Source organism: Abrus precatorius, unplaced genomic scaffold (assembly GCF_003935025.1).
Source record: "Abrus precatorius isolate BTA unplaced genomic scaffold, Abrus_2018 Scaffold2, whole genome shotgun sequence".
Taxonomy (NCBI): domain Eukaryota; kingdom Viridiplantae; phylum Streptophyta; class Magnoliopsida; order Fabales; family Fabaceae; genus Abrus; species Abrus precatorius.
Genome location: NW_020874362.1, coordinates 12,496,050 through 12,568,138, shown reverse-complemented (window position 1 = coordinate 12,568,138; position 72,089 = coordinate 12,496,050). Strand labels below are relative to the sequence as shown.

General features: G+C 29.3%; 6 protein-coding genes and 1 pseudogene across 12 annotated transcripts; 4 read left to right on the top strand and 3 right to left on the bottom strand.

Annotated features, from left to right (window-relative positions):
* Positions 1 to 3,575: 3,575 nt before the first annotated feature.
* On the bottom strand, positions 3,576 to 4,244 carry LOC113859190. Its single transcript, XM_027492005.1, has one exon. It carries the CDS (start codon positions 4,111 to 4,113, stop codon positions 3,727 to 3,729), a length of 387 nt encoding a protein of 128 aa, XP_027347806.1. The 5' UTR covers positions 4,114 to 4,244; the 3' UTR covers positions 3,576 to 3,726.
* A 6,709-nt stretch (positions 4,245 to 10,953) lies between these two features.
* LOC113858851 (E3 ubiquitin-protein ligase RGLG2-like) lies at positions 10,954 to 16,161 on the bottom strand. The gene is made up of 11 exons (XM_027491626.1): positions 15,902 to 16,161; positions 15,287 to 15,371; positions 15,061 to 15,201; positions 14,855 to 14,968; positions 14,657 to 14,754; positions 13,151 to 13,230; positions 12,970 to 13,075; positions 12,742 to 12,869; positions 12,340 to 12,523; positions 11,194 to 11,250; positions 10,954 to 11,097 (listed from the first exon to the last, which is right to left on the bottom strand). The coding sequence occupies exons 1-11, from the start codon at positions 16,136 to 16,138 to the stop codon at positions 11,017 to 11,019; spliced, it is 1,311 nt and encodes a 436-aa protein (XP_027347427.1). The 5' UTR covers positions 16,139 to 16,161; the 3' UTR covers positions 10,954 to 11,016.
* Positions 16,162 to 23,560: 7,399 nt separating this feature from the next.
* Positions 23,561 to 25,259, top strand: LOC113858941 (surfeit locus protein 2). The gene is made up of 5 exons (XM_027491748.1): positions 23,561 to 23,820; positions 23,999 to 24,096; positions 24,203 to 24,511; positions 24,720 to 24,768; positions 24,900 to 25,259. Exons 1-5 carry the CDS (start codon positions 23,588 to 23,590, stop codon positions 24,979 to 24,981), a joined length of 771 nt encoding a protein of 256 aa, XP_027347549.1. The 5' UTR covers positions 23,561 to 23,587; the 3' UTR covers positions 24,982 to 25,259.
* Positions 25,260 to 36,884: 11,625 nt separating this feature from the next.
* On the top strand, positions 36,885 to 39,106 carry LOC113858706 (GDSL esterase/lipase At5g14450-like). Its single transcript, XM_027491442.1, has 5 exons — positions 36,885 to 37,137; positions 37,732 to 37,938; positions 38,019 to 38,191; positions 38,481 to 38,760; positions 38,837 to 39,106. Exons 1-5 carry the CDS (start codon positions 36,894 to 36,896, stop codon positions 39,088 to 39,090), a joined length of 1,158 nt encoding a protein of 385 aa, XP_027347243.1. The 5' UTR covers positions 36,885 to 36,893; the 3' UTR covers positions 39,091 to 39,106.
* A 7,508-nt stretch (positions 39,107 to 46,614) lies between these two features.
* Positions 46,615 to 52,697, top strand: LOC113859479 (annotated as a pseudogene).
* Positions 52,698 to 57,097: 4,400 nt separating this feature from the next.
* LOC113858549 (GDSL esterase/lipase At5g14450-like) lies at positions 57,098 to 59,382 on the top strand. The gene is made up of 5 exons (XM_027491240.1): positions 57,098 to 57,502; positions 57,649 to 57,858; positions 57,965 to 58,137; positions 58,279 to 58,552; positions 58,838 to 59,382. Exons 1-5 carry the CDS (start codon positions 57,259 to 57,261, stop codon positions 59,089 to 59,091), a joined length of 1,155 nt encoding a protein of 384 aa, XP_027347041.1. The 5' UTR covers positions 57,098 to 57,258; the 3' UTR covers positions 59,092 to 59,382.
* A 2,995-nt stretch (positions 59,383 to 62,377) lies between these two features.
* LOC113858276 (SAGA-associated factor 29 homolog A) lies at positions 62,378 to 70,392 on the bottom strand. 7 transcript variants are annotated; one of them, XM_027490828.1, is made up of 10 exons: positions 70,124 to 70,392; positions 69,548 to 69,641; positions 69,319 to 69,395; positions 68,872 to 68,877; positions 68,203 to 68,312; positions 66,680 to 66,765; positions 64,317 to 64,370; positions 64,040 to 64,193; positions 63,850 to 63,863; positions 62,378 to 62,690 (listed from the first exon to the last, which is right to left on the bottom strand). In XM_027490828.1, exons 1-10 carry the CDS (start codon positions 70,239 to 70,241, stop codon positions 62,576 to 62,578), a joined length of 828 nt encoding a protein of 275 aa, XP_027346629.1. In that variant the 5' UTR covers positions 70,242 to 70,392; the 3' UTR covers positions 62,378 to 62,575. The 7 variants fall into 7 exon arrangements, with proteins under 7 accessions (XP_027346629.1, XP_027346631.1, XP_027346630.1 ...); XM_027490830.1 differs by having other exon boundaries at positions 62,378 to 62,678; positions 68,203 to 68,309; XM_027490829.1 differs by having other exon boundaries at positions 62,391 to 62,678.
* Positions 70,393 to 72,089: the final 1,697 nt, after the last annotated feature.

The following is a 72,089-nucleotide window of genomic DNA, read 5'->3' as shown; positions in this document are numbered from 1 at the left end:
ACATTGTTTAATAATTTTTTATTGCATAATTTAATCTTAAAATAAATTATTACATTAAAAGCTTTGAGCATATATATCATACATGTAAAATTTCATATCCATTCAAAATTATTTGATATCTTATTCATATACATAACATAATATATATTTTTAAAATATATGAAAATAGGAATCCTTAGATAATATTTTTGTATATGATCAATTTTAACAAAATTTTGACACAAATAATATATAATTATAATTCAGACAGTGGTTTAATAAAAATTATTTTTTATATTAAATTATTTACAATGTAAAAATAGTATAATTTTGAAAAGTAATTTAATAAAAAAATGCTGCAATTAAAAATTTATGGCAATTTTGATCGAGGCTCAAAATACTAGAAGAATTAGACTGGAGTGTTTAATCGACGTCAAATACTGAAGAGGCACTTAGAGATTCATTTTCCTTGATTTTCTTCCTGGACCATCTTAGAGCAAGATTGTTTAAGTGATTATCGTCACCCCTATAATGACTGTCATTGAAACAAAGACTCCATTACCAAGCTAACATTCTCATCATTTGCTTGAAATGGATCGAGATACCTTCCGTTGGTTTGAAATCCTTAAAAGCATACCTTTTGCATTGATATGACATTTAATAGAATGTCCTTCGAGCACTTCTTCTTGTACCCAAAATTACACTAAAAACAACACTCTAGGAATCACAATAAAATACCTACTATGACTATTTTTGTATTTAAGTTTTTCTCCCATAGCTATACCATTTCGCTCTTCCATTAGATCAATAAAAGAAACCACACTTTAGCTGGCAAACTGGTGAATTAACTTATTTTATAATTCTCTATTAACAACTGATCAACTTAGTTCATGATTAGTAACTTCGTTGATGTAGTGTTCTTAACTTTAATTTCCTAACCAAAGAAACAAAAAAGTAGTAGTAAGAACACAAATTTTCGAAAGATTTACTGATTTAAAGTTTTGGGTGTGATTGGAGTCAATGGTATGAAATGAGAGAAAAGGGACAATAGAAGAGAGGTAGGAGCCACTAAGTTAATGAAATCCATGTCCATTCTAATTTTATTTTAATGGTAGTTGTAAGTGTCACAAAACTTAAACAAATACACGTGTCTTCATCGTTTAATTAGCCAACTTCAGTATTTTAACATAACAAAGGTTTTCGTTGTGTTTAATGAACCAACAATTAAATTAGATTATCTTGAAGTGACGATTTAATTATGTTTAAATAGTGACTATTTTATTGTTTTTAAGATTATGAAAATAATTTGTTATTTATTTTCAATTTATATAAATATAAAAATGTTGAAAATGTAAACTAATTATTAGGCTTTATATTTTCGGTCCTTATAAAAGTAGCATCCTTTATTATAAGTTTCTTAAAAAAAATTGTTAGTATTTAATTTTTGACTTTTTTTAAAATGTAAAAATTTAGTCTTTGTCATTAATTGTTCTTCTTAAGTGGTGAGTTGTATAATAGAAATCAATTCATTACTAGCACATGAAAATCTCTAACACATAACACTCTTTAGTTGGAAAACAAGATGCTTAAAGTAGAAAAAGAAGATGAGTTGAAGGAGAAACACGTGCTCAGCATATGTTCAAGTGTTTCAAGCTTAAATAGAAGGAAAAAAAGATATATGTGCTTAGCACATCACTTTCTAGTATGGAATTTGATTGAAGAAGAGGCATTCATTATCCAAGTTAGCATTTATATATAGATTGGAAGGTCTATGAAAGCTATAAAGGTTGTGCCAAAAAGCAAGAGCTTTGATAATGTACTTCAAGTCACATGTTCTTCCAAAATCTTATGTTAGTGAGGTTGGTAACAAACAGCTAGTAATAGACATGTCATTGTGATTTTCTTTAATTTTTTTTAATAGGTTAAATTTTATAGATAATTTAAATATTACATCTTGCATGTGTAGAGATGACTTTTAACATAGTAATATACCATTATAGTAAATTTGCGACTTATCTAGAGGAAAAAGTTGATGTTGTGCATAACATATATAGATATTGAAAGATAGTCATATCACAAGAAGGTGTTATTGATTGTGAAAAATTTAAAGTATAAAGGAGAGTTTTTGATGTAGTGAAAGATATCTTAATTATCGTTATAATAATTTAATAACAATAACATAAATAAACATGCTCTAGAAATAGCTAATTGCAACTTTAAAATTTTTTTGTTAAGTACACTTATATATAAAATATATAATTTCAGAAAATATACAATAAATAATATACGAGAAGAATCTATTATGACAAACAATAAATTTTTATAATTTAACAAAAGTCAAAAATTAAGTTCTAACTAATTTTTTTTAAAGATTTGTCATAGAAATATTATTTCTATAAAAACTAAAATATAATTAAGCTTATTTTTTATTAAGAAAAAATATTAACAAGTATAGGTATTTATTTGTTTTTAAGCTTTTAGGTCCCGTTTATTAAAAAAAATATAATTAACAAAAATGATCTATATCATGTCTTTAAATAACTTTGCAACTCTTTATAAAATGAAAAACACTGTTGTAAATGAAAACATAGAATATAGAAATGGTTAGTTGGTTCAAATTATAATTGAATATTCCTTAGATAAACTTTTAGATTTGAGTTATGTGTGTAAAAAATATTGCTAAAACAGTTAGCTCCGTTGTAAGAATAGATGGTCTGTATCCGGTCGATTTAACATTTCAACTGCATATAATATTTTTTTATTTTAAATTTGAAGTATAGAAGAATTAAGGGTGAGATTTTATGTACCCTATCAACTTCTATTTCTTTTCTACAATAGAGGATATTTACTACCCACAACTAAATCGTAAATGGTCTTAATTTAAGCATGACTGTTTTATACGAAAATTGTTTATCGTTTAAAATAAAGATAAAAAATGACATTTAAAAGTAAAAAAAAAAGCACTGTATTTTATATTTCAAAAAATAAATACATAAAACTTAACATAAAAAGAAGAAAATATAATAAAATTTTAAAGAAAGAAATTGATGAGCACGCGCATGCATGTCACCGTCGTGTTTGGTGATGACATTAATAGATATTCCAGAAAAATGAAAAAGCTTGTAGAGGGTGGCCTCACAGCATGCATCGGAGTTCAACATCAACCATTATTCCAACCAACCTTCATAATTGTGAATCACCGCACACTTAAACCGTTGCCTGTTTTACTTTCGTTCACTTCCTACTGTTTTAAACCGATATTAACAAGGAAATTTTCATCTATTTTTTTAATTCATGAAATTATCAATTAATAATTTCAATATGTAAAATTAAATTAAAAATTATGTCAGTAATTTTTTACATAATTTTTATAACATGATAAAGGTTGGTAATCTCTTCAATACCTCGTCACCGTTTAGGTAAAACGATAAGGTAACCTCAGGAATGCTACCAACCATTAAAAGGAATTAATTCTCACAATATATTTTAATAGGATATACGAATATACGATCTAATGATCCATCAATTGATGGCCATTACAAGAAGACAATGATTTTGAGTTGAAGCTATTTATCTGAATTATAAATAATTTTGGTGCTCCCAAATCCAACATTTTTCTGAATGTGGTAGTGAGAGCATTTGTAAAGAGAAAACCAAGACCTAGCTAGCTGCTTTGCACAATACATAGATGATACATGATTATGAAGTGGGAAATGGTAAATACCAAATTAATACAAGATAAAGGAACTATGCAATTTTTGAAAGAGGGAAATCCTTTTGAAGGGACTTGAGTGATGCAGGATTGACTTGCAAGAACAAGTAGTTGCCAGCAAAAAGATCACCAAAATGAACTTGCCCATCCTTGAACCTTTTCATCACTTTAGCACATGAAATTCTCATGGATGAGACCAACCTAGCCCTTTTCCTCCATAATCTTCTCAAGCTTGGAATTTTCAACTTGAATCTTCTCCTTATGTGAAACCTTCTGAACCTGAGCCAGCTCCTTGGCTTACTCACTCTGTCCCTTTCCTCATCAGACCCAAACTCATGTCTTAGCTTTTGGTAACGAAGCTTGCTAAGAGGAACCATTTGGAGGGTTGACATGGTGGGTTTTTCAGAATTAAAACAATTCATTAACACAAAATCACAGAAAATTATGAGAAAGATTTGCAAGTGTTTATGAATTCTAGAGAGTTTTTGGTTCTGTTATGTGAAGTGTGATATGACAGAGGCCATATTAGTTGAGGTGAATGTATAGAAGCTGTTGAGTGTATTAAATGCAACCAGAGAAGTTTGTTGAGTGTATTTATATTTTACTAAGATATAAATTTCTTCACTTCCCAATTCAATCATCTACCTGTCCAAGTTAGCAGGTTTCCCTTCTTTTTAATGACCGTGTCATCGTATCTTAGCAATCACTCATCAATAATTTAATATCGTGGCATTCCACTATTTAATCGAAATTAAATAATATCTTTTTTAATATTTATCTAAAAATATATAATATTAAAATGTTAAATATATCTGTTAGATATTTTAAATTTTGTAAAATATAAGTAATTAGTAAAAAAAAATTTAATATAAATTTTATTTCAAATATACCATCAATGTAATAATTATTGTTAGTAAAATGTTTCATAATTGAATCGCAGTACTTTTCAATTAAATTCTTTAATATAATAATTACTTTCTTTCATAATAAAAAAATAATTTTATTTCTTAATATACCCACAAACCTTCATTCCAAAGATTATAAATAAAAAAATTATGAAAAATTTAACACATTCTTTATTTTAGTTATTAATTAAAATTTATTAAAAATTATAGAATCTTTGTTTAAATTTAATAATTTTTATTCTTAATTTAATAATCATCTCTCGTACGTTTATATTTTTTTTAATAATTTTTAAGTATAACTAATAGTATAATATATTTCTAACACTCGTAAAAACTTATTACATTTGAATTAAATTCAAATAAATTTTTTCTTATATTTATTTACTTATTTTGATTTTACCACTTTTTGGTTTCTATAATCGGTTCACAATTTCATAAAGGTAAAGCTTTGTTCACTCCAGAACCAATATCTTAATATGTTAAACTATAACTATATATTTTATGAAATGAAATTGAGAAATCTACATCTTTAAAATTTTACATTTTAGTAATTTTAATAAAATAATAATTTTAAAATTTTATTAAATTATTCTAAATATTAGTTTCAATGTGGATACAAGTAGCACTTCATATTTTTAAGGAAAATTTTTAAACTTTTAAAAGTATTGAAGTTGGCAATTTCTACACATAAACTTAATGACAACATCAACACCAACATGAAGACCACTACCTAAGAGGATGACCTAAATCTCAAACCAATGCACACAACCTAATTCAGCATGGTCTTGTGAGGATGGAGCTAATGGACAAGAATTGTCTGCTTTCAAAGTTTTATTTGGATGACCAGGAGCATGCAAGAATATGTCAACTTTGGAAAGACTGTCTGGTGATCAAATTATTGGAAAAGATGATAGAATTTTTCTTGTTGAAGGAAAAGTTGAGCACTACTTGGAAACTATCTGGTGACTTCGATTTGATGGACGCCAGTCATGATTTTTACTCACAATATGACATTGGATACCAGATTTCATAGCAGCTTATGCAAAGATTGACAAGACTCTTGTCTTGATTAGAATGTCGTGCCTAAGTCTAGAATTTTACGATGAAAACATCATGTTAATGCTTGCTTCAGCAATGGGCACTCCTATCAAAGTTGACATGAAAATAGTTGATATGATACAAGAAAAGTTTGCCAGAATTTGTGTTGAGATTCATTAAGATGCCCATGGTGAGAAAATTCTGACTTTGCAGAACATGGTATAATATTAAGTACGAAGGCCTTCATTTGCATTGTTCAACATGTGGCTACTACGATCATGTAACTCAGAACTGCATTACATCATCTATAGCTGAACCAGGAAACCCTACTAATGTAAGGATGGCGAAGGGACCCATTGTTCCAACTAATGATGCACCTCAATCATTAGACTCTACAAATCATAGAACAATTACAAATAATCAACAAATTCCCTCATATATAGATTTTCAAATTCACAGGAATTGGTTGGTTGTTGAAAAAAAAAAAAGGAAAACCGAAGTCCAAGGGGGTTACAACATAAAAGGAAGAGATTTGTTTTCCTTTAACCCATTTCAGCTTTAGCAAAGGATTGTTTTGTTGAAGAGAAGTTACAAAATAATAGCTTTGTCATTGGGTCAACTAGTGGGGTCAAAGTGGACCTACCACATAAATTTGAAAAGAAACACATGAGAGGAGAGAGCAACAATTAGGACTCCCCTTTGCATGCTCATGTTAATCAGCATGTTACTCTTATCTTGAAATCAAAACAGTCCTAAGTTATGAGCCCACAACCGCATAGTGCTTCTCGACTCATTAGAATTATTGCATGAAAGATAATATATGACATTGGAGGAGGAGCACAATCTACCATGCAATTGTCTAATGTATCAGAAAACAAATATGTGTTCATGGAAAATGATGTGGATGAATTACTTTACAAAGGAAAACCACCTCATGTGAAGATGGGGCTTGTTGAGAAGGAGCCAAGGATCGATGAGGATGTAGCATTGTTGGGATTGTCACAAGATGAGTTTGACATGGAAGTTGATGGCAACAACTCATCCAATTGATACCGTGGATCTTTCTTTTATACGTGCCCATGACTAGTAGAGAATTTAACATCATTTCATGGAATATTTGTGGGCTTGTAATGCCCGTGTTCAATGATGTGTGAAGGATCTCTTGTAAACCTTTAAACATGATTTGTTTATTGTTATGCAAATGCGTTGTACTTTTAATATTACAGTGTCCTTTTGGAAGAAGCTTGGCTTTGAAGGTATGGCCATTGTGGAGGCTATTGGTCATAGTGGTATGGGTCTTGACACACCAAGATAGGTGTTTCATGATTGACATTTTGGCATCTTTCACTCAGGCCATATCCTTACAGGTCTCATGTGGCAATAGGTATTGGGTCATGACTGTAGTGTACGCTAGTCCATGATCTCATGGTTGTCTTTGACTGTCCATTCAATACCTGTGGATTATAGTGGGGGATTTTAATAAGGTCTCACAACCTTCAAAAGCTAAGGGTAGGTTGTTCTCCTTTTAGTGAGTTATGCCATTTCTTGATATGATAGACATATCCAACATAATGGATTTAGAGTACTCAGGCCACAGGTTCACTTGACACCGAAAACAATGTGGCAGGGGCATCCTTTTAAAAGGGTTGGATAGAGCAATGGGAGATCATAGGTGGTAGAATCTCTTTCCAGAAGCGTATGTGGAACATATTGCCCGTATACACTCTTATCACTCCCTTTTGATAATTAGGTGTTATAGGTCTACTCAGGGGATTCAGAATTGCCCATTTCGCTTCCAAGCGGCTTGGGCAACTTATACTGACTTTGAGAATATTGTTCGGGAAGCATAGTAGAAGAATGGGTTGAGTATTAGCAATTGTCTCAAAAGTGTTCAACTTGTTGCAACCACTTTCAATAAGGAGACTTTTGGAAGCATCTTCAAGAGAAAGTGAAGGTGAGCCTGGAGAAGTCTCACATAATGTTCTTTACAGGTGTTTCAGCTCGAGATGCTTCAGCTTTGTAGCAATCGGGGTCACAACGGGATGACACTCCCGTAGAGAAAAGGAAATATGTAGAAACGAGTTTGTAATCAGTTTAAAAAATCAACTATGAGGTGTCCCCACTAAAGTTTATTAAAGAAAACATTGAAAAAATATTTAATAAAAATAATCTTTGAAACTAGATTTGGGTTCGAGAGTTGTTTACGCGTAAGGAATTTTTTACCTTATTATCTTTCAAAAGAATTTTTGCAGAGAGAAAAATGTCTAGGATGACTATTACAAGCTATGGACCTCCCAAACCACCTAAACCAAAACAACCACAAATACCTACCAAATCAGAAAAAGGTAAAAAGGTAATGACAACCCTTCAAGCTTTACAAAAATAAGTACCAATCACTCCAAAAGAAATAATAACATTTTTTTAATAATTTTACAATATTAGGCTCTTTAGCCACTACATAACCAATAGAAACATCAAATGTTTAAAAGTTTAATTGTATCCTCATTTTACCAATAGAACCAGAATAGTTCTCTTTACCCAAATTGCAAAGAAAATCTTTCCACCAAACTGTCATTTTGTATCAACCTCATCACAAAAAATAAAATAAAATAGAATTTCATGAACTTATTTTAGTAGATACAATCTATAGAATAACCTACTAGAAAGACCCAAAAACAAGAGATAATATTTTTAAATTTTAAAATTAATAATATTTTGACAATATAGGATGGGGGACAACCCTTTTACCAATATAAAAGTTTTACAACAAAATTACCAAATAAAACAATACGTTTTGATTATATTAGTGCTTGGAAAAATATTCTCTATTTTAAATCAGTTACCCATTCGTGATATATTTAGTTTAGAAAAGGAATTTTTCTTAAATTTCCAAAATGGTTATGCTATTGGTTCCATGACTTTGGACCAATAATCTTCATACTGCCTGGAGAAGCAAAAATAGCCTTACAATACTTTATGAGCCGAACAAACTCAAGAATATTAGCTCATATCCTTCATTGAAAGCTAAGGAATTTCTTGGATCATAATATGGGAATATGATTCCACAAAATTAGCAGAACAATCATCAGTCCAACTATTAGTAAGGATAACAAAAGTTAAATGGTGGAGTAAGTTTAACTTTGAGTTCCACCATAAACAAAAAATTGATCAATGGTTACAAACAAATTTGAAGACCCTACATACAAATTTATCAAATTCTTCAAGTTTAACTAGTTCATGATTTTTAGAAAAGAAAAAAAAACCAATTATTCAGATAACAAAAGTCCAGACTTGTTGCTAGCCTTAGTACAACATGATCAGAAGAAAAGTTCAACAAATTATGCAATTGGAAGCATCTTTGTACAACCATGGATTTGTCAAACAGTAAGAAGAGGTCTCGACAACATCTTCGTACAAGAAGTGGTGGACAACTAGCATCTATTAAACAATAAAAGAAGGACAAGAAGATAAGAAAGAATCCTATTACAAGATTCAAAATCTCTATATAAGGCCAATTTTGAGATTGCAGAAGGTATTAGTGACAATAACCTAATCAAGCCTTATACTAGTTTCTACTTAATATCTTTGTATCAACTTTCAACAATGTTGTAAGCAAGATTCATTTGTACAAGATTTTATCAGTTTTTATTAATTTCGATACTTTTATCATATTTTACTATTTGCATCCAATAATACTTTGCTTATGTGAAGTTCAAAAGTAAAAATCAGAATGTTGTGCAATCTCACTAATTGGTATCAAAGCCTAACAACTTCTAATTTTAAAAGGAGGGGGAGAGGAGAATGATAGTTTAGTTTATAAGTTAAACTTAATAGAAAGAGAATTTTAAGTTAAAACTTCAGTGTAGCAGTGAGAATTGTTTATGTGTTGGTAAGCTTGAATAGTGAACTAGTAGTAAGTACTGAGAATGGAGTGAAAGTCAGCTAGAGTGGTCCTCATCACATAAGGTTTAAGAACTTAAAATGGTTAATCTACTAAGAATAATGAATAAATTAAACTTAAGGAAAAATAATCATATTGTTAAAAGAGATATGACAAAGGATAGAGTCTCAACTTCATCTATAATAGTCCGACAATACATTACAATAATTGATATCAAAATATTTTTACATAATTATTAATACTAGTTATAAAAGAAAAAAAAATTATCAACAAAGATAATTTTAGTCTTCTAATAATAACAAAAAAATTCACAAAAAATTGAGTATTCCTATTTAGGAATTCAAAAAAAAGAAAAGAAATACAACTATTAAAAAAATCATATATTACAAAAATATAAAAAAATGAATTTAATAATAATAATAATAATAATAAAAGTTACAAAACTTTAAATAATATTTTATTACAAGAGCAAGATGGATATAAAGATTTTAAGTATACAATCTTAAAATAGAGAAATAACATAATTTAAGTTTAAACTTGATAATGTTAAAAAAATATTATAAAAGACTATTTTTATGAAAATCCTAAATTTTCACTTCTTTTATGAAAATATTTTTAGAAAAATATAATTAAAAAATACTCTTAAAAGTATTAGTTTCTTAAAAATAATTTTTAAAACATGAAACCTAAACACGATAAGTTAATATTCTTAACTTAAATTTTTTTAAAAGTTTAATAAAAAAAACCACTAACTAAATATCTCTCTAATAAAATTCTCTTTCTCTTCCCCATCACAATAATAGAAAAAACAGGAAAAGAAGTCATAAACAGTTTTGTTTGTTAAATTTTTTGATGTATAATAATATTTTATATTTATATAATGTAAAAATGTCTACAAATTTAAGACACTTTTTAAAAAATATTACAGAAAAACTTTAATTTTTTTTATTAAGTTATCTTTTTAGTATAAAAAATTATCTGATACAATCATCAATTTTTTTACTATTTTCTTAATCATTCAAACAAGTTTTTATTTTCTCTCTCTCATTTTTATATATCATTATAGTTCATCTTTTATTTTATCTTATTTTTACTCTGTTTCTCTTTTTTTTTTTTCCCGTTATTTCTTCTTTTCTATTTCATTTGTCTTCTAAACGGAGAGAAAGTTCTGCCACCTTCATCTGGTGTGGATCACCAGCCGCCAAGTCATTCAACAATTTATAATCTTTTGAAAAAAATAGAAAAAACAACAGTTGAATAAGAAAATCATGATACTTAGATAACAAAAGTAATGACAGAAGGAAAAGACAAAATAAAATTCATCAAATGGATACATGTACAATCAAGTGTTGCACACAGCCATATCTAACACTAACTTTTACCATGTTAACTAGTTAAGAAAAAAAAATCAAAGAATTGTGACTGGCACCACACATGCATGAAAATAAAAAATCAATTCCCCAGTTACATTACATATATGCTTAGTAAAGCTTAATTCTGGTATTAATAGGGCTCCTGCAGATGGGGCACGACTGAAGATCTGGTCCGCATTCACAACATGTCTACCAGAACAAATAAAATAAAAGATGTCAAATAAACTCCCCATGTTTGATGTGTCCTTAACAATTATTAAAAAAATCAAGAAAAGTTCTATTTACCTGATGCCCACATCCGAAAGCCATGTCTTTTGCATTGCTCAGACAAATGGGACAAAGCTGCATAAGGCCAATTTCATTTGTCAAATGCACATTACGACAACCCTCGAAAACATATGAAACTATGCTACTATACTACAATTTGGATTCATGATAACCACCATTTTAGATTCTCAAGTTACATTCGTTAGACATATAAATGTAGCACGGAAGAGACACCCAAGTTATGCTACAGATGACATTCTAGATTAACGCGTTCTGTTTTACCATTCATATCAAGCATGTTCATTTGATTCTTGATAGTAGATAAAACAGGAAATTGATGCCTGGAAGGGGGAGACTATTAAGATAGCCAAAAATCAAAAACCTCAAAATGATCCAATCCATCTAACAACTTTATAATTCTTTTTCGTAAAAGAAGGAATAACAACAGTTATTTTGAATTAGGTAATTCATTAGACCAAGTTTGCAACTTTGTAAATCTATAATTAATTAAAATGAATTCATCTGAAGTAAAATTATTTACAAATCCTACAAAAAGTTGAAGGATTTAAAGAATCAAGAACTATTTCACACAATAATTCATTAATATATTAAATCAATTCTTTTATTTAAAGATTCCAAAAACAAGGTATGCAAGCAGACATGAAATGGTTGCCTTGACTAGTAGTATTGGAGTAACATCCTTATTACCATTTTGATAACAAAAAAAGAGAACCAGAATCTAGAATTCCAATATCTTAAATGCGGCAGCTGCTTTGCAATACCTATTAATGATGATGGTACAGCTATTGCCTGCTGTCATAATCAACATAAGATATGCAGTATGCTGAGCTACTAACATACTGGTTAACCTAGCACTACCCCACATCTTGTCCATTTTCTTTTATTAGCAATGACTCACTAAAAGGAATTCCATAGTAAATAATGTGGATATCTTATACGTTAGTGAGCAATCGAAGTTCTAAAATCTTAACTAGGGCATCTAAAATTTACAAACAAAAGCTAAATTGAATGAAGACATGAAATAAGAAACAAATATATATATTCACACAATTTCTAGCAATTCATAAGTACCTTCCTCAAAGATACTGCTCCAAAAAAGACCTAATTATGAAAATAACATTATTCTTTTAGACAAATTCGTACTTGATAATCATAAGCGGAACTTGGGGCAGAAGAAGCTGTGCCAACTGTGTGGCTGTCGCCATACTGAGGAAGGAAACTGGGCTCAAACGTTGCAGCATGAGAAGGCTCTGAAGTGTTCAGAGATGCCGAACTACAAGTGGGCGGTGGTAGAGCAACCCTTTGAGGAGCATTGGCCTGCCGATTACTGAAGAAGAGTTAAAAGCATTAGTTATCACAAATATTTACTCAGAAAATGAACACATGGAATTAAAATAAATAGTATCTGTTCTACAACAACAACAACCAAGTTTCATCCCACTAGATGAGGTGAGTTACAAGGATCAAAAGACGTCATTGTGCCCGCCAAAACCAAATTCTCTGAGATAAAAACACATAGGAACAGTGAGGAACCAAAATACTTACCCCAGTAGATTAAGCTCTATTGCTGCCTTATACTGAGAAGGAATTTCCATCAATGATGCAAGTGCAAAGGCTGCCTCTTTTCGTGAAGGAGGGATGTTCTTTGACATAATGTCCATGAAATTAACAAACTAAAACAGGAGGAGGAGGATCAACTATGATTCATTGGATCAATTTCCACTAGTGAAAACATTTTAACAAGTATGTTGAATGTTCTATGCCATTACTTACCTGAAAATTATCAAAGGCCCGAGCTGGGATATTGTCATCAAATTCCTTCATCATGTCCCATGGTCCATCTCCAACACCAACCAATATGATTGAAAGAGGTAATTTACTGTGGGAAAGCAGGTATATAAGACATGAAGTTTCAAAGAAAGGAAACATTCTCAAGCAAAAACATCAGAATCACCTAGCTGCAACAATAGCATCCACAGTCTTCTGTTCCTGTGGACTTAGTTTCCCATGTCCAGTGTCAACACTTCTTGTTACCTGTATCAAACATTTGTGGATGAGTTTACTGTTTACACTTCACAGCAAAACATTTACTGCAAGAAAGACCCACTTTTTCACATGGCAACTATGACCATATATGAATTTACAGCATGACAAGAGTTTTCCATGTTCACGAACAAGTCACCGCAATACTATATTCTCAACCTAAGTCACAAAACTCATATTTAAGCATAGCTATCCCAATATATTTTAGCTGTCCAATAGGTGGTGGATATTAGAAATGGACTACGTTTGGCCATAATATTCACCAAGGAACTATCATTCCTATTAGCAGGCCCATTGAATTTGCTAACAAATTTCCAATATTGAAATAGTTCTTCATTCATTTGAATCATTTGAATGGGTCTAGCTTTGATAGGAATTTGGCTTTCTTTGAAGTCTTTCGTTTAACTCAATCTCAAAAATTAACTCAGAGGAAGGATATTGGCTATTGTCCAAATCTTATATGGTTCAATCATCCTCTTATGCTTGCATTGTTCCAAACGCACACGAAGTCCAGCAAGAAGTTCTTAGTCGATATAAGATATCTTCAACACTAGAAACAATGCAAGCCGCACAGGACCTGCTTATGCTTTATTCTGTGCTTGATTTTTTATCTGCAAAATCATTTATTTAGAAGAAGAAAATAAGAGATTAAATGTATTTTAACTTTTATTATCATATACTCATCATAGATTCATTAAGTTTGAGTGTATATAATTATATTATTTTGTGCATGTTTGGGTTAGTAGCGAAGAAATTAGAAAACATTATTCAAAAATTAATTATATCTATATTCATTTATAAAAATAAGTTATTTTAGACATGTTAAGTTAAAAAAAATCTTAGGATAATCTATTTCGATTTGATTGTCTGAAAAGAACATGTTTGGTGGTGATATTATATATATAAAAGATATTAAAAATTAATTTTGTATTTAAAATAATTAATAGTTGAATAAAATTTAAATAAAAAAATAATCTCATATAGCTTTAAATCATAAATTTCAAATTTTTATTTATGATTAAAAAAAATACCGCTTTGACTATTTTACCAAACTTACTAAATTTTAAGAAGAAAAAAAAGTTCTCCCTAAGAAGCTCCTTCGCCCCAGTCCTTAGTTTAGTACTCCACAAGCAGTCCTAGTTTTCCAAAATATGCAGTTTAATGGAAATCGTGCCTTAAGTGGAAAAATGAAGTAACACGAATTCAGGTGAAAGAAGGACTCTTTACGCAATAACTTATCCCTAAAGAACGAAGGTGAAAGCACAATCAAGTCTATCTAGCAAACTATATTACTTATTTCCCTATCAAAATCCAACAAATTATGAGAATAAAATTGATAGAGGACAAGTCTAAGGGCAAAAGGAAAATCAGTCACCAATTGTTTTCTCAAAATTTCATTTGATATATATGGATATACCTGGCCATCTGCGATTATCACCAAAACATGGTACTGGCTTCCACTCTGCTCAACAATTGTCATGGCCATTTCAATTATTGGCGCAAATGAAGTAGGACCTGAAATCAAACTAATAAGCACCATTAACTCAATATTAGAATATCTATAACAGGATTAACCAAATATCCTTAGGAACAAGAATATTAGTTAAAATATAACCTGCAAGTCGAAGATGAGGAACAATTTCCCTATAACGGCTTAACACGTTTTCAAATCCATTGCAAAATCTTTCATCCGGATAGAAACTGAAGACATCTTGATCGTGCGTTGATGCTGCCATATATCATAGTATTTCTTATAACAATCTCTTAACTTCAAAACAATGGATTCCATAAATGTTAAATTGTGTCTAGTTTAAGAGATACCATCTCCAAATCCAAAACAGGGAATCATATTATCCTCATCGAATGCAGCCAAGGTTTTCCCAATAATTGATATTGCTTGCTCGTAGGGATTCAGACCACTCCCAATGTGATGCAAGCTTCGTCTATTAAATGAATTCTTGCCTAAAAAATTAACACCAAGTTCAACATATTACACTAGAACGCACTCCATAAAATCCAACTTTATTAAATATATAAAATGCCTAACCAGTCCACTCATTACTCTTGGTGAAATCTACACCAACAATAAGATTCGAAGACTCAAGCCCTGCACGTGCAAGAGCCTCACTAACCTGTAATCGAATATTAGGTTATAATAATTGCAATAATACAAGGATAAATAAGAGCACTATTAATGATAAAGGAATTTAAAGACAATACCAAGTTATCAACACTACCCTAAGTAATTCCAAATCACATCAAACTGCACTATGAAGTAAATATCTATATGTATATTCTAAACTCATTCAAATAACTACAGATGCAGAGTGAATTATATTTAGCTTTCTTCAACGAGCACATATCAAAGCAAGACCAACAAGCTGCCATTTACAGTTTGCAATGAAATCTAGTTCATAATTAAGAAAAAAGATAAAATTTAGGTGCAGTACCATAGGTGGTTTTAATGCTGTTCTCCCATTAAAATTAGAGATTCACCATAATAACCCATTCGACGTCTAAGGTCAATGCATATTTCTGACGTGAAACTCCAATTTTAACCGCAGTACAGCAACAAGATTATTGTACCTAAGTTTTATCTTCAAAACAACTATCCTTTTTAAGTGCTATGAAAAATAAAACACTCTCACTAAAATTACTTGACCTCGTCAATGGAATTGTAATTATCAACAATTCTGGAGTATCTTCTCTGTAGCTTGGTACTATCATCTCTGACTACATTCTCACTAGCATAAGCTTCATAGCCATAAGAAGAATAAGACGATTGTGGATCATCATAATCATAACCCCATTGGGGATCCAAATATGCACTCCATGAAGAAGCAGAGCGCACAGAAGAACTCTGTCTCCAACTATCCTCCTTAGAACTTCGCCCACCCATCAACACCACACTTCTCTGCAAAATCAGACACGATGATGAAAATGAACACGTAAACCAATTCCAAATTCTATATATAAAACGACACAAATGTATCGTCGTCGAGGTTGTAGTTTCCAACTTCCAAGTAACTTCTCAATCTGTTCAGTGCAACAAGCAAAGAGCAGAGAGGCTTGATGCCCACGAAAATAAAACGACTCGTTCTTACAACATACACCAACGCAAGTAACACAATGTCGTTAAGTCACCGCAGTCCGAAACACCAGTCATTGTTGATGGCTTCAAACACAAGCAACCAAGTTTCTTTTGACAAAACGACATTCTGCATAAGCAAGGAGGGGGGGGGGTAGATAAAATGTAGAATCAGAGAAAAACTACCTAGGAAAAATAAAAAAGAACACTTCGATTCTGCATCAGAATCAACAGATTAACCAACCAACAAAAGCAAAGACAATGAAACGGCGTTGCGTTTGAGTAATGAACGACTCGCGTTTTGCCGAAGAAAGTAAAAAGGAGCGGTAGTGACTGAAAGAGAATGGAGAAGCTAATTTCTGAATCTTGAAGATTCCTTGAGGATGATGGTGATCGTGATAAGGAGTGAAACATGATATGGTGGTGTCGTTGGAACGTTCTGCGTTGGTGCGTGAAGTTACAGTGGAGGAGACAGAGAATCTTCAATGGTGTATACGCCAATGCTCAATAATTGAAGATTCGAATAACAAGCTTTTTGAAAACTCGGAAAGGTGCAAGCATCAACGTAAATATAAAAAGCTCTATTCTTTCTCTCCTTTTTTTAAGGCTTTGTGCAGTGATGATGAGGAAAAAGCAAGAACATGGAAGTTTCGCGTTTCGTATTGGAACTCGAATTTTTAAACGGCCATGGTTTGGCGCAGACTGTTACTTGCAGTAGTTCGGCACCGAACGTTACATGAACAATTTTGTCCTCGTACTCACGAAAATGTTTTTTTTTTCATTAAGTTTTTGTTAACGTATACGTTATCACATTTCTTGATGAATTAGAAATAACTAAATAAAGCTTTTCCAAAAACAATTTTAAATAAAGAATAAAATATTCAAAATATATCCAGCTTAAATAAACTTTATTCATGTAATACTATATCTTTTTAAAATGAAACTAATTTAAGGTAGTCTAATTACTTGAAGTAGTTTTTAATATAATTAAATTTAAAATTATCAAGATTGAGACTTGATTAAGAATAATTATTCTCTATTATTTATAACAAATTAAAGGTTATGAGTGCCCAAGGTACAGACAAATGTTAAGATTCTATTGATTATTTGATTTCATCTCTCGAATATATATATATATATATATATATATATATATATATATATATTTTTTTTTTTTTTAAATCAACTTGCAAGTTGTTTAATGATTATTCTAATAAGAATATAGGAATTTATCCATATTTTGGCAAAGTTGGGGACTAGCTTGGTCCTTCTAGAGCTAAAGCTTTTATGTGAAAATTTCTTTATGATAAGCTATTAACTAAAATGAAAATAAAAGAAATAAAAGTCACACTTCAAATGATTCTTGTTCAAGATGTAATTATTCTTGGAATCTATCATGCAGAGACTTGGATTATGAGATGGATAGCAATTTTTGGAATCACAAAAGCATTGGAGCTCGTTCTTTTGCTTGGGCATAACTCAATGAGTTGGCAACAACTTGAAGTCCTACAAGCAAAAGGATATTGATAAATGGTGCATCACCTTTTTTTAGTTACTTAAATATATTTATGAAAGGACGTTGCAAGTTAATTTTTCAAGGAAGAACCATATCAAATATGATTTTGTGATTAATTTAAGTAGTTTTGTGGACCTAATTTAAAATTCTCTCACAAGGAATTGGATTGTTAATCTTTTTCAAATGAAGTGAGAAAATTTTTGTGGGTAAAAACAAAATAAACACATATGGGTCTGTCACGTCTGCGCAGAAATATGTAAAATGACAAGGAAACCGAAGTGGGAGCGTCATTAAATAGAAAGGTGGTAGCTAATCTGTTAATAGTGAGCGTGTAAAGGAGTGAGATAACTAAAATAACGGATTCATGTTGGAAGTAATATCTGTGAGGTGCATGATTTTATATATTTCGGTTAGTTAGAAGAGGGAAATAGATGCACAACTCATTTGATTTACCCTGCATACAGGAAAATATAGAGATAGCTCTATATAACATTGACATTTGCTCATTTATTCAAGCCACACTTTAGAGTATTTGGTTTGGAATCAAAATGACCAAAGCCATTAAAGCTAGAAATTTCATTATAGAAGTTTATCCACTTTACCTTAGACTTTGTTAAGAAATTCTACCCTACTCAACACCATAATTCAACTCTTATAAAAAACATTCAAGAATTGTTGAATAAAGACACCACAATAGATGCAAACTAGGAAATGACACAATGTCTTTCATGAAGATTTGAGGCCATGAAACATTAAGTTTTAAATAAAGTCAGACCCAAATTTGATTAGTGTAACATTGTGGGATACTCAAAGGAAACTAAAGGTTATTATCCCTATAATTTAATCAAAGGAAAAGTATTTGTAACTAGGAATACTGTATCTTTAGAGAGAGTTTTTATCTTTAAGAAAACTAGTGGAAGAAAGATAGAACTTAAAACAAAATTTAAAAATAACATTTGAGTAATGAACGTGCCATGGAATTAGAGTAGATGCTATAAAGTGTCTGTGAATCATTCACAAAATGTTATGGAGTTATCAACTCAACTAGCACAAAACTTGTATAGGACAAAAAGGATATGTCACCAATTTGAGAGATATGTCTTATACCTTAGCAAAAGGATGTATAATTAATGTATCCATATGAATCAATGGCTTGCCAATAAGCTATTTTGAGTTCATAATTAGAGAAATGACTTGCCAAAAGATGTATAAAAGGGGGAAAAAAAAACTCATTAGAATGCAAATAAGTTTTTAAGAAAATTGAGAAGTGGCTTAGAATAAAAAAATCTAAAATATAGTCATATATACAATAATGAATATAGATTTAATTGACCCGTCTAAGAGGGTAAAACCCATTGGATGCAAGTGATTTTTTTAATAACATAAATGATAATTTAAGTTAATTTAACGCATGATTAATGATTAAATATTTAAATTTGTAGTATAAACTATGCGATGATACTTTTTTCCTCAATTGCAAAGCTTACATATATTCAAAATTTTTGGTTGATTAAGTCTTTGATTTTTTTATTCTTCTCCAAATTAACTTGTTTCATATTTTTTAAGTCTTTATTTGAAGATTGAGCCAATCTCACACGGTTTTAGTTAGGAGAAAAACCTTATAAAATATTTATTCAATTAGTTATAAAGAAAAATTAATTTAATTTTTTGACTTATTGTCTAAGAATCTTATAATTCTTATTTATTTATTTACTAATTTATTTTTCTAAGATTTAAATCATGAATTTCAGTCCTATATGTACATAATTACTTAGCATACATGTAGGATTTAGACACAACCTCATTTAATATAGTAAAGGAAATAATAACAGCACAAAAATAAAACAACAGAAATTAAAACAGCTCAATCAGAAACAAGTGCGAAATTATTTTTAAAAAAAATTTAGAGATAATAATATATGTTAATAGATTGGAAAAAAAGTAAATACAGAGATTAAAAGCCAATAAATAAGAATTTCATAATAGTAACGGTTGAAAAACATAAATTTACATTCATAAAAGAAATGTAAATATTAGTGGTCAAAACTATTAATTACAATTATTACGTGTTAGATGGGTCAAAAAGAAAGAGAAAAAAACATGTGTTATGAGAAGTTACACAGACAAAAAAATAACCACGGAAAATTGGAGTTTTACGTATGACCACGAAAAAAAAATAGAAGTCGTATGAGAGAAAAAAAATAGCTCTGTTTTAAAAAAAAGATGAAAAATAACAACGAAGAAAAGTCATATTGATTGATTAGTTTGCATGATATATGTATTGAGATCCTAGTATTGTCGTAATTTCTTTTCTTGTTACTATAGTTGAATACCCGTTAATGGTTTATTGTGTTGTTATCCACTTTACCGGTAAAGTTTGTATTTTGTGTTGATCTCTGATAGTTGAAGAGAATCTGCGGTGTATCCATTAAATTTATTGGAGAATTTTGTTGGACTAGGTCACGTGGATTTTTACTTTTTATTCAGAGTTTTCTCACGTTAATAATTTTGGTCTCTTGTTTACTTTCTTTATTCTATATTTATTATCACTTGAAAACTATCTAGAGCCAATTTTAATTGTACATATATTCAGTTTGCTTCTGCATATTACTATTAATATCTTTCTCAACATTATAAGATAAATACTTTTAGATAAATATTAATGTCATTATAATATAAAAATAATTAGAAGTAACTGTAAATAAAACTCTCCCCTTCAAAATATTATTTAAAATAATTAAAGTAAACAATTAGCAGAATAAGTTACAGTAAACCAATTTCTATTATTGTGAACCATTTAGGGGCAAGTGAAATGTGTTCTTAAGGGTTCAATCCACGGTATATTTCTTGGAGTCATTTATTTTCTTGAGATATAAATAAAACTCCAAATATAAATTTTTTATTAACAAACAATAGTTTTAATTCAAATTATTGTTATTTTAAAGCTACTTTCATGAATTCTTCTTTTAGTTTGAGCAAAACAATACTTTTAGACCAAATGTTGCTGGTTTTTATTGACACAAAAAATCTTGACTCTCAAACAAGTTTTTGTAGTTCATGTTGTCTTAGTTATAATATCTTATTTCATTCTTTGGCTTATAATAATAATATAAATTTAATGAAATATATTTTTAATTATTCATGCTATTTTCCTTTTCCTTCAGTATTGAAGGAATACGATGGAAATAAAAATATGAACTTCTATAAAATTTTGAAGTTATTATTTTATCTTTACACCTTTCATTACTATATGTATTATCTTTAAATTATATGCGTAGGTGTTGCACATTATTCTTGTTATGTCTAATTTATTAAACATATTTCCTTAGTATAAAATCGTACAATAAATAAATATTTATGTAATAATTAAATTAAACATTTAAATAAAAATAGGAATAAAAATAATAAATTAAATAAAAAAAATGTCCACACACTAATGCTATATCAATAGATGAGCGTTTGATTTTGTACATTTGAAACATGATTGATGGATAATGAAAAATTTATTTTTCTTGTACTTGAAGTTTTGAAGGATTTTTACAATCAAGCTTTGTTTTTTGAAAAATAGTATTTGTTTTCTTTAACTCTTTAAAAAGAATTCTCAATAGATATAATTTCTTAAAAAAACATATTCAAAATTTTCATAAACTAAATTTTTTTTAAAGAAAAATGTAACATGATATTCTTCTTATAAATTTTATGAAAATGATATTTTTTTTAAATAATTTATAATTTGTGTTTATTTTTAGGTTACTTTTAATAATTTAAAATTGGCTTTCATATTTTAATTTTATTTATATTGATAATATATAAATAAAATATATAAATTTAAATATCAAAATAGTTAGATCAAGTTAAATATGCACAAAATGTAGTGTCGTATTATTTTTTTAGATTTTTTTTTTGTATTACGACCTTAGCTGGTGTGACAAAAATAGCTTGTTGTATTTTAATAGATAATATTGTTTATTTTTATTCTTATGGAATATTTTAATTTAATTTGTATATTTAATTATTTTTACTCAGTAATAATTATTTGAGAAGTTATAATATAATAAAGTATAAAAATTTAATTAAAACATGTGTTTTTAAATTAAGGATATTATAAAAGTAAACAAATTATAAATCATTTCACTGTACTTATTACTTATTGTCAAAATAATAGAAAATGTTTTGTTCCATTTCATCGTAATATATCTAAACAATGAATATGCCCTATGATGTTGAGGCATTGAACAAAAGATATTCTGGTCTTAAAAAAATTTATGAAATGCAGATATTTACGTTAAATAGCAAAATTTAAGGATGTGAAATAAAGAAATAAAAGTAGTGCTTGAGATGTGAAAGAAAACAAAAACAAAATTATTAAAAAAGTATTTATTACACTTAAAATTTTTAATGTATTGCATATTCTAATATAATTTTATCATTACTAATTTTTAAAATCAACCGTAAAGCTAGTGTTAATAAAATTGATAAAAAAAAATAAAAAATACAGTGATAAGTCATTTCTTGTGTTTTTAAAATCAAAATCATGACCGGAGCATGTAAAAGTGTTGGTATATGATTCAATAAACCAAAGTCAAATTAATAATAATTAAATATATGATTTTAATATTATATAATATATTAACTAATATAAAATAAAAGAATGAGTTAAGCAAGTTTCAAATTCACATAAAAAAATAGTATATCTTCAAAAATATAAAAATTTTATAATAAATAATTATATAACAACAATTCAAATATATATACATCAAGAGAATTATAATTTATTAATATCAGATATCAAATTTTAACACTCACATTATTTAATAACATTTCATAAAATATGAAATTCATAAATTCAACCAATAATTAAAGAATGTTATTAAATACATTAACTTTATAAACTTTTATAAAAAATAAAATTAATAAAAAATTTATACATTATTTTATTTTAATAAATAATATTATTTTAAATTATAAAAAATATTAAATTTTAAATAATATACTTATAAATATTTAAATTATATGAATACAACAATCATAAAGATAATATTACAGTTGTATTTATTAATTTCATATTTTATAAAAATTTAATAATTGATATAAATATTTAAATTTATTTTTAATATTAACAAATATATATATCTATATATTAATATAAATTATTATTTTTAAAATTTGTTAAAATAATCTCTAAACTAAGGAAAACATTTATCTTTTAATATATATAATCATAATCGTTTTAATTTTTATTATTTCTAAAATTAATCAGTTCTCAGTGTGTCATTCTTGTAGACAATAAAATATACTTGATAAAACTAATATGTTAATGATTAAAATAGAATATATATATATATATATATATATATATATATATATAAGTGTAAAATGAAAAATTGAATAACGAATAGCTTCTAACTAACTAATTGTATTATTATAAGAGAAATAAAATATTTTAAAATGAATGATAATTTTTTTAAAATTATATTTTAGCAAAAAATTTAGTTAAAATAATTAATTATTGTATATATCAAAGATTAAATAATTAATAATTATATTGGTGAGTTAATTGACATCTTGCTTGATTAAAAGACTGTTTTAATAAATTTTAAAAATAATAAGGCCAGAAATGATAGATTATTGTGTATAGCTGTTAAAGAAAAAGTAAGAAAACGACTGCGTTTAATGGTAGTATTAAACGGAAAGCAGGTGACTGTGGGAGAGGGTTTGGAAAGTGGTGTGGTGCGGTGTTGAGCATGGCGAAGAGCGAAGATAATGGGAAGAAGGAAGGGAGCAACTTGCTTGGTTCCCCAACCTTTAAAGAGTTAGGAAACGGGCGTTTCAAGTGCGTAGAAACTGGGCACGAAGTCCTCTCCAAAGACATTGAGTCCTACTCTCACAGCAAAAAGTGCCGTTTGGGTCTCATCGATTTTTCTTTGTCCAACAACAAACCCCCTCTCAACATGTTCAAACAAGACCCTCTCTCCCGGTAATCTTTTCCTTTTCCCTTTTTAACCCTGTTCCCAATTCCTTTACAACTTCTAAGTACAACGGGTTATGTGTTATTATGTGCAATTTCCCCTGTTATACATGTTTGTACTTTTCTTTTGACTATCTCCATAGGTATGTACTATGTTGTAATTAGTTACTTCTTGCACTTTTTTCAGTTCAAAGTTGATATGTAAGCTAACCGGAGACAATGTCAATAAGTCTGAAGAGCATATCTGGAAGCATATGAGTGGGAAAAGATTTCTCAATAAATTAGGTCAGTGGTGTGTTGTATTTCCCCATTTTTTGGATTTTTTGATCAGTGAATGTATATGAATTTTTTGATGTTTCATTTACTGATGCATTTTGGCTTCCATAAACAGAGCGAGAAGAAGAAGAGAAGCTGTCATGTCATGGAATGGAAGGTCAGGAAAGCTTGCAGGAGCCGAAAAGTGCAGATGATGGGAAAAAGGATAGAATAAAGAAGAAGAAGAAAAAGAATAAGGACAAGGCAGTTGAAGAGATTATTTCTGAAGTTAGGAAGTCTTCTAATGAGGACAGTCACAGTGATACAGAAGAGGAAGATTTCTGGATGCCTCCTGTTGGTGATCGTTGGGACCATGATGATGGAGGGGATCGATGGGGTCCAGATTCAGAGTCAGAGCAGGAAACTGAAGAGGGAGATGTAATTGGTATGTAAACTCCTCATGCTTGTTTAATTTAATATCAGATTGACTTAGAAAATTAGTAACTTAGGGTCTGTTTGTTTTAAGTTAGATAGAATTGACTTGATAGATCATAGACCTAATTTTGAACCCTTGAGTGTATTGGTCTCTCATATGGTTCATTATTCTATGTGTATGAGAAAAATTAATTGAGTAGATTATGTTTTTCTCACAGATGGTGCTGCTGATGAGGATTGCAAGATGTCAGAAGAGTTGTCATCGAGGTATTTTGCTTCAGTATGAAATACTTGAAATGCAATGGTTTCTGAATTATTTTAGGTAAAGTTAGTAGTAATGTAGACTCAACATATTGACATAAATATATATTGAATTTTCTTTTCCCCATATTATGCAGGACGAAAAGAATGTCAATAGAAATTGGACCAAGCAGCTTTGCCACAAGAAAGAAGAAAAGTAAGAAGAACCACCAATCTTAGTATTTGTTGGTCAGTCGAGTTTAGTTAAGAGAACTGCAAGACAACTTTTGCAGCCATTGTATGATTTAAGGTATGTCAGCCCGGTCATTTGCATTGTGATGCAGAGTGGATATGGGTACAAAATACATCTTCATCTTGATTGTTCTTTTATTGAGAAGCCATTTTTGGGTTAATTTGTATGGCAAGCATCATAAAAGTGGATTAAATTATTAGTCTTCAAGATAAACATGCAGTCATAACCATGTTTTTTATATTATTTAAGGTTCATGGTTCTTTATGATCATTGCTCAAGTGCTCAACCCATTCTTTACATATTTTGGGGTCCAAGAATCCTTTGAAGGGACAAAGTAAGGGTGTAGCAACCCTTCATTAATTTTAAGTCATAATGATTTTAATCTACCAAAATTCATTGATGAATGCACCTTTATTTTTTCACTATAGAGGAGCCTTTTCCTATATCTTAATGGTGATTTTATTAGTGTTTTCAATTAAGCAGTTTTTTTTATGATTTCACTCTTCACTACACCTTAAAAAGCCTTTAATAGAAGTTAAAAATCCCCTAAGATAGTGGTATTACCATTATCTATTGGGATGCTATTAAAAAGGGCCTCTAAATTAGCGTTTTCACAATTCTATCATTAGGTGGGTTTAGATAGCAGTTCTTGTAAGAACCACTATTGCAGGGGCAACCTTAGATAGCAGTTCTAACTTCTAAGGTGCACCTTACAATAGGCTCTCTTAGGAACCAGTTTATATTGTTTTTTATAAGCAATGCTTCCAACCTGCTTGATTTCAGATTATTCCACCTTTTCTTCATTAGAACAAAATCATCGTTAAACAAAAATGAACCACAACCATCATCGCTAGATAACAAATCATGACAAGATAAAATAACAGGAATGGAGGAATGTGTCAAGATAACAGAAAAACATGTAACACCCAACATTTATACAGTTCTGTAAACAAATTCCAAAGAAATTTGAAATTATGGATGGAATGCCACTATCTGTACAAGTCTAATTTGTTTATGCTTTAGAGGTCTTAAGTGATTTACAGTGAGAAGATTGGGAAGCCTGTTGTGTATGCTAGTTATACAAAAGCTGCTGTTGGCATTGCAATTACGAATATACCTAATGAACTGGTCCATTTGAATGTCTAATCAAATGAGGATAGTGTGTCATATCTAATGTACTCCTTCAAAGAAATCGTGTAGCAGCAAATGTGTTGCATAATTCAGATTTGGATGGCCTTTTCACTGTGCCAACACCACCGAGTCACCATATCTATCGAATCTGCCATTTCCGCCAGACTGCTGCTATCTCCTTAGAGCCAAGCAACCTTTACGTGGAGCCACAATTGGAGAGAGAGAGAGAGAGAGAGACGAGGTTGCTTGTAATAAGAGGTTAAAATTTGGGTGCCATATCTATCTAATACCCTTGATGCTGTTCTCTAATTAAGATTGGAGTTTTATTTCAAAAATGTCTATTGACCTTTATTGTGTGGATTATTAAGGTGAAACTCTAATTTTAATTGGATAACAGCAAAAACACCTGTGGTATTGCTCCAAAGTTTTATTGAGTGCCTTTGAGAGTTGTATGGATGGATATAAATCAATTTGTAACCATTGATCTAATAAAAATGGAAGGTTGGGATTTAATTTTGTTTAGTGACAAATTAGTCTTTTTTTACTTAACCTACAATAATGGTTCTAAATAGAGCCTTTAATAGAAAGAATACGTAAAACTGCAATCATAGGTTGCCTAAGCAATTCTAGATAGAACGCTGTTAAAAGGCCAAAGCTTTTAATATCACTTCTATTTAAAATCAATGTTAGACCTCCATATCATTAAGTCAACAACTTTTCTGGAGACAGAATAAATAAAATTTGCATGAATTAATATGCTTTTGATTTTTTTAATTTGTACAAAATTGCATGATAAAAAGTTAAGTATTAAAATTGTAGTATTTAATAGTATTAGGACGTTAAATTGGTTTTCTTATTGATATTTTCACCCAATTTGACGAGTAACGTGTCACATTATAACCCTACAACTGCTATTTTGTTTCAACAAATTTTGGCATAATTACTTAAGGGAGGACCGACAATATGAAGCATATCTTGTATAGAAAGCAGTCCATGAGGCGTGTAATTTGCCAGATCCTCAAATCAGGATAACCCTCAACACATTAAATAGCAATTTGTTGTGGCCTTCAAAATATCAGCACAGCAAAAAGATAATTGAGAAACGCAGAATATTCAATTAAAGATTCGCTTAAGTGTTCATGGGTACCAACGTACCCGCAAAAAGGAAATTGTTCTTAAACACAAAGCATTAAAAACTAAAATTAGACACAAATCTATTAAAAAATGAAATTAAACATAAAATAGAGCAATGGAAAACAGAAAAGTGGTGACCTAAAAAGAGGATATTAGTGTCCTCGTCTGCCTCTTCTTCCTTAGCAGTAGCTGGGTCAATTTCAACAATCGTAAGCTACAGCAGCTCATTACAATATGCTCTCTCATGATTATTGTCATGCACTTGTAGGTCTTGAGCAATTTTGTCTACTTTGGCTTCTAAGCGAATCATGCCTTTCATCAATAACTGCGCTTGCCTGGAAGTGGTCTTTTGTAGTTGAGTGATAGTTCTGAGCACCATATATAATTTATTGTTTGTTAGTCAAGTTGGAGGAAGAGGATGGGGTGGTGTTGCAGTTGTTGCAAGTGGCCTGCTAGGTCTTTTATGCACATTTTTAGCAAAGGCATCGATTACAGCAGCGGTTATCCATTTTGGTTTATGCACAGGTATATCATTTGGATTAATTGGGACATTACCCTCTTGGCAGAGAAGGGTGATGAGGGAGGAGTAAGTCAAGGATTGCTGATTTTCATTATCTATAATCGAGATCCTGATAAATAACTTTATAGACGTTGATGTCCATACTCATAACAATGCAGTAGATGAGTTGAGCTCTCCTTAAAAGGAAGGTGGTATCATGCAATATAGGGCTCAATGAGCTAATAATGAATTGAAACTAAGCACGCGAGATGTGTAACAGATCACTAACCAATAAACTTCTTGGCCAGCATTGCCTAGCGGTCCTCATTTTGTCCCTAGTTTATACAAGACTCTAATGATTGCTTCATAGTCGGGAATTTGTTCCAATGACAGAGTGTAGTTGTACTTCTCAGGTTCAATGGCAGTTTTAGGTATCTTCAAGACTTGGTTGATGACCCCAGGAGTAAAAGTGACTTTGGTGTTTCGCACCATGGTGTGATAAAGAGATAAGTTGCTAGTAGCATGGAGGATCAAACTTGGCATTGGTATAAAATTCACGAAACAAAGTTTGGAGCCCTTTCCTTGTCAATCCACAGAAGAACTCATAGTTCCTAGTCTAAATAGTGAGGTGTACTGGTTCATATTCACCTTCATTCAGCTTGAAGGCTCTGTCCTTAACAATCCTTCTCAGTTTGATATTAGAATTGTGATGCTACTCATAGAAGGAGTTATGGAATGGACCTGTACTCATTGTCTCATGGCTTCCAGAGTTAGAAAGGTTTACTCTGGGCCTTTTGGTGCGATTAGCTGTTGTCTTTTTTCTCATCTATTATGAAACTAAAAATCATTATTTTGAAAAACAGGAAAATGGTAAGAGGGAGAGTTTACACTGAGAAACAATATGAAATTAATAACACTAGAGAAAAAAGCATCTCAAATAGAGAAATCTTTGATAATGAATTGAAACCAAATACGCAGGATGGGTAATAGGTCACTAACCAATAAGCTTCTTAGGTCAACACTGCTTAAGGGTTGCCATTTTGTCCCTGGTTTACACAAAACTTTGACGATTGCTTCATAGTCCAAAATTTATTCCAATAGTAGCGTGTAGATGTCCTTCTCAGGTTCAATGATAGTACTAGGTATTTTCAAGACTTAGTTGGATAAATAACTATGAGTTCCAATACTGCCCTACTGTAACAAAAGAGATAAATACAATTAAAGAAAAAAAAAATGTTAAGCAATTAACCCAATTCTTAAGTCTTTTAACTCATTCTTCATATTCTCTTTGAGTTAGGGGATAACCAAAATCCAAAATGTCTGAGGCTTGACTCTTTACAACCTTATGCAAAGTCCTCTTGATTTATGACATTACTGCATAGGTAGCTATGAATTAGAACATTACCAAGCCTATGGTAAAGAGTTTAGCTAAAGCAATCAGGAGAGTAAACACAAGTCTATACACTTGAGCATTAGAGTGAAGCATTTGTTCTGGAAAGGGAGTTTAATTCATGTGTATAAAATAATGGTCAAGCTACCTATGAACAGTTGAGTAATTGTTGCAAGAATGGATAAAAGAAGTTGTGTTAAGTTTTTTATTACAGCCATGTGTTTATAAAGAAAAAAAAATTGGTTGAGGACAAACAATAATTTTAAGCTTGGGGTTGTGATGAGTTATTAACTCATAAAAAATTCTGACATTTTTGAATGGTTTTATTGAATAATCAAGTTATTTTGGTGTAATTTAATTGAAAAATTCAATGGAAAGATTTAATTTCCAAAATTGCATTGGATAGATCAATTACTAATGTGTTACAATTATTTTTGAAGGTTTTAGAAGAGTAATTGTCTTTAGATCCAGCGGGCAAATGTTGGAAATCTGTAGAGCCTTTTTGTGGGGACACGCATTTTCGATTGTGACAATATATATAAAAACAGAATTTTCTACTAAAAAAAAAAGACATTGTTTCATCTTTCATTTTTCAAACATAGATTTTTAAGTTTTTTTTATATCTTTTATGTTTGGATGTTTTTTTGTTTTTTTTTCACTATTTCTTCTTTATAAGGTTTTGACGAGAAATTAAGTTATATCCCTTCCTTTTCCTTATCTTTATTGGAATAATAATTTCCTATAGTTTACGTTTCTGTAATTTAAATTCAGTTAAATATGAGTTTCATTTTGTAATTAAGTTCATCTTCTCCTTTTTAATTTCTGCAATATTTTGCTAATTGTATTGGGGTTGAGAAAAAATTAATTTAATTATTAACCCATTAAAATAAATTGAACATGAAATATAACTCACTTGCAACTCTTTTCTAATGCATTTAATGTCATACTCAGCGTTTGTCTGTATTTTAGTATTCAAAGTTGATGAAAAGAACTTTGTAATTGGAAAATTGTAATTAATTTTAAAAATAAATTAAATAACTCATTAAAGATTATCTAAAAATAAGAATCTCTAATAATGTGGTCACTTTAATTTTTAAACTTAATATTTACTTTCTCTTTGTTACCTAAAGAATTAGGAATTTAGAGTTGTTTAGAACCAATTAATCAAGGAAGGTGCTTGAAAAACCTGACCATTAGATTAGTTTGTCTCCTGAGTTATATACATTCTGCAATTTATTGTTACTTGCAATGAATTTTTTGCAATCCAATTTTACTCTTCATGTTATTGTGAAATTGGTAATTAAATAATTAATCTTAATAGATGATAAAATTAAATTATAATTATAAACAATTTGATATACTTGCCAATTTTGTTTATCACGTGTAAACTGAAGTGAATTTGAATCAATAGTTGTATTGGTGTTCATCAATTTTGTATCCGTTGTTAGGCCAATTATTTTGAGGCTCGTTGAAAAAGTTTATAGACATCTTATGAAAGTAGTTAAATTTAGGTTATAACTAATAAAAGTAAATTTATGGAATAAGTTATTATTTAAGGAGTTTATTTGAATAAACTCTTATTTAAGCTGTGTACCTAAATCCATCTTTTTATCAATTTTAAACTTCACCAAGAAGTGCCAAGATAATGATTATCAACCTTCGTGAGCTAGAGATAACTGTAGTTATTATATGATGCATCATTCTCCGATGTCACAATCTGAAGTGCTGGTGGTGTCATGCAATTCAATTGTTAGATAGTGGAAGTGGTAGCATGTCAGAAAGACTCGCCTTTCATTGAGAAGCAAAGTTCGACAGCAAAGTTTCCTTATAATTACAATTACAACTAGTCAAATTGCAATGTCGTATGGTAGCAGTCTATGTAGTCTCCAGTCTCCACCATGTTGCCATCCATTTGTCCCATTTCCCAGGTATAAGAGGATTACCAATTTTGATCTCCTTACATCTTGTTCATACATCTCCATATATAATACGAAAATAATAAAATGTTATAGAATTTATTGCTTCATTCATGTTAAATGCTATATTTTTTTATGTTATATTTGCTTTTAGATATATGTTAAAAAATTTGTTATTTATTTTATCATATAATTCATTACATTGTTTATCTTCCATCTCTTTCTCTCTATTTTATATATCATCTCCTTTCACCTTGTTTACACCCGTATTTTAACTGACCAATAATGATATTTACATAGTATTTTTGTCTTTATAATATTCACATTACATCTTTTAATTTTGTTTTATCTTCCCATCTCAAATTAGGTATACAACAATGAGTGTAGTTTTGGACAAGCAACAGTGTGTATGCATAACATTTTCGTTAACTGACCCTATATATGGTTCATTTCATGACTCCAAATGAAAATTGAAATTCCGTAAAAGTGAATGGGTTACCAACTCCAGGGGGAAATTGGGTGATTTCTCTATATAATAAGTGTGTTGTAGCTTTCCTGGGCATGATGTCGTAGCTGTTCTTTGTTTATGCTGAATGAGAGAATGCTCTTTATTGCAAAGAACAAAGTGAGTTAGTTGCCAACATTAGCAATAATTTATATTGGATTATAAATTATCTAAGAAAAATCTAGCGAGTCACATTACTTAAAATCCTCTTTCCTTATAACTCGATTTGGTATTGTACGTTACAGGTTTATGTTTCTTTCAAAATAATTAACTAATATACGGATATCTATGTTGTATGTATAGCTTGCATTGCAAGTAATAATGACTTTGTATGACATTATTTGCAACATACACTCCACTTTTGGTGACGTTTTAAAGAAGATCGGATTCAACTCTTCTTTTCACTGTCTCCCTTTTTTCTTTTTTGTTATACTGTGTCACATTCTTTGTTAGGTGTATTCTGATGGTTATATTCAGTGGCACTCCTTTCCATCTTCTTTTTATTTTTTTGTTATAATTTCTCCCAATAAACATATTTAGATATTTTTTATAGATTTATTATCATCTGGATAGAATTGTCCAGTTCAGCTGAGTTCTTTTATTATTTTGATAAATATAAATTTTAAAACAAATATATCAAAATTAAATAATTTAATTGTCCGAATTGAAAATATGAAATTAATTTTGAATCTTAAACTAATCGATGCTCAAACCTCTGATACAGTATAAAAAATTAATAAAACTCACGTTTGGTAATCATAATATATATATATATATATATATATAAGTAATTAATAATTTTAAAGTTTCTATAATAATTTAAGTAATTATTATTTTTTGTGTCATTAATTAATTATTTAATAATTTGTACATGATTTTTTAAATATTTATAAATTATGAGTAATTTATTATAGTCAGAGAAATGTTACATGTTTAAATATTCATAAGTATTTATATTATTATAGGCATCTTGTCCAGAGTTTTCATTTAAGTTAAAATCAAATAATTTATGATTTGTAAGATATATTTTAATTTATAAAGTAAAATACACAGATTAATTTTACTTTAAAAAATATTCATGTTATCTTTTTTAATATTTATTGAAAATTTTATTTAAATTAGATAATAATTATATATATATACTGAAACAATACTCCTTACCATCTTGGTTATCCACCGAGAGCGGAGAGGCAACTTAACATGTGATTGCATCTTATAGACCAAACTGAATCCCCAAAAAGGTGGGTCAAAATTTAAAGCTGTGAAAATACGTTACCTGCTGCATTTGAATTGACTTTCAATGGAGCAATGTAAGACACATGCTCCAAATAAAGACACATAATGCTGAGAATAACTTGGAAAACAAGAAGTTGCAGCAACCACCTCAGCGATGAAGAATATGATATGATGACAGAGAGTGATTGAAGCAAAGGAAGAAACCTCTCTACCTCTGAGTCTGAGGAGAAGTTCTAATGTTTCTTCTTTTCAGCCACGTGAATTGGACCATTCATACACATGCAGAGGTCCCAAAGGGATTCAAATTGGCTTAGCAGTCAAGAAACCCATGCTTTCTCCCCTCCTCTTTACCATACATCACAACACTTCCCCTACCCAATTGCTTCAGCTGCTTCTTCAAAACGTGTTCAATTCAAACGAGTTTAAAACACCATTTCACAATCACTTACAGTAGAGGTAAATAACACAAATCAACACGTACATTAAGAGTTAGAAAAACTATTCACAAAAATATCCTAGCTAGAGGAATCCTTAGTTCTAAAATTATATAATCCTCCCCCTCTAGAACATATATCCTAAATAACAAAGTTAGAGAAGAGGAAGGGAACTTGGTTCTTCAAACAAGGTGCTCTAGTTGTAACCTTTTAAAATAGCATTCAAAATAACATGAAAAATGAAAGGAATCTAGGCCAAAAATGAAATAGGAGAAGGACAGAACTCACCTATTCCTTAGAGAGAAAATATCTTACACAAATGAATAAAATCTTATGTTTTAAATTTTATAATAAATTTTGAAGTCATAACTTTTTCTTTCCTTCTAGACCATTATTATGTCATAAATTAAGTGCTTATACCATAAATTCTATTTTAGATTTAGGGTATGTTCGAGAATATAGTTTAGCTAAACACTTATTTAATGAGTTTTCATTAGAATTAAGAACATATGAAGTTATTGGTACCGAATGTTTTAATGATAATATAACATTTAAATATAGATGAAGTTAACATGTACTGGTCCCTAACAAATTAAGAGTATGTTTGTGGATGAAGTATTAAACAATGTTAAGAAGAGTAAAGAAAGTTTTTTTAGCACCACATTTTACACTAGAATACCATATGTTGCACTATCTAAAGATTAATTAATTGTCTATAGAAAATCATCGGTTCGATAATTAGAAAGACTATCCAAAGAGTGTTTGAAGATCGTTTGAAGAATTCACTTTTTGCAAATATATTTGATTAATTGTTTACTCTTCAATAGTTGTGCTCATACTTGTTAACATCAACCTATAACATTACTTAAGCAAGGACACAAAAATACAGAATCTTTTTTTAACATGAAAGAATTATCTATTAATGTCATAAAAAAAAGATCTTAAAAAGAAATTTGTTTGTACATATCAATAGGCTTATGCATTAAATGAAACTCAGAACGATAACATTTGAATCTCAATGTTCAAATGCAGTATGACTGTATATATACATGAGGTTGAAACATAAATTAAGATAGACAATGAGAATAATAAATGAGTGAATGCTTTAATCCTTTTATCAAAACTTAACTTAGTCATCTTCTAAATACTAAACACTTTGTTAAAATTAAAGTTTTTACCTTTGATTATCTTCATGCTTAAAAAACCTTGAGATAGCACTAAACTTCTCTTATATTTTGGGAAAGTGATACGTAGAGAAACTTAAGGGGAATACTTGAGTCTGAGCCTGGAGAAGCTAAGGGAACAAACAATTCTTAGGTTTGATCTTAGAGAGGTTAGATGAGTAAAAAATAATTGAAACGTTGTATCAACTTTAAAAGGAGTTCAACAATAATAAAAGATCCTGTTATGAGTGATAGGTACTAGATGTAGCCTTAGTTTTGTAAGTGAACTGATATAAATCACTAGTGTTGATCTTCTCTTTCCTCTCTATTTTTTTAAAGGATTTTGTTAATTTTAATCCTTAAGACTATGATAAGCAGTTAATAATAATAAAATTTTATAAAAAAAAATATTTATTATATTTTTATAATTTCAATATAATAATTATGTATTTTTTTATAATTTTTTTTTATTTGTGAATATTTAACTCAGTGTTAACAAAACTTTTTGTTTTAAATACTAACGTACGGTTTGTTAGAATGATAGTTTTGATTTTCACGAAGCAAAGTGTTAGAAATTTTGATAAGACAATCATCTTTTACACCTAGCCCATCATTGCTTAAGTATAGTTCTATTTTGAAGTTTGCCAAATGTTTAAAAATAAAAAAAACTCAATCCAATTCCCTTCCTTGAGTCTTTTTTACATTTTCTTCTATTTTACTCTTTTTACATTAGAACTTATGTTATAAATATGACCATGAAACTTTTAAAATAAGTTGGAAAGACTTTACTCTGATAAGCTATACTAAGAATTTTATTAAAATATACTGAAAAGATTTTACAAAAGTAATAAGCTATTTTTATTATAAGCCCTTTCAAAACAATCCTTCACAATTTAGTTTGGATTTTCTTTAACTATTTGAAATATTCTTTCAGCCCAAACCATTATTCTCTAGTCTAAAAGACCAAACATCTAAACAAATGGTTAGCGTAAAATTAAGTTTTACAAATTATGCATAAATTTATATTTATAATAGTTATAAAAAAAAAAAGAGGTGTTATAATGTCCTTAATACTAGTATGGTTGAGCATAAACCTCTATTAAAGTTAAAACGAACGATATGGCATCCAATTATGCTATGCTAAATTGCTTAAGTAATTATAACATAATTGTAGAAAAATAATTAAATTATGACATAGAAGTATGTAACATTAAAAGCACCACATTATAACATAGATTCATTTTAAAATAAATTTAAAAATAATACAAAATATCTTTTGAATTTAACTTATAGTAAAATGAGGGGTTGCCAAGTTCAAAGTTGCACTACAAGTGGATTATAAATTTATTTACAAACAAAATTGAGTCCTAGTATAGTAGCTCTTTAAATTAAAAGATATTTCGAAAATATTTAACTTCTGTGATGTTATTTTATTTGATATCAAATTTGAATTTGTGTTGTAGCATCTCTAAAGCATTTAATGATCAAGTGGGGAAAAGTAATCTTGTGTCATCTTTGTCTTAAATGTATGATAAATAAATAGAAAAATTACATAACAGATGAATGAGCTTAAATAATGAGTAGATGAAAGTGATCATGTTTCATATATCTTATCGTGTGTTTAGATGAAAAACTTTAAAGTGAAGAATTAAAATTTTGTCTGTTAAAATAATTTGATTAAGTGTTCGATTTTACAGAATTAAAAATAAACTAAATTTTTCTCGTACTCCAAGAAATTCTACTCCAAATTCAACGTCAACTCCATCATCACAAACTGCTGCTTGGAAAGCATCTTTATCGACACGTGCTTTGCTCTTTCCTATTTTAATTTCTTTATACCATCTTTCCTATTGGAAACCATCTTTATACCATTTTAACTTCTTTATCCAAACAAATCCTTAATGCCTCATTCGTACATTCATTCTCAACAATGTTTTAAAAAAATATTTATACATAAAACTTTAAATTTTGTTTGCTTTATTCCAAAATACAAAAATATATTCTTTCAATTTCAAAATTAAAATAACAAAATATACAAATTAATTTTTTTGAGAGAAATACGTTTTCAAAAGTAATTAAATTTCATACAATCAATTAAAAAATAATATTTTAAAATTAAAGTCATAAATTGGTGTATTTTCTGTAAACATAAATAATTGTCAAATCTAAAGCTAATTTAGAAACTTAAGATTAATAATTTTTTTCTAATGTTTCTTTGATAAATTTTAGCTAGCATTCTTTATTATTTTCAGATTGGAAGCCAATTACATGTTTCCACTTTACATTAGCCATCCGTCGCGAGCCCCAAAAAGAAAGGTAAAACATCAAAATAACACCATATTTGGATACCCTTTCTTGTATTCCACGTGACTTGTAGCCGATGGGTACGCATATATTTACAATTGATATAAGTATCGAAACGACAACTAATCAATATAAATAACCAAACCCTCTTTGCACACACTCGAGTTTCATCTTCAGTGCAATCAGAATGGGGTACCATACACAGTTTCTTGCAGTAATCTTATTCCTTTGGTTCCTAAGCATGAGAGCAGAGGAAATGAAATCCTCAAAGAGTTGTGATTTTCCAGCAATATTCAACTTTGGTGATTCCAATTCAGACACTGGTTGCATGGCCGCAGCATTTTATCCAGAGGTTTCGCCTTATGGTCACACTTTCTTCCATGAGCCTGTTGGTAGAGCTTCCGATGGTCGCCTTATCATAGATTTCATTGGTACATCGTTTTTTCTTCTTTGTTTTTCATTTCTGTGCTTTGTCGCACAACACAAACATCCAACATCCTCCTTTTCTCTTTTCTTTGTTATTATCTTCTTCTGTCACACAACAACACAAGCTTTGTTTTTCTTTTAGTTTTTCATTTTTTTAAACTATATTTTAAAACAATTTTAAAAATTTGTTCTGCAATGATTGAATTCCACTATTAGAGTTGTCATTGAGCTTACACTCACGTCTAATCTACCTACATGAATAAAGCCGGGATTCGATGTCAACGGATCCTATCGTGAAAATTTTATTGCATCCCTCTCTATGTCGACAAAAAGAAAATATATTATCTTATTTATTTAATGAAGATTGTTATCACGAGTCTTAAATATATTAATGAAAAGCTTATAAATAAATAAAAATGTTTATACTATTCAACAGGTAAGAACAATGAAACAAATCCAAAATTATCTTGTGATATGTGAAAATTTGAACAAATTTGTTTAATGTGTATTTAAGGAACACACAACGAAAAAAATTATATTTATTAAAAATTGTAAAATGTGGTAAAATTGAATCTATTAATCACATTTAACATATGCAGCCAAGCACCTGGGTTTCCCATACTTGAGTGCATACATAAACTCAATCGGGACAAGTTATAGGGAAGGTGCAAACTTTGCTGCAGGATCATCAACTATTATGCGGCAAAACAGAACCGTCTTTGAAGGTGGCACTCCTTTCACTCTTGAAATCCAGATCCAACAATTTAACCAGTTTAAGGCACGCACCCGAAAGTTCTTCCACCAAGGTTCTTCCAAGATCTACTCAACATTAGGTTTATTTTTGTGTGATTTTATGGTCTCTTAAATTCATGTGTGCCGTTTTCAGGAAAGAAAAATTCCTACAGAAGACACTTTCCTAGGCCAGAGGACTTTGCCAAGGCTATCTACACATTTGATATTGGGCAAAATGATATTGCTGCTGCTATTAACAAGGTGGGCATGGAAGATTCTCATGTAGCGATCTCCGGCATTGTGGAATATTTTGCAAACCAAGTTCAAGTAAGCCATGTCAAAGCAACCATAGTTTGTGTTTGTTTTTATAATTTATTGTGGCAATCACTATCTTTCTTTAAATGTTAATATCAGTTTTAAGATTGATTTTCAGTAATTAAAATAATTATTTTATTGAAAATATTTACTACCTTAAAAAATTAATAAGTTTTTAGAAGAGTATTTTTTGTTACTTAAAATAAATTTTAAAGACTGATATTATTATAATGATTATTATTATTATTATTAAGGAGTGGGTGGATTGCATCCACTAAAAATTTAAAAACACCCATTTCAGAGTTTATATGGACTAGGAGGAAGGACATTCTGGATACATAACACAGGTCCCATTGGCTGCTTGCCAGTGGCCATGCCCATGCACAATGCCAAAAACCAAACTAATGTGACTCTTGATCAAAACGGCTGTGTCAATTACCAGAACGACATGGCCAAAGAGTTTAATAAAAAGCTCATGAAGATCGTGGTCAAACTCAGGGCACAGTTACCTGATGCCTCCATAATCTATGTGGACATGTTCTCTGCTAAGTATGAGCTCATCAGTAATGCTAATAAAGAAGGTAATCTGAAGTTAATTAACCAGTTTTACTATCAATATTTGCAAATAATAGAAAATTATGTTATATTGAATTGCAGGATTTGTGGAGGCATCTAATATCTGTTGTGGGTACCATGAGGATGGTTACCACGTGTATTGTGGGAACAAAGCAATGATTAACGGTAAAGAGATAGTTCCTGGGTCGTGTGAAGATCCTTCCAAGTACATTAGTTGGGATGGCGTGCACTACACTGAGGCAGCAAATAGATGGATTGCCAATCGCATACTCAATGGTTCATTTTCAGATCCACCACTTCCCATTACGCACTCGTGCCGCCCCACAACTCGTTAGCATATAACGCCTCTTCCATATCTTATATACAATTCAAATTGTTTGATCGCAATTTAGTTATTCAGTTTTTGTAACCTGTGTGATTAAAGATATATGACAACAATTTATATTAATTGATAGAACTTTTAAATTCTTTTAAGAGTCTTTAATAAAATTATTAATTTATGTTTAAGAGTATGTAACGTGTGTGATTAACTAGTCATTTATGTATAGATGGTGATTATGCTCAAGACAAATAACAGAAAAATTATACACAATTTTAAAGTAAATATCAAATAAAAATATACGTAATTATTATTTAAAAGGTATACAAAATGTTTAATACCTTCCTTATTTATTAATTATAATAATTTATAAGAATTAAAGGTGAAGAATTTAGAGTTATTATGCACAATAATTTTTTAAAATTAAAAGTTATATGATATATAATACATTAATAATTGTTACCTAACATGTGGATTAACTAGTAAAAAATATAGTTATTATGATAAATACTTGAAGGAAGAATTGTTATCCTCAATTATCATGTCATGTAAAAATAAGATTGATTTTGGTAAATGATACATGTAGTCTAAATTAAAAAAATAATACATTGATGATAATAAAAAAATATATAATATTTAATAAAATATTATTATTTATTAAATTTTTATTGTATTGTCACTATGTTTAAAAGGTCAAGTTACAACGCTTTCGTATTAGGGGTGGTAAAATAGGCTTGTTCTAACGGACTGGCCCGTCCAACCCACCAAAATTGACAAGCCAAGCTGAATAATATGAATCTACCAGCTTTTAGCCTACTAAAATGCAGGTTAATGGCGAGTTGAGGCAAGCTAGCCCGTCGCGTCTAAATTTTATTTTTAAAGAAATAAAAAAATTAAATTTTAATAAAATATTTTTATTAATATAAAATTATTTTTAAAAATATTTTTTATTATTTATTGTAATTTTTTTATTTTATAATTTTTAGTGAGTTATTCCATTAATTCAATAGTCTATTAACTTTTTTTTTTAGTTTTTGGTGGGCTAGTCCGTTAGCTTACCAGCCCAATTTACAAGGATACGAAATTATTTTTCCAAATTTTTACAAAAGCCACATTCTAAAAGACTGTTCAATAATTATCACCATATTAATTTAAAATATTTTAGTATCAAATTAAAAAGTCAATTAAAGTACTTAAATAATTTAAAATAACTTAGTTACTCATTCTTTTTTTTTTTTTTTCAAATGTTGTAGTTCATCTTTTTAATGATAGAACTTAAATAATAAAGAGTTTAACCTAAACTTTTATCAAAACCATCTTAAATAATTCTTTTAGGCTATGTTATTGAACTATCAAAACTATAGTCATTTTTCTTTCTCCACATGCATAGTATAACACAAGACGGTAAAAAATGGGATGCTCACTTGGTTGTAATAAATAAGATAATATTTTCAAAGGTGAATGAATGTTCAAAATAAGTGGTAAAAGATCTTAAATTAGTTTTGAACTTGTCTCCTGCAATTCACCGAATATCAAAATTTCCCTACTCATCCACTCCTAACAAAGAAATACTATTTTTGATGCACCAATAAGTCGTCATATATATTATTGTGCTGTCAAAACTACTATGTAGTAACAATGTTGATATCTTGAAAAGTAATTGTTCAAAAATATATTTTATTTTAATTAGACATTGTATTGTTAGTGATTTTGTCACTTCGACAATTTGTAAGACAAATAGAAATATAAGTTTAAAAACTTGACATTTTGAAAATAAATCTAACAACCACACAAACCCAAAGCCTAAAGCTTGAACACATGCAACTTTGTTGAATTAGTAAAGAAATCAAGAAAGAAATAATATAGGATTTTTAAGTCTAAGACAATTAACAAAAATTCAACTGCAAGGATGTAAATAATTACTTCTTAGATGCCCTTGTTTGGTAAGTGCAAAATATTAGGGTTGACTCAACTATATGATGATGTATCACGCAACTTAACCTTTATTTTGTTAGTAACTCACCAACATTACGCTAGAAATGAGATAAAAGAGCGATTCCATTTTAAATTAGAGAACATTTAGAACTGCTCTATAATCTTGCACTATGCAATATGTTACATTTAGGAGAGCAATTAAACAAATCGTTCTCAAATATTAAGATTAGGGAACGGTTCTGCATTAAACCGCTCTCCAATGTATGGGTGTAAGATTGGAGAGCGGTTCCACGTGGAACCGCTCTATAAAGTATGAATGTAAACCGCGAATATAAAATTTAAAATTTATTTCATTGTGAGTTTTCTATAGCAACCTAAAATTAATTTATTGTTACATTTAAATTTTAATTTATAAGTCTGACATTTAAAATTTTTCATTTTTATCACAAATTAAAATCGAATCTTGAATGTTAAGCAAACAGTCCACGTCTACACGAACCAAAACACAAGTAAACAAAGAAAAAGAGAACAAATTAGTAAGATAATTCACCGTTAATCAGAGAGAAAATGAAAGAAAGAGAGAATGAATGATTTACCATTAATAAAGAGAAAAAGAAAGAAAGAGAGAACTGTGAAAAAGGTACCTATAAATGTGAATAAAAATCAATTTATTAATGTTGAGAAGATAAAGAAAGCATAGAAGACAAAGAGAACTTACAAACGTGAAAGAGACCAAAGACATCAACTTTGTTAATGCATAAAAGATGAAAAGAACTTATAAAGGTAAAAGAGACCAGCTTTGTTAACAAGACGAAGAGATTCATGAGTTGAGCGTTGAGCGTGTTTCATTTAAAGACTTTAGAGAGCGGTTCTTTGTTAATCTCTCTCCAAAAATGACTCTAGAGAGCAGTTCTTTATTAACCACTCTTAGAAGTATAGATCTAAGAGCAGTTCAACATTAATCGCTTTTAAAGAGCGGTTAACAAAGAACCGCTCTCAGAAGTATAGATCTGAGAGCAGTTAGTGTTAAACCGCTCTCTAAATGTATTATTACAAAACAGTTTTTACTAGCCACTATCTAAGTTAGCGCTTCAAAAGCTTATTTCAGGCATAGTGCAAACAACCAATAGATAAAGAAAAGACACTAAAGTAGACATGAGAATTCATGCTTCATAATTCATTTTATCTTAAATATTTACCTATTAAAAATATCACTAAGATGTAATGATAAATGCAAATTAATATTGTAATTACCTTTCAGTTACTCAAAAAGAAAAAGACATAGAAACATTATTTTAGCTTTATGTTGTGATTCATCTTAAAAGAATTGAATCATGAAGACAATTTTTGAAGTCTAAGTATACAATAAAATAAATGGATTATCATGACTTTTTCTATATGTCTTCTTTAGAATTACATAATTACCTACGTATGGATAATAAGCTATCACTTATATATGTTGCTTACAATTAAACTCAAAAAATAAAAATATGTTGATTTACTTATTACTAATCTAAAAATTCCAACAAGAGACTTAATTCCTTTTTCATATGCGTGTGTATATACTCAGTCATGTCAATAGTTTTCCTAAACTTGTGAAAATACATTATTGTGGGCTAAGCTTTTCTCCGATGTATATAGATGTAAAGTTATTGCATCCTTAAGCTCAAATTAAAATTCATAAGTCAAAACTATATTTACATATTAAAAAAATTATAAATGTATAAAAGTGGAAAGTAATGATAAAAATGTTTATACCACAATTTTACTAGCTTCTTGGTTCATTGAATTTCCATTTTTCACCAATAGACTAGCCAATCATGTTTAGTTTTATTGGTAAGAAATTTTTATTTTTTAAGCCATCAGTTTAAACACATTTTATTGGGCCCTTTTTCTTCATGCTAATTGAATATGTTTTTTAAGTATAAATTTGAATATATTATGGCAGAATTATGATATTATATTTTTCTACCATACTACATAATGACATTAATTAGTAACCATCATATGATAGTGAAGGAGTTTGACGAGTTTATGCAATCTCCTAGTTTGTTAAAGACTCTTGTCATAAAGCTTTATTTAATTACTTAGCCTTGAGACCTTACACTTCTTGAACAACACATATTTTGTTATTCTTGTTCATCAAGGAAATATTTCATTGAGTCACTAGGCAATAAAATCTTACCTTTATTGCTTATCATGTTGTTCCTTCTACTGCCTAATAAATTAGTGAAATATGTCTTTAGATAATATAACAAAATCATCTTAGATATTGCATGAGCATAAATAAAATTAAGGAATTTAAAACAAAAGTTTGCACAACAAATCACAAGTACATTCATGCAAATTTTGATGTTTCATTCAACTAAAAACATAAAGCAAGTAATTTAAGGAGAAATAAAGAGAAAAATTCATATATCATTTTAAAACACTTTGCTTTTTACTTGACCTATTGTATCAATTGTTGTATTGGGTATATCATTCTTAAACCAATTGACATTTTCATTCTACATTAATGTAATTCTCTCTCTCTCTCTCTCTCTCTCTCTCTCTCTCTCTCTCTCTCTCTCTCTCTCTCTCTCTCTTTCAATACTTCATAGTAAGTGAAATTTTCTACTTTGAACTTAATAAATGATGTAATCATAACTTTATAATTTTTTCGTTTAAAGCCATTTATCATATAAGCAAAAAAGAAAAACTTTTAAGCAACAACATTAGGCTCTATAGATAACAATTTAATATCTTCACTGACTACTAAACTTTTTACATATACTTCAAATTATTTATGAAAAATAATATATTAATATTTTTTATTTTATTTTATGTTTAACCGTAATAAGTATGACTAAAAAGAAACTTGTCATATTTTATGTATAAAATAAATAAATATAAGAACATAAAAAAAACTTTTGTGTGATAAAATAGTCTCAAATAAAGGTTAAGAAAATATTTTCATATTTGTCTTACTTGATATATCACTTAGAAATATCATAACTAACACAACGACCAGCTTGCTCACACCCAAGATGTTCTAAACTTATCATCATACTATCTCCTATTGAACCATCTAAATTCTTTGGTAAGTTATTAAATTTTATTTAAATATCATCATTTAAATATCTAGATCAAAATATGAAATATTCATATGTTATATGTTATGTATCTTTCTACAATAGAACCCGTTTCATGTATAACTCTTTAAATTTAAAAAAGGAATTTACCTTCGTAAAAATATAAAACTTAAAAGAATAAAAGTTTTTAAAAAAGTATATGCATTTAATAAGTGCACTGCCTCTCTCTCAATTAGATACATCTAACAATAATATATTGATTGAGCAATTCTAACATCATAAGCCAGATTTATAGATAAAATAGGCCGTTAAAAGAATTTTTTTTAATTCACATAAAATCCAATTTCTTCTTCCTTTACTTTTAATCTCCTAAAACGTCAAAAATTAGACAATAACAACAATAATAATAATAATAAAAATAACGATTTTATTCATTTACGTAAATTTTTTTTGTTCATTGTAAGTTTAGATTATGAAAATATTTGTCTCCACCACGTCTAAAAGTGATGAAATCGGGATTACGTATCCCCTATTATCAGAGTGCTTGTTCTAAAATTTAACTTTTTCCATTTGATGTGTAGAAAGGAAGGTGAACCAGGTGAGCTTAAATTAGTGAATATAATTTAATTAAATAATTGCAATTAAAGTCAATTAATGGAGAATATGAATATAAATAAATAAATGAGAGTGACAAAAGCCTAAGTCAAATCTATACTAAATGCAATTAAAATTGACATAAAAAAGGAGCCAATCATATCAAAATAAATTTTATATTTTATATAAGGTAAACACTCAAATCGTTCTTTTAAAGAAACGCTTGCATCAAGTTGGTGCTTTATAGTACAACATGAAAATCAATTTAAAAGCTGGCACCCAAAAAGAAAAAGAAAATAGTTTAAAAGCTAAACGGGTGTCCACATATATATGGTAACTGATAGACATCTGATTGAAACATTCATGAATCAAACAAATATTCAAAATATTTACCACCGTGTATTTGGAGGATTGCTTTTAAGTATTTACCCTTTTATACCATTTTAAAATTTTGATTTGCATGAGTGCCATTAGTACAAAAAATAATTTTTATAACAGAATTTTATATCAATTTTTTGTGAAATAAGGTAGAAAAAGATATAGTAGCATTTTTGAAATTTTTACAAACTTTTCTACATCAGGTGTCAAAAGAACCGATGTCAAAAGTACTTTCTATATCGATTGTAAAAACAGCTGATGTAAAAAATAATGCAGTGACATTTTTGAAATTTATGCGAACTTTTCTACATTAGTTGTTATTACAACTGATGTAAAATGTACATTCTACATCAGTTATTTCTGATAACCGATATAGAATCAGTTTAAATTTCAAATTTTTAAATACGCGTCAGCCAAATAGCATAAATTGGAAACTCAAGATTTTTCTTAAGTTTCTGAAACTTCTGTTCTATTAGCTAGGTGGACAATGAACATGCAAAAGTTTTCCAGATACATCAATTATTTTAATTTTTTTTATTTTTTTGTTGTTTTAAGTTTTGTTGTTTCTTCTTCCTTATTAAACAATTTGATGAACATTGCATTTTCTTTATATTTCATATTCAAGCAAAGATGAAAAATAATGAAACGCGATGAATACAATAAACACAACAAACACGATGAACACAATCAATACGATAAACACGACGAACATGAAAAACACGATGAACATGAAGAACACAACGAACACCATAAACACTGACGTTTATGAATTTTAATTTAACTTCAAAAATTATATTGATAATATTGAAGCGAACATTAAAACTTTCAAAGAAGAGAAATACTGACGTCATTGACGAAGATGAACATTAAGAACATTTTTTACATCGTTTATTATAAACAACTGACGTAGAAAGTGACACTTTTTATATTAATTTTTAACAATCGATATAAAAAGTCATGAACTTTCTACATCGTCTATATCTACATCAAATACGGAACTGATGTAAAAGGCTTTTTCTAACCGATGTAAAAAAAAAAAATTCACTAGTGGCATCAAATTTAACTTAATTTATTTTATAATTTGAAAAAATTACTATTATAATTTGAAAAAAAAAATTACTATAGCATTAATAAACACAAATTAAATTATTTTAAATAAATTAAAGACCATCATAACGAAACTAAAATTGTTTAAGAATCCACACTATTTTTTTTCCTTATAGTTATCACTGCCTATATCCAATCATGAACGAAAAGAATCATATATAAATCAAAATTTTTTTTATCAAATTCAAAATATGTATGGCTATAGTGCTTGAATTTAAATTAACATTGTCCCAAATCTTTAAGACAAATTAGAAGTTTACTCTACTAACTGCTATGCTATTCTCCTCAATTGTATGAAACGATACATAAAGTTTTGCATCAAAGATTTGGTTATGCTATCAACGCAGGTACGTGACATCTAGCCAACCGCTAATATTTTGACACCGTTATAATAGGTATGCTCAAAGCTATATAACAATAACATAGTAGTTGCCAACATACTGCGTGGTGCCAAAATGGAACCCCTCAGAGAGGTTTTTGCTGCTATGATTTTACTCTCACATTTTGTGGGTATGCTAGCTTCGGAAATCAAAGCCTCAGAACCTTGTGATTTTCGAGCAATATTCAACTTTGGTGACTCTAATTCAGATACTGGGTGCATGTCAGCAGCATTTTACCCTGCGGGTTTGCCATATGGTGAGACTTTTTTCCATGAGCCTGCTGGGAGAGCTTCTGATGGCCGTCTCATCATAGATTTTATTGGTACATTTTTTCATTGAATGTATATAATAAGAAGTTGCAGTGTTTCCTAACAAGAAATTAAAGTAACAGATTAAGAATGACTTGCATATATGCAGCAAAGCAGCTTGATTTGCCATATTTAAGGGCATACATTGACTCAGTTGGATCAAGTTATAGGAACGGTGCAAACTTCGCAGCAGCAGCATCTACCATTAGGCGGCAAAATAGAACATTCTTTGATGGTGGCAGCCCCTTCTCTCTTGAAATCCAGGTTGCCCAGTTTATCCAATTTAAGACACGCACAGCCAAGTTCTACAAGCAAGGTTGTTTTCTAAATGTCTCTGTCTCTCTCTTTATGTAAAATAAGAATATTATCTTCATTTAAAAGTGAGAGGGTGATAAATATTATTTATAAAAATTAAATAACTATTTCATCAAGATAAATAAAAAGTAGTTATGTTACATAAATATTTGTAAAATAACTAAATAATTAAATTAGTGAATTATATATTAAATACTCAAAAGAAAAGTTTGGCTATCATAGTAATTTTTAAATATAATTGTTTCTAATGGAAGATACCTGTAGTTTAAACAAAATATAATTAATAACTTATATATTAAATGAATAAATATATTTATTCATGTAAGTATTAGATAAAGGACTAATTAATACAAATTTCACAATAAATAAGAATATAAAAATAATTTAATAATTAATGTATTTTAAAATAAGTTTTTATTTTTTATAATTAAGACAAATAGTATTACTAATTATTTCTTATGTAAAATAATTAGAAATAGTACTAATTATTAAGTCTTATGTGAATAATTAAAGTTAAAATACCATAATTGTGTGACTTTTTTACTCTATTGACTTTTATGCAAAAATAGTCTTTTTACTTAAGGGATGATTAAAAAATGACTGACAGGAATAAATCTTTGCCTTTGAATCAAAATGAATAGTCAGGCATAAAAGAAAGAAAGCTTAACAGCATAATAAAAATGAACAGAAAAATAATATAATTTATATACTAAAGATGAACTCCACTTACCTTTCCTGCATACTGAATAGGTAACGTGTGTATATGAAACTCTCTTCAAGTTACGGTGACTAAATAATAAATACTTGGTGGTGATTTACAGGACAGGGAAATTCCTTCCCGAGCCCAGAGGACTTTGCAAAGGGTATCTACACAATTGACATTGGGCAAAATGACATTGCTGCTGCTCTTCAAAGAATGGATCAGGAAGATTCTGAAGCAGCAATCTCAGACATGGTGGACCAATTAGCAAACCAAGTTACAGTAAGTAATAGAAACTAGTAGCTACAATTGTGTCTTTTTTGTTCTCTTCTATGATCCACTATGACAAAGTACTAACTAAATAGAAACACCCATGTCAGTATTTATACAGTGAAGGAGCAAGGACATTCTGGATACATAACACAAGCCCCATTGGTTGCTTGCCAGTGTCCATGCCCCTGCACATTGCCTATAATTACACTCCAGCGCCAGGATATCTTGATCAAAACGGCTGTGTCGTACATCAAAACGACATGGCCAAAGCCTTCAATAAAAAGCTCAATGATACTGTTGTCAAACTAAGGGCACTGTTCCTTGATGCCTCACTTGTATATGTTGACATGTTCTCAGCTAAGTATGAGCTAATCAGTAATGCTAAAAAAGAAGGTAACCCTCTTTGTCATGCCAAATTTTATTGCTGATGAGTACTCTACAAAAGGATTTACATAATTATATTCAATTAATCAGAATCAAATTACCTGTCCTCAGTTATATAAGGGCTTATGTGATAAATATTTATCATTTCTTCAATTTATTTTTACAAAGTTTACTTAAATTTAAAAATACTCCAGCAATGCACAAGCAACTCAGTAATTTCTGTGAATTGTTATCTTCACTTGCAGGATTTGTGGACCCATCTAAAATATGTTGTGGGTATCATGAGGGTGGTAATCGCTTGTACTGTGGGAATTACAAGGCAAAGATTAATAATGGAACAGAAATATTTGCTGGTGCATGCGAAGATCCTTCTTCATATATCAGCTGGGATGGGGTGCACTATACTGAGGCAGCAAATAGTTGGATTGCCAATCGTATTCTCAATGGATCATTCTCAGATCCACCCATTCCCATTACACATTCATGCTCGTTAGTGTAGATCACAGCTTAAGACATGATGAGGCAAAAGGAAAATGTCATTGCCAGGGGATTATTTATTTCATTTGTTATTTCTCGAATATATTTATAATTAAATATATTCAAGAAATTAAATGTTTGTTTTTCTTATCTATGATTTGAGAAATTAAATAAAAAAGGGTGCTTTTAAAAATAATGTATATTATTATTATTATTATTATTATTATTCGTCGTAAATAGTTTAATCTGAAAAAAAATTTACTTTATGACCAATAAATACTCCTTTTACCCACACAAACCAGAAAAATGAACGAGCCAAAGTGCAATTTTAATTCGTTTCCTATTATGTTATACTTACATTTTTTATGCTTTCTTTTATTTATAAAAAAAGAGAAAAAGATATAATTTGTTTGATTGTAATATAAGGGCCCAGAGAAATAAATATTGAAAGAGTAGGAAGAATTATTAGAAATACATTATTTAATGTAGCTTTGTTAATAGAATTTTTGTCCACTTTAGTTAATTTTTGTAGAAGTATTTACAAGAGAAAAATATTAATATAAAAATAAATAAAATTTCTCTCTTTATGTTTTTCTATTTTTTATACACTGTCTTATTTAACTTTTTTAAAACTCAAGATAAGTTATAAGTTATTTCTAACTTATAAAAAAATTATTTATTTTTATATTAAATTTTTTAAAAATTTCTCTAGTAATTTATCTAAAGCAGGCCTTTATATAAGATGAACCTTGTCCAAGGCTCCTTTTATGGACCATTGACATTTCCACCGTAAGATATATTTATATAAAAATCAATAGTTGATTGATAAATAAATATAGTTTACCAATTTAAATTAATAAAGTTTGTGTAAGTTTTTGAAATTGCTAAAATATCATTGTTCATCAACAATAGTGATTAAAGCAGCGTGTGTAACTTGGAGGAAATATCTGTTATTTTTGTTTATTTGTTTACAAATGTAAACAATATCGAGTATATTTGTGTTATTTTTATAACAATTGGGTTAGACTGTCAATAGGTCTTCTTTAATTTTTTATATGAGCTTGTAATGTACAAGAATATCATGTTATGCAGAATTCAAAGAGAAATGCAATAAAATATTTTTAATATTCTAGCCAAAAAAATTAATATTTTGTAAATATAAGAAACAAACATATAAATAAGATAAATATTTTTTAAAAAAACAATTAAAAAAAAGTGATTAGAATTGGATTCTCTTCTATTTGTTTCTCCTATATTGAAAGTTATCTTATCTACTTACTATTGATGCAATGAAGGTTAAGTTATTTAAGTTTGAGTTAGCCAATTTCTTGCATAAAAACTCCTATATAATAAACTAAAATTCCCTAATTCTTTAAGTTAGCCTAATTAACACATACATCATAGTTCAAGAACATGGAAAAACTTCAGAGTCATTAAGTGAAACCTTAACATCACAACAATTACGATGAATTACTTAGATCTAACTCAACAACTAGTTTTCCAATTACAAAATCAAGTTTAATATCATTCTAAAGTTGGTCAAACAAAAGAAAGTATTAAGAATAGAGAAACCAACTCAATTGCACAAGAAAAAAATAAATAATAAGAAAATAAATTATTACTAATAATATAAGAGATTTAAATAGAAGTTCATCTCATCCTAATCTAAAAGAAGTTAGTTACATATATGTACAATGAACAACATAGAAACAAGAAGAAAAGAAATAAGAAAAGTCTATGGGAAAATGAAAAGACACAAAGAAATCTTCCAAATTCCTATGAGAGAAAAGAAAAATGAGAAAAATATGAAACAAGAAAAAGTCATAAGCTAAAACTCAAAAAATAATGAACTAATTTAGAAAATGTCTCTCATGACATATATTTATAAATTTTGGAGTTGTGTTAGGAGTTGGGACATTACTCTTAGCATTGGAACGCTTAGAAGACAGTGCATTGCAATTTTTACATGATCGAAATGTTGGAATGTTCATGGATGGGCATTGGAATACTCACATTTTTGCACCAACTTGGTTTTTCTAAAGTTGAGATTGGAACACTCAACTCTAAATTTTTAGCTTCCAATTTCAAGCTTCATTTCCATGTTAATCGGTCCTATAGATAATAAAAATGCATATGTACAAGGAACAACAAAAAAATAAAAAGAAAAAAACTCGTTAGAAAATTTTGAAATGCATAAAGAAGTCTTCCAAATTCTTTAAGAGAAAAGAAAAATGAAAGAAAATTAAATAGAGAAAATGTCATAAGCTTGCATGGAGCTAATGTTAGAGTGCTTGGAAGTTTTTACAAAGAAATTATCCAAGTTTAGGAGAATTGGAACAACTAACTCAAATTTTGCAGCAACTTAATTTTCTAATATTGGGCATTAGTAAAACATTATTTTCTCCTTTAAAAAATAATGTTAGGCTTTGAAAAAAAAAGATAAATATTATACTCAAAATTAACTAAACAAAGGAATAATGACATGTTAACTTTATTTGCCTCTCATTAATTGAGGAAAAATTATTTCTCTATCCTACTTGTCAATAGCATGCTATATCTTACATCATGGGATATTTTTCATGTCATATGTGTCATGCTCGCAGGTGGAATAGGAAAAACTCGCGTGTTATTGCACGATAAAAGCTCGCGCTTTTAAAGTACCTCCATGTGTTTTTGGTTCCACTTATTTTGTCCATGATCTCACTCCAAATCTTGATAAATTATCTACTTGTGTTGTTAAGTGTATCTTTTTGGATTATTCTCGAGTGTAGAAAGGATATAGGTGTTATTCGCCATCAATTGATCGCTTCTATATGTCAACTAATGTCACCTTTTTTTTTTTAAGATACACCATATTTCACCACATTAGTCTCTCCAAACTAAGTTTCCTAAGTTATTCCTATTACTTATTATATTTTTTGTATCATTGACCTTTTAATCTTTGATGTGCCAGAGACTCTTGCTATTTCTACTCTTTTTTTACTTACTATTCATTGTCCTTTTACTACCTTCTAGCGTTGATCTAGTCTTGCTCCATTAGAGGAAGTAGTTGTCAAAGATTCAAACGATTCATCTCTTGTGTCAGTCGCTCTGCCTACTCCAAATCCATCTGAGACACCTACTTATTTTCCAATAACCCTTCAAAAAGGTGCACTTTTAATTCAAAATCCTTATCTCATCTATATTAGTTTCCTAGATTCTTCCTATTCCTTACTATATTCCTCTTGTCACTAGCCCTTCAATCTCTAATGTGCTAGAGACTTCTACTATTCCTTGTCCTTTTACAAACTTCTAGTGTTGATCTCGTCTTGCTTCATTAGAGGAAGTAGTTGTCGAAGATTTAGACAATTCATCTCCAGTGTCAATTGCTATGCTTACTCTAAATCCATTTAAGACACATGTTGATTTGCCAATAGCCTTTGAAAAGGTACACATTCAACTCAATATCCTTATCTTATCTATAATTTCTTGAGTTATCATCATTTGTCCTCTTCCCATTATGTCTTTATGTATGTCATTTCCTTGTTACTATTTCTACAACAGTCTAGAAGAAACTTTTCCATCCAAGGTGGCAACAAACTACAATTGACAAGATGCAGGCCTTAAAATCTAACCAAACTTGGATACTTGTTCCCTCTCCTCTTGGAAAATCTATAGTTGGCTATCGTTGGGTGTTTGCTATCAAGGTGAACCCCAAATAGATAGATTGATTGACTAAAAGCCTGATTGGTAGCTAAAGGATGCACACAAATTTTTGGGCTTGATTATGGTGACACCTTTTCACCTGTTGCAAAGATGACCTTAGTGCGCCTCTTCTTATCCATGGTTGCTATACGTTGTTGGCCCCTCTATCAACTAGATATAAAAAAATGTGGTGATCTAGCAGCAGAGATTTATACAAAGCAACCTCTTGATTTTGTTGCTTCAAGAATTTGTTTGCAAGTTAGGTAAGGCTTTATATGGCCTTAAGCAAAGTCTTCAAACATGGTTTGGCAGATTTAGATAAGTTTTTCAATAGTTTGAAATGACTTATAGTGAGGTAGATCATTCTTTGTTTTATAAACACTCTTCTCCTAATTAGTGCATTATCTTGTTGTCTATGTAGATGACATTGTTATCATAGGCAATGATCATAATGGTATCACCTAACTCAAGCAAGATTTACTTTAACATTTCTAAACCAAGGACTGAGTTGATTGCGATATTTCCTTGTCTCAAGTCATTACATTGTAAAATTCTTCTATAGAAATTCAATCTCAATTAATGTTGTGAGGTCTAAAAGATTCAAGTTTATGGTTGAAGCAATTAGAAATTATGGTCTACATCTAAAGCCACCAAGCTATTATGAAATGAGAACTCCTTTGTTGAAAAAGAAGTTGAAACTGACAAAGGAGTTGATGAAACCTTTGGAGGTAGAACAAATAAACTTTGGTTGTTCTATTATGTCACTCAGATGGACAAATAGGAAGAATAGGATATTAATTAATTTCTTGGTAAATTACTCAAGTGACACAATGTAAAAAGTGTCGATATTTCTTTACTTGTGAAAACTAGGAAAAAATTGTTTGAGCTATTAAATTCTTTTGTAGATGAGATTGGATAGGAAAACATTGTCCAAGCAGAGTGATTGACAATAGTAGTAACTATGTCATAGTTGGTAAGAACCTATATAAACATACAGTAATTTGAGTTAAACTTAAAGAATGACAAAAGGTTGAGAATAAAGCTCATTCTAAATAATAAGATACTTCAGAAAATATATATTCTATGACAATATGTCTTGCTAATGAATCTTTTGATAAAAGGGATTAGTTCTTGGCAATGAAGGATAGTCTAAAATAAAACTTTAAAATAAACTAAATATTTTGATACCATAAATTGAGGTAGGAAAAAGAGTTTCATTAATCATAAATTATTTGAATTAAAATTATTAAATATTTTACTATTATAAGACATTCTAAATTAATTCTAAAATCGATGTAAAAATAATTAGCATAAAATGTAAAATCTTTTTACATCAATTTGATAATCAATTTAGAAAGTCAATTATGTATGTAACCAATTTAAAAATAATTATTTAATATTATTTTTTGTAGACACTTTTTCTTATACAAAACCATTAATAAATATAATTTTGTTCAGTTAACAAAATAAAAAATTAAAATATAGTTTAAATTCAAATTTTATGAATTTTATATTAATAGATTGTAAATGATTATACACAATGCATGTGTGTGATTCAAAATTATTAATTATATTTATATGTAATTTTATAGTTTTATTTATTATAATCTCATATTGTTAGATAATAATATCTCAATTAGTTGATTAGCAACAAATTAAATAGTATATAACTAAGAAGGTTATGAGTTTAAATTGTTAAGATATTTTTAGAAAAATATATCAATTAAGTTTAAGCTCATGTTTTGCTACACTCTTGGATCAGATCCATACTCAAATTATAATTTGGAAAAACTAAATGATGAATGTGTAACATGTTTGCTGTTAATAATGATAAAAATAAAAAAGGATGTTAATCTTAGAAATGTAATCATGAAACATATATCAAAACTTCACAAGTTTAATTTTGCTAAGAATTTTTTAAAAATCTCTTTTTAAAAGGATTTGTTGTATGAAACATGTCAAAGAAACAAAAAGTGAAAACTTCTTTTAAATTCAAAATATTATTTTCATTACTTCTTTGAATTGTTACACATCAATTTATTTAATCCTACAAGTACGCAAAGTCTTTGAGGTAACATGTATAGTCTTATTTTCATTTTAACTTCATTCACACGTGTTCCAATTACAACTAGATAGCAATGCTCCTCACATTCCATTTGTTGACTAAGGAAAGGATAAACAAAAGAAGACATACTCCTTCACAAGATGATTACTATCAAGTGTCATGACAAATGAACAAAAATATTTTTTTTCCTCTAAAAGAAAGGACTCATTGTAATTCAATCCTTCTAGTTGTGCAATAATTACTTTGGGTGAGTCGATGAAGCTGAATACCCATCTTCAAGACTGAATAAAGCTAGAAAACAAAAAACATTAAAGAAAAACAAGCCTCATAAAAGGAATATGATTAATGCCTTTTTGTGTTATTCAAAAATTCTTTCTTGTTTTCTACAACACCTCGTCCTCCTTCTCTTTTCTTTAAAGTCAATTTTCTTTATCTCAGCTATTTTTTTTAATCTTTTACATTCTTTCATCTCAAAGAAGTTTTTTTTTCAAAATCTCTACATTTATTCGTAAACTCCTCCTTTTGTTTTAGTTTCTTCATCAAGGTTTTTCTCATTTATATTTCTTTATTTTTCTATAAACAAACTTTTTGTTACTCTTTTCCCTTTACTAACATTAAAGTACCTAAAAAATGCATGTTGATCATCTTGACATGCTCCTTACATTTGTCTCAATCTAAATTCTTGGTATATATACTCAAATTCAAAATTTAACACCACCTTGAAAATTATTTGCATAAGCAATATGCTTTTTACATAATAACCAATCAATTACTTCAAAAGATCAAATATACTTAATAGGAGAACCTGAAACTCACTCTTCTAAAACTTACTCTTCTTCAACATTAAGTTGAGCATAACATTGCACGCATTTGAGATTTTGTATTTCAATTTTTTCATAATTATATTGAACGTTAGTTTATGTATATATACACAATATTTTACACATTTATATATAAATGTTTATCATAGTCAAAAGAAAAAGAAGGTTAGGACTAACATTATTTGAGAAATATTTCTTAAAATTTTAATCATAACATAAATATTTTTTTTAAAAAATTGTTTTAATTAATATTATTTCCTTTCAAGAAAGCATTTGATAATTAAAAAAATCTAAAAAAACTTTAAGTAAAAGCAAATACTTGAAAAAATTTATTGTAATTGTATTTATCTTTTCTACATAGTAAAAAATTATTCATTAAACATAAGTCTTGGTGGCTCTTTATTGTTAAGAATAAAATAAAATAAATTAATTTGTCTCTTTTTATTTATTCTCTCACGTTAATACTTAATAAGTTTTTTTTAAAAAAAATTATTAAACTTGTTTACAGACTTAAACACACAATTCAACATCCTCCTCTCCACCTCTTTTTTTTTTGTATTTTTGTTTCTTCTAGAATTTCTTACCTTAATTCTTAGAAAAAAGCCATAAAATAATTTTTCTTGAAACGTTGATATTTTTAAACATTTTACTTAAGATTTTCTGAACAAAGAAGTGAAAGTTTCACACTTTTTTTTAGCTAAGCCACACCCCTATCCATATGCAAATATCTCAAAAATATAATATAATAAGGTTGATATTTTATTTTTGTATATTTTAAATTTTTTATGACAATATAATATAATAAAATAAAAATAATACTAAATAGATATATTATATATTAAAAATATTCAAACAAAATTTTAATGTATTTGTTTGAAAATTTAATAAAAAAATGTTAAAATTTATAAAGTTAAACATAAAAGTTTATAAAATAAAATAAAAAACTCAATATTAATGTGTTAGGTAAAAGTTTTTAAAAAAATCCATTATATGTATATATTGACACAGCGTGGACCATATCAGTTATCAAATATAAAATTTAAAAAGAAAAATCTTTGCAATCTCAAAAGAGAGCTCGTAAAGTGAAAATAATGACCGACTTATTTGAAGATTCTTGATTACTTCTTGGGGTCCAATGTCCTTCCGTCAATTAAACATGTCACGTGTTAAGTCACTGCATTTACCCCATTAACACCTTAATTTCCATTATTATTGCCGATACCTATACACATTAATTCTCCATTTTTTTTTTGAGCGGTGCTATTCTTTAAATTTTAAATATCCGTTCATAAAACTTCAGATGACATAAATTGTGAATTAGAATGATATTACGAAATTATTTTCACATTAGATTTTCAATATAATATTATATTCTGTATCGATTAAAGCAAATGTATGCTAATTAAAATATTATATAAAACTAACATTTATCTTGATTTTAGAAAAGTATGTTCTTCATGTGACGATGATGAATGGGCTTCTAAACTTGTGTAGCTGTATCAGATTACAACATAGGTATGAATGACAACTGTAAGCACAAACAATGGGTCAGAAAATATCTGCTCCATGACACAAGAGATTTACCCAAAGATCAGGATTTGGGGTGTCTTTGAACTGTGTGCTTTTGGCTCTCTCTGTATATAATAAGCTTGCTCACATTCTCACCTTAGCCAGAAGTGCTCATCTGTAAAAATGGGGTTGGGAGTGCTCTTTGTTGGGTTCTTGCTTTCTTGTGTTGTTGTTTGTGTGAAGGGTGTGGAGCTTAAAGACTCACCCCCTTGTGCTTTTCCTGCAATTTACAACTTTGGTGACTCCAACTCTGACACTGGAGGCATATCAGCTTCATTTGTGCCAATTCCTGCGCCATATGGTGAGGGCTTCTTTCATAAACCTTCAGGAAGGGACAGTGATGGCCGTCTCATAGTAGATTTCACAGGTAAATGAGCATTGAAACACCCTTATCTCTCTCTCCCCCTTCATTTCCACCTTTACTTTCTCCTTTTTTAAGGTGTGTAATGTGTGTGTGTGTAAACTGGAAAGTGCTTATAATTTTAACTTTGCTATTTATGCTCAATCATGCAGCTGAGAAGCTAAATTTGCCATACTTAAGTGCTTATCTGAATTCACTTGGAACCGATTACCGGCATGGGGCAAATTTTGCCACAGGAGGATCCACTATTAGGAGGCAGAATGAAACCATATTCCAATACGGGATAAGTCCTTTCTCACTTGACATACAGATTGTGCAATTTAACCAATTCAAAGCACGCACCAAACAACTCTACCAAGATGGTAATAATGCCAATAGTACTATTATAGCTCAACAATCTGGAACCTTGCCATTTCTTTAAAATTCTCACTTGTTTGTGTTGTTGGTCTTTGTTTCTTGAAACTTTAGCCAAAACCCCACATGAAAGAAGCAAGCTTCCTGTACCTGAGGAGTTCGCTAAGGCTCTATACACATTTGATATTGGTCAAAATGACCTCTCTGTTGGGTTTAGAAAGATGAACTTTGACCAAATGCGTGAATCCATGCCAGATATTGTGAATCAGTTAGCCTCTGCAGTCAAGGTAATTAGCACGCTTGCAAAGTAATCACTCATTGAGAACTAGCGATTGAGTATTTGAAACACTGAAAAGATTGTGTCATTGACAAGGTCATTGTTGACTAATTGGAAAGGGTCTAAAATGTGATTAATAAAATGCTTGCAGAACATATACCAAGGAGGAGGGAGAACATTCTGGATACACAACACTGGCCCCATTGGGTGCTTGCCAGTGCAACTATTTTACAAGCATAATATACCAGCTGGGTATCTTGATGAGTATGGATGTGTCAAGGATCAAAATGTGATGGCTGTGCAATTCAACAAGCAGCTTAAGGATCGAGTCATCAAACTGAGGACTGAGCTCCCAGAGGCTGCAATTACTTATGTGGATGTGTATGCAGCAAAGTACGGACTAATCAGCAATACCAAAAATGAAGGTAATCTGTTTATTATTCATATGATTCAGTTAGTCTACTAGTAGGTGTCTTTCAACTTTAACTATGCTCAGTTTTTCATATGATTTTAAGAAAGATGTTTGCTAACATCATAAACATGCTAGCAATAAACAAATGTGATTTTTGTGCCCCCCTTAAAATTTTGGCTGTTTCTTAAGATTGGCTAATATAGATTTGAATGTAATGATAAAAGGAACATTGGCAGTGATTTTTACTGTGACAAATCATTATAGTTTAACATGCTCATCAACTATTATTTATTCTCAGGATTTGTGGATCCAATGAAGATCTGTTGTGGGTACCATGTGAATGAAAATGATACTCATATATGGTGTGGGAATTTAGGGAGTGCAAATGGAAAAGACGTGTTTGGTGCATCTTGTGAAAAGCCTTCAATGTATGTAAGTTGGGATGGTGTTCATTATGCTGAGGCTGCTAACCATTGGGTTGCTGATCGGATACTCAATGGCACTTTCACTGACCCACCAACTCCTATCACCCAAGCATGTTACCGGCATTAAGCATACTCAACCATCCATTTTCTGTTGGGACTTTCCTAAGGGAAGCCATGTCAAAATTTGCAATAGGTTTGTCCTTGAATGTGTTCCAATACACAACATTCAGGAGATAGGCAATTCCAATTCTCCGGCTAATTGATGTTTTCAATTATCTGTTTGCAATCAACAATTTGAAATTTGATTATGAATTATTGGCCGTAACACTCTGAAAGCATTTGATTTCTCTACTAGCATGCAATGCATGCTCTGGAAATTTTATATTATGCATTAATCAAGTAATAAAATTACCTTTCTCTAAATTCAATTGTTTCGCCAAATATATAATGTATTTGAACACGAGTCCAGGTTCTGAGTAATGATGTGAGAATTTTATATTATGAATTGGTCAAAGTTGTGAGTCCAGAAAGTGTAGAAATAAATAGAACGTGTGCTTAGGGAAATGTTTTCAATGCCAGCTTGCCCCCATACGGCGCATTTATTATAAGATCCAATGCTATCAGCATTGTCGCTTTCTAATTAAAAATGCAATTAAGAGTATCATATACAATCATAGATAGATTATAGCTAGAATGCCCCATTATGAATGGTTCCATACAAATGTTAATCGCATGCACTTACACGTATACTATACCTCATTTGAATAATTTTCTGTAATACTTCAAAGGATTTAAAAACTGCAGAATTTTAATTTTATAATTTTCTATCAAAACTTATTATTTATAACTTTTTATTTCATTTGATTAAACAAATTTTGGAAAGAAAAGTAAACGATGATAGCAGCAATCAGTACAAAACTACAGAATATTTTGTACAATGCGTATATTATTAAATTTTAAAAAATGTTATATGACTTTTTAAATTTAATAAATTTTATAAACTTAAAAGAGAGTAAGTATTTTTATTATTAATAATAAATGTTTTATTATATTAAATAATACAAAATATAAAAGAATTTTCTAAATTGAGAAATAAATTGAATACAAAATAAAGGTTGATTGTGGGAGAAAACACATGATATAATGGAAAAGAGAATAACTCCTAAAAACATAGGTTTGGAATACTTAATATGCTCGTTTAAGGATGAGAACTCATATTTAATATAGAGGTATATTAGTTGCTTTGACTTTAGCAAGGTTCTTTAAGATAGTTTACCTTAGTTATTATTAAGATGTTTTCTTGTACTTGATAATTTTTTTAGAGGAGAATTTCCTTACTTCTTGAAATTTGTATTTTATTTTTAAGGAATTGTTATTTGATTAATATTTTATTAAATTATAAATATTTTATTTTATTTTAATTTGTATATTTAATAATATTAAATAAATGTACCACTTAACTAATTTGTATGTTTTATCATGTTTTTTTCAAAAAAATTATTTTTTACTCTCCTTATTGGTTAAGTAGTATATTTATTGAAGTTTATCTTATGTAAGGTTGCACAGATTAAAAACCCGATAAAATAAATTTAATAATTAATATATTTTAAATTTATAATTTTTTTCTTATAATAAGAACAAAAAATATTTTATTTTATTTTTAATAAAAAGGACCGGTAGGAGTATTAAGTTGTTTTCTTGTACTTAGATAAATTTTTAAGAGGAAAATTTCCTTATTTTTTGACATTTGTATTTTATTTTTAAGGAATTATTATTTGATTAATATTTCATTATATTATTATAAAAAATTTAATTTTAATATAATAATATTTTACTTTATATGTTTCGTAACTAATACTCATATTGATACACATGGAACACACAGGCTTTCCTAGTTTGATTACTGCTGATCCTACCAAAGCTTCTGCAAACCTACAAAGCATTTTTCCTTTCTAGTATCCGTCTAAATAATTTTTACTAACTAATGACTATTGCTAAGTCATCATTGTTTTCCAAAAAGGAAGAATGGGTATGTAAAACTGACTAGGTTTCTATATAGGAAAAATCTAAAAAGAAACCCTAACTATCGGTTGAAGAAGTTATTGCCCCAAAAAATACCTTTTTAGCTGGTTGACAAGGTTGCTGAATTTGATCCTTTTCAAGTTGACAGACATAAAAAGTCGCAAGGCTTGTAAGTTTGTTAGGATTAGGAACAAAGAAAAATTTTGTGGCTAAAAGTGGTCTCAGCAAACTAGTGTAAAGCTCTCTCTTCTCCCTTCTCTTTTTTCTCTCAAATATTGTTTGCATGTCCTCTAATCTTCCATCGTTCATATTAGTCATTTTTAGATGAACATATTTGCAATTTTCGATCAAATGATGTACTAACAAAAAGGAAATATTATTTGAAAAATTTTATGTGGAGTTATCATACAATTTTTGGTCTTTTACTCTAGATTTTTTTAATCAAATGTCTTATTATAATCACATTAATTGTTATTGTTCATTTTACATATTAACTAGTTTTCTTTCTCGGGCCATACACAAATTGTTACAATTAATTTTATTTATAAAAATAATATAAATTATTATAAAAATAAAGTTTAAGTTTTATTGATATTTTTATTAAAACTAATAGAAGTATATGATGTTTAATTCTTAAAATTATATATAACATTAAAAAAATATTTTTTAATTGTCTAAGTAACTATCCTTTTACATAAAAATATGTATCACGTCACGTGTTATAAATTCATGCTAATATATAATAATAAAATAATTAATTGGTTATTAATAAATTTATTTAAAAACACAAATTTTAATTATTTGTAGTTTATAACAAAATATTATAACAATGTAATATAAATAATAAATATTATTTTAATTTTTTATTTAATGAACTATTGTCATTATATTATACCAAAACCTTACATTGTTATAAGAATCATTTTAGTTCTTGTCATTATATTTAATGAACTATTGTCATTATATTTAAACAAATTTTTTATTTAATGAACTAAAATGATTTTGTTAAGGTAAGCATCTAAAATGATTCTTTATACTTTATAATAGAGTGATTAAAAGAAAACAATAGATTTAATAAAACATTTTTCTGTTATATTATATCAAGAACTTAAATTATTATAAGTGAATGTTGTATAGTATCTTTTATTATTATAAAATTATAATAATTAAACAATATATTATATTTGAAGAGAAAGAAAAATACAAGTAGACAAAAAAAAGGGAGTCAAAATTAAAGATCATTTTTGCAATTTCAAAATAGATATATATATATATATATATATATATATATAAAATTAAATATTTATATCTTACCTACAAGAATCAAATTAATAAGAATTTTTTATTAGCTTTTGAAATGTTAATGCTAATTTTTTACAAGAGAAAGTCAGGAACTAAACCCTGGATATTTATCATTCCTACGTAACGTGAAATTAAACTACAATGTCATACTTACGTACTCGAAATTAGAACGCAACGTCAATCTTACAAACCGTAAAAGCACATGGAGCATATTACACAGCCGGGACATAATGCAATAGTCTAGTTCTTCTACTTTATACACAACTATTACTATAAATTGCTTAATCTCATTGGCGATGTCCTTCTGGAAGAGGAACCACTTTGTGGAAGGGCACTGTCCTTTGAGGTAAAGATCCATCTTCCTCATCATCGTCAAATTCCAACAGATAACTGTTCCAATCACTACGGAGTGTTAACAACCATGACATAGTGACAAACATTACAGTTTAACTAAATATACAAAGGGGCCACACCCAAAAGAACAGTTATTTCTTTTGTTGTTTTACTTTAAATTAATCTTTATACATGCTTTAATCCGTTTATTAAGGCCGACCAATTTGAATTCTGGCAGACCAGCTCAATAATGCTAAAAGTTTACAGAATCTCATGTAAAAGTGGGACAACAAAAAGTGGTGCAAAAACGTTTATTACTTTCAATGAATTCAGAAACTTGATATGATCCTCTTCCTATTTATATCCCAAGTCAACTATCTTTCCGCTTTGGAGTGTGGACAACACAAGTTGAGAGAAGGGCTACCCTTTTCCCCTCTTAGACATTTAGAAAGATTTTGGTTCTGTCTGGTAAAACTAGCTGAAATGTTAATATTGATTAAAAAAGATATATAATATTATATTAATATAATATTAAAATTAAATGCAGAAAAAGATTTAAGATTTGTACATATGTGTAATTTGTTTAAAAAGATAAGAACAAAAATCAGATAAAATTTTTTGTAGTTATAAGCTATAAGACTAGTTGAATGCTACTTAAACAAATTTTTCAAAAGTTAGCTTTTAAAACTACCAAGTTTCTTATATTTTGTGCTTACCAAACAACTATACTAGCTTATTTTGAAAAAATGCTATAAGCTCGTGTTACCAAACACAGCATTTCATTGATAGGAGTACATTAGTTAAACAGATCTATATTAGGTAAAACAAGAAAGACCAAGGGCTAGGCCAGGAACAACTTATGCCCAATTGTATACTACAACTGATTGTTAGGAGCTTAGGGGGCTTGTTATAGTTAGGAGAGACTACTATAAGTCACCAACTTGTATCTAAGGTTGTACTCACACTGAGTCCATCCTAGAGTATCAGTTTTCTTGCAATAAAATTTCATCCTTTTCTCATTCTTATCTGTACCCGTTTAACACTCAACTATTAATGTTGTCTCACATAAGCCAACCCCCACAGCTGGATAAATGCAGGTTAGCTAGTTGATATGTCAGAAAAGCTTAATGTGAAAATAAATCATGATGCCATTTGATTTCCTGTGGCTGTGATAAATAATATTTAGACCTAAAATTCATTCCATGAAGCATTAACAGATTATACTTACTCTTCTGTCTTCCTCTGCACAATTGCAAAATGTTGGAGAATAGCCCAGAACATGAACAAAGTACTGGTTAGTATAACGTCAAAGTCACAAAAGTTATAACTAGACAGGATTTATAGACTACAAATTAAGGTAGTTCAGGAAAAACCATGAAGTAATCCTATTTTATTAAGGAAAATGAGAGAATCATTACTCTGCGATGGCTTTGAACAACTGTAGCTTTATAAAGTGCAGTAGTTCCTGGATATACTGCCAAAACATGTTTTCCTGGGGCAAAATCAGGAGCGCTTGAAGGATCATTACTCTTGGGGAAAGGAATGATATTTGCCATGGGAAGCTTGTATTGTCTGAATGCAGCAGAAAAATCCAATAAAACATAAACATACTACTCAAATGCAGTAACAAAAGAAAGTACACCACATGAGCATTCCAGATAATTAAACATAATGTTCTCAAATAGGTCAGGTTACCTTTGGCCACTGCCCTCTTCATCATCACCCGGTTCCTCATCTAGTACTTCAAATCTGTAAAATCAAGTCACAGAAAAACAAATAAAAAAACAATAAGGACAAGTACAAAATATTAATGTCTAAATGGATACGACTCTTTCTGTCAATAATTACAAATCATACATGAGCAACAGTAACTTATATAACAAAAAATCTGAGCCATTAATACAGCTTAAAGTTGTTTAAATGACAAACTGTTAGGTAACCCCATTAGTAGTTAGCTATGATGTTAGTTAGGGACATATTAATAGTTAATTATAATATATTAGTTAGTTAGTTAGCTTAATTAGTTAGTAATTTGGGATGGTTGAGATTGTAGAAGAAATAAGGCATATGGCCTCTATAAATAAGAGGGAGGAACAGAGAGAGTTCAGTTTATCAATTGTGAGAGAGTTAGGGCCTTTCGCTTAGGAGGTGCAGTCCCTCGAAGAACTGTTGTGTTTGTGTGTTTTATTCTGTAATGTGGGAGTTTCTTCTTGTATTTCTTGATAAAGATACCAGTTTCTATCACTGGCATCAGAGCTCTGATTCAGAGCTGTGGATCAAAAAACATCTCAGTTCTTGGTTTCAACCTTGAAGTAGTCAACTTCAACCTGGAGTTGTGTGAGATTCTTGAAGGAATATCAAGTTCTTGACAGAAATCACCTGAAACAGAGTTGGAAAAAGCAAGAAGATGTTTTCAAACAGATGAGAGATGCAGCAGGAAACAAAGGAACAGATGAATTTGATGAGGCCATCCATCGCAGAACTAAAATAAAATGATGGAAAAAATGGTGGAACGCAATATGAAAGGTGACCCAAGGATTGGGAAAGAGCATACAAAGACAGAGGCAGAGAAGAACCCAGCAGCTGAGGTGCAGGGAACCAATAATATCTTAGAAAAGATTGCAGAGATAGATGATGCATATTCAGTTGAGTTGATGACAAAAAGGGAATTTAAGAAATGGAATCAAATTCTTGACATAAAAGACTGGACCCAGCAAAGTGAAGAACTTTGATAGTCAACAGCTTCTGCCATTTGCAATAGTACAATTCTCAATAGAACCTTGGGTTCTTAATGCACTTGCAGAGGTAATGATACTCTGTTTCAGGACTAAAGATACAAAAGAGAACAAAGTATTGGAGGAGATTGGATACATTCACATGTTGGTGTTTGACCCAGGAGCAATGGAACCTATTTTTGGCTGCAAGATGGAATTGGAATGGTTATCATGCTTCAATCAATTGGAATATCAGTTGGATTTTATTTCAGCAACAACTCAAGGCACTTAATTAATCCTTCACCTTGAGGACAAGGGGAAACTTTAGGGCAAAGTACTGTAAAGTAACCCCCATTAGTAGTTAGCTATGATGTTAGTTAGGGACATATTAATAGTTAATATAATATATTAGTTAGCTAGCTTAATTGGTTAGTCACAATATCTTAGTTAGTTAACCTTAATTAGTTAGTAATTTGGGATGGTTGAGATTGTTGAAGAAATAAAGCATATGGCCTCTATAAATAAGAGGGAGGAAGAGAGAGAGGTCAGTTTATCAATTGTGAGAGAGTTAGGGCCTTTGGCTTAGGAGGTGCAGTCCCTCGAAGAGCTATTGTGTGTTATTCTGTAATGCTGGGAGTTTCTTCTTGTATTTCTTAATAAAGATACTAGTTTCTATCCCAAACTCATTTAGTTAGGTACAGAAATAGTCAAGAAGACTGAATCCTAAGTCCTAACACTTATGATTGACCTAAGGAAAAGCAAGCATAGGTCAAATCTAGTCACCAGACCAGATCTGAAAGGTAATACTGTAGTAGTCTTGTATATAATCAATACTAGATTTAACACTTTTTTTTCTTTGTGAAAAAATAACCTTATATTCCATCATTGCCAAAAAAGTGTATTTCCAAGTCATAAAGCCGGATTTCAGGCCAAGCTTGTGATTAAGAAAGATAGAATAGGCTAAAATATACACTTGTTAGAACTTGAGTCACCTCATGACATCAATGTAGCTTAAGCTTTTTCTTGAAAATTAATAGGGACGATTACATAAACATCGCCTACTGTTAGCACTTATTACACTCAAAATCACTCTTGATTGGGAAATTATTGCCCTTTGCTTTAATGTCCTGTTCTTACAACCCTTGGTTGTATAAGAAATCACACATACCTACGTTATGTACACAAAGTCCCCTTGTAGATATAATAAAGCATGTCATTCCCCACCAAACAGTAATGGTGTCAATGTAAGCACTAAACAAACATATTATGAAAAGTAAAGTGAACATATTTTATTGATTACTTGAACTCAATACTTGACTAATTAATTACAGAATAAATACTTACTCTTTTGATTCCTTATCAAAATGAATCACTTTTACAACAAACCATTCGTCCTTATCAGCATTACGTGGTGTAACCCTAGCTGCTACCTGACAAGTGAGAAGTGAGAACAAGTTAACTTAATGGAATATAACTCTAAATACTTCATTGAAAATAGTTTCCTCAAAAAGGTGAAACAAAAAAATGAAAAGGGAAAGAATATACTGAGAGAAATGAGAAAGCTATCTGTGTGAAAAAGCTATTATGCTTGATGCCTTGATGCAAGGTTCTGATGATTATATACAGAACCTGTTAGATAACTTTGGTAACTAAAAATCTATCAACAGAATTGTAACTAACTGTCCATAACTAAATATAAGAGAATCTCTTACAGCTGTAAGCTTTAACTATGCAACAAAAGCAGTTTAACCCACACAAGCTTAACAGAAGCAGTGCAATGTGCACACATACAGTATACTCTAACATCCCCAGCCTCCTCTGGCTTCAAACAAGAGTAGATTGATCAAATAAAGTGATTAAATATGCTGGGATACAACATACAAGTAATAATAAGCAATCTGGGTCCAGCTGGGACATGAGTGATAATAAGATTCTTCTTGATGACTTTCTCACACAAAGAAGTTCAGCTCCATATGCTTAGTTAAAGAATGTAGAACAGGATTGTGAGAGACACTGCTGATAGTATTACCAGAGAAAACACAAAGGTTGGATTGTCTATGCTTTCTAGGCATGGTTCATATGCAAGGAGAGATTAGATTCAATTCAATTTCTCCCACTGTCTATCTAAACAACTGTTGATGGCAGTGACAAAGGCATTATAGTCCTCCTAAAGTCTTTTAAGAATAACATCTAAATGTTCTTGCATGGAAATAGGGTGACAAATGGAAATCAGCAAATCAGCTTGCACTTTGATGCACAACAAATATTCACAGGAATTTCCAAATCAACCAAAATCTCTGCAGAGTGCAGACATTGGCTGTCGATCACTGCTTCAACTTACCTTTTCCAGATGAGAAAATTCTTCTCATCTAGATGTACTGAAATAGAATGCGTGAAGATAACTGGCATCAAAGTAGGACAACGAGAACTTCTGAAGGAGCTTTTAAAGGGATTTAAAGATGAGGCTCATAATATAAGAAAATATTTTCTCAAGAAAATGAAAGAAAATAAAGTAAAGGGAGAGAAAACACAGAAAAGAGACAGCTATCTCTGTGAAAATGCTGTTATGATATATGCAGTACCATGTGAGAGGTTCTGATGTTTATATACAGAATCTGTTAGATCTAACTTTTATTAACTAACGAACAAATAACATAATTATACTTGTGTAACAGCTCAATTAACTAACTATAACTGAATTTATAACAGCTGAAAGCTTTGGATGAAGTAACAAAAGCAATTTCACCCAGACAAGCTTCACAGAAGCAGTGTACTGCACATATGTACCTTATCAACAGAAAGCAACGAGCATTCAAAATTTACTGATTTATATCGCTCAAACTTCATGGAAAAATGCAAATGCATACCTGTTCACCCTTAAGATTGGCACAAGCCTCAAGTTGATTTCGCATATTAGTAGTTAGCCTTGAAATGTCTGACTCAGTCTTCACTCGTTTCCTTTTCTGCTCATTACCTTCTGTAACACAAGTACTGTCAGCCAGACTAGATATATAAAAACAGGGATCTCTATATAAACATAATCATGATAATAACATATATCTCAATAAATATTTGAGCTTCAACCAAATATTTCATAAATCCTTCAACACATAGTACGTGTTTTGATTCTCACGTTCACATAGCTTCACGTCATCAACTGAATGTTGTTAAACAACATCACCACATTGTTGGGGAAGCAAAGCATCACCATGAATAAGTGGGGTTAACAACAGGATGCAAAAGCACTCTTGCTAATGAGTTATGTAAGTTTGGCTAACCAGCTCCTTCAAATAATGATTTCTGTAGGTATACCCAGCACTGATTTCCATTCTCCTTCCACCATACAGGTAGAGAAGAAACGAATGTAAATATAAATGAATCAATTAATAAACAATTTTAAGTTTTACTTAAAATTACTCATTAGCATGCCCTCCCTCCCCTTTTTCTTCTTCATGTAGCTGGACTATACATGATTGACCAACATGGCAGCAGAGATGTGAACTATATTGATGAGTATCCAAGGAAGTACAGTTTACCTTTTCCTGAAAAAAAAAAAAAAAAAAGGAATAAATCTTAAACAATCATAAAATCATAACATCCTCTAGCAAATCAATTAAAATTTGGCATGTAGTTGTCACAAAGATGGTCAGACATATTATCTCTCTCCCCTGCCCCCAACCCCCCCGCCCCAAATTTTCTTCCTCATTTTATTTGCATCCTACATTCCTTCACCTGGAAAAGCAAAAGTCTAATGCTTTAGATACTTGCTTTGGTTCTATAATGTTGGTCAATCACACTTAGTCCCTCAAGGTAATATATGTAAAAAAATTAGAAAGAGATATTAAGAGACCTACACACTAAAAGATTCAAATCATTTTATAGCATTTATATCATTGACGAATTCTAAATGAATAAGCTTAAGTATGGAGATGATAATATTTCAAGTGGAAGACAAATTTATTCACCACAAATTTGAGACAAACCTATTCTTCTTCGTGCTTGCCCCTGAGGTCCCGAAGGCAGTAGGGCATCAAGTTGGCTTATCAATACGTTGGAAACACTGCAACCAAAAACAATCTCAAGAATTATACGCTACAGAATGCCTACCCTGGACACAGTACATAAGAAAACCATGTCTTGATTTTCAGCATAAAAGAAAATAAAATGCAATTCAGATAAAATGCTTCAGAGCTAGAGACAGAATAAACATACTTTGCTTCACTATCTGAAAGATCTTTTGCTTGAGTGTACAGAACTTTAAGCCTTGCTAAAGAGTTATCCCCAGGCTTCTCAACCACTTCCGGAGCTGCAGTGAAATGGCAAGAAACTATCAATAAGAAAATACTAAAACATAAATAGACAAGTAGAGTCATTCCAGTCTAACAAGCACAAAAAAGTCTTTGGCTTTGTCAAATTAGAGCCATTCTAGTACATGAATGACCAAATAACTCAAATCTTAATATTTAAAGTTTCAAATCCTAATGCTTGAAAACTAAATAGAATTCATGTATGAATATGAAAAACACATACTTCACGGTCCATGTTTGGGAAATTTAAAAACCGACAGTAAGTTAAACAAAAAATTACCATACAATCATCACTTACAAAATGGGCCACTTCATTACACAAACACACAAAGCAGTTTTTTTTTTATAAGTTCAATTTATCCAAAACTGAAAAAGATTAAAAAATAACCAGATAAATATTTTAGAAGGATCACAAAAAGGATTAAGATGCAGCATTAAAATAGAAAAATAAGAAAGCATGAAGAGAGAGAAAGAGACTCACTAGCATGAAGCTTCTTGTGGAGCTTGTTGATCTCTGACAGAATCTCCTCCTGATCTTTCCTTAACCGATCGAGCTCCTTCGAGTTTTCTAATATCGACACAATGTCCGGCGACGACATCGTTTTGGTCGCGACAAAGACAACTCCGACGACACACCTGATTGTTCCAACAATTCTGCTCTTACTTACTTCTCCTTCCAACGTTGCTATCGTATCACTCCTAAATCGAAAATCAAAACTGGAACTAGAATTTCCTTTTTAATACTTTATTTTTCTTTGCCAAAAATTAAAAAAATCGGGTATTTTGTCTTCCTCGCTTCCTTTTAATTTCAATTTTTTTAAAAAAAAATATCTTCTCCGATATATTCGCTATTAACCCCCTTTCGTTCATTAGTCTGTTATTCAAATTAAATAACTTCATAGAATTTTTTAAATTTAAATAAATTCGTAAACTAAAAGTTAAATTAAATTAAACTTCATTAAAATTATCTTAATTCTTAATTTTAATATATTAAAAATATTTTTAATTTCTTTTGTGAGTAAAAAATGTAAAAACTAAACCTTAATTATTGTTTTATATTTTAATATATTTTTAATACCTTTTTATTATTTATAGTTTTTAACACGTGATCAAAGATATATATATATATATATATATATATATATATTAGATACAGTAAATTTATGTTAAAAATTATAAAATACTACATAATTCAATATATTAATAATATTTATTTTTTAATAAAAATACTATTTAAGTTTTTATTGAATATTTTAAATACACATTAAAAAATAATTTTTTGAAGTATATATTAAATAAAAATGTACAAAAATTTATCATCTAAAATTAAAATTTATTTAATATTTTTATTTAATAATTAAAAAATTATAAATATAAAAAATAAAAAAATATAATTATTCTCCTAATAACTTTTTCACTAATTTAAAAGTTGCGTTATATTCTCCTCCGAATCTTGTTAATAATCCTTTAGTTATTTTATCGGTAAGTATTAAATAAAGAATATAAATGTATTATTTTAAAATATAAAAAATAATAATTTTTTATTTAATAATTAAGAAGATTTATAAAATAAAAAAATAATTTAGAATTTTATAATAAAGTAAGTATTATATATAAAAAGGTAATATATTATATTTTTATTTAGTAATCAAGAGGTTTTATAAGAATGAATGGTAAGAAAATTTTAAAAACTATTTGGTAAACAAGGTAGGAAAGAAAATTATAAGCTATAAAAATTAAATAAAAACATGATAAGTTACATATCAAAATAATAAAATTAGATAGATCTCCTATTCTATTTTTATATATTTTTAATCTAAATTATTCATGGAATAAAAATTAAATAATTTATTGGCTAGTCACCTCATCTTTCCAGCAATTTCAAGCTGATCTTAAACTCCGACAAAGTTGTTTGTGGACTGTGGTGTGGTCTTCTCAGAGATTCTCAAGGAAGTTTTATCATGAGATTTCCGCATTAACTTAGCATTTGCTATCCAAACTGAATTTTAGTGTCTTTTAACTAAGATGGTGGTCAATTTACATTGCAACAATGTTTTATTTGTGAAATTAATTTCCTTTAAAATGCATAAATGGTTATAGTCTCTCTCTTTTTTTTTTAAGTTAGAAACATTAAAGAAATTTAAATATTTAATAAAATAATATAGGTTTATCATATTTTTCAGTAAGCTAAAAGATGCATTAATATCCTTGCAAATTTAGCATATTTTAAAAAATGACTATAAATGTTTTACCTTTCTCCCTCTAAGCTTATTCTTTTTCTTTTTTAAGATAAGATTGTTTTTACAAAATATATTTAGTAATTGTTTTGTTATGGACTTTTAACTTCGTTTATTGGTAAAAATAATATATAAAAGTGTGTTTAATAAAAATCTATTATTATTGGTTGTTTAAACTCAATTTTATGAGTTAAAAGTAACAAAACTAAA

Excerpts from the sequence above, each read along its gene's own strand:
- LOC113859190 (XM_027492005.1), bottom strand. The coding sequence starts at position 4,113 with ATGAATTGTTTTAATTCTGAAAAACCCACCATGTCAACCCTCCAAATG.
- LOC113858851 (XM_027491626.1), bottom strand. The coding sequence starts at position 16,138 with ATGGGTGGGCGAAGTTCTAAGGAGGATAGTTGGAGACAGAGTTCTTCT. Across the intron at positions 15,372-15,901 it reads ATTACAATTCCATTGACGAG|GTTAGTGAGGCTCTTGCACG; the intron begins GTCAAGTAATTT and ends ATTCGATTACAG. Across the intron at positions 11,251-12,339 it reads GTTCCGCTTATGATTATCAA|CTTTGTCCCATTTGTCTGAG; the intron begins GTACGAATTTGT and ends GGCCTTATGCAG.
- LOC113858941 (XM_027491748.1), top strand. The coding sequence starts at position 23,588 with ATGGCGAAGAGCGAAGATAATGGGAAGAAGGAAGGGAGCAACTTGCTT. Across the intron at positions 23,821-23,998 it reads AAACAAGACCCTCTCTCCCG|TTCAAAGTTGATATGTAAGC; the intron begins GTAATCTTTTCC and ends CACTTTTTTCAG. Across the intron at positions 24,097-24,202 it reads AAGATTTCTCAATAAATTAG|AGCGAGAAGAAGAAGAGAAG; the intron begins GTCAGTGGTGTG and ends TTCCATAAACAG.
- LOC113858706 (XM_027491442.1), top strand. The coding sequence starts at position 36,894 with ATGGGGTACCATACACAGTTTCTTGCAGTAATCTTATTCCTTTGGTTC. Across the intron at positions 37,939-38,018 it reads CCGAAAGTTCTTCCACCAAG|GAAAGAAAAATTCCTACAGA; the intron begins GTTCTTCCAAGA and ends TGCCGTTTTCAG. Across the intron at positions 38,761-38,836 it reads CAGTAATGCTAATAAAGAAG|GATTTGTGGAGGCATCTAAT; the intron begins GTAATCTGAAGT and ends ATTGAATTGCAG.
- LOC113858549 (XM_027491240.1), top strand. The coding sequence starts at position 57,259 with ATGGGGTTGGGAGTGCTCTTTGTTGGGTTCTTGCTTTCTTGTGTTGTT. Across the intron at positions 57,859-57,964 it reads CAAACAACTCTACCAAGATG|CCAAAACCCCACATGAAAGA; the intron begins GTAATAATGCCA and ends TTGAAACTTTAG. Across the intron at positions 58,553-58,837 it reads CAGCAATACCAAAAATGAAG|GATTTGTGGATCCAATGAAG; the intron begins GTAATCTGTTTA and ends ATTTATTCTCAG.
- LOC113858276 (XM_027490828.1), bottom strand. The coding sequence starts at position 70,241 with ATGTCGTCGCCGGACATTGTGTCGATATTAGAAAACTCGAAGGAGCTC. Across the intron at positions 69,396-69,547 it reads CTTTCAGATAGTGAAGCAAA|TGTTTCCAACGTATTGATAA; the intron begins GTATGTTTATTC and ends TTTTGGTTGCAG. Across the intron at positions 66,766-68,202 it reads CCAATCTTAAGGGTGAACAG|GTAGCAGCTAGGGTTACACC; the intron begins GTATGCATTTGC and ends CTCACTTGTCAG.